We start from the raw sequence: 72,089 nt of genomic DNA on the forward strand, positions 1-72,089 counted from the left end.
TGCATTTGATACCCCGGTTACTCACCTCTACCTGTCCATTGGTACGTAGGTGGTAGGAAATCACAAGCCGATGGGTGACCTCATAGCGTAGCAACGCCTTCTCTATCTGCGCGTTTAAGAAGTGAGTATCTCCATCGCTGATCAAGGATTTTGGTACACCAAAATGAGAGAAGAGGTTTTTTTTCAGAAATCTCACTACAAATCGGTCGACGTTAATGGGAAAGGATCTGGCCTCAATCCACTTAGAAACGTAATCAACCGCCACGAGTATGTACTTGTTCCTTTTAGACGACGGGAACGGGCCCATAAAATTAACACCCCAAATGTCAAAAACCTCCTCAATCGAAGACCTTCTTAGCAGTATGAACAACACCATGGTGACCTCCTGTTGGTCCCTCATGATAGTGGCTCAAAATCCGCCACCCCTCTTCAACATCCACACATCTCTTCACCAACTGATCAGCACCTATACGAAAAAGAAGCGGGTCGTCCTAGATGTAGAATTTTAAGTCAGCAAAGAATTTCTTTTTTTGCCGGTGAGACATCCTCCTAGAGATGGACCCATCGATGAGAAAGTTCGCGATATCGGCAAACCACGGGTAGCGTCATCCTGGGCTCTGACAAACATGACATTCTCTATCGGGAAATGGTTATTGATGTTGATCCCATCATCTCCAATCTTGACTTCTTAAGATGTAACAAGTGATCGACCGCCACAGTCTCGGCCCCCTTTTTATCACGGATTTCGATATCAAACTTTTAAAGCAGCAGGTTCCATCAGATAAGACGAGGCTTAGCGTCTTGCATGCTGAAAAGATAACGAATGGCAGCATGATCCGTGTAGACAATTGTTTTGGACAGAACAAGATATGACTTAAACTTATCAAATGCAAACACCACAACTAACAGCTCTTTCTTGGTGGTAGTGTAATTATCCTGAGCACTGTTTAGGGTCTGGCTCGCATAGTAGATCGGGTGGAAGTGCTTCTCCTTCTGCTATCCTAGCACTGCTCCTACGACATATTCGCTCGCGTCGCACATCAATTCGAATGTCAACGACCATTCGGGATCAATCATGATTGGGCCGTTAACGAGTTTGTCTTTTAGAAGAGAAAATGCCTTGATACAGTGTTGAAGGAAAAATGAAGCTTCTTTCTCTAGTAGCTTGGTCATCGGTCTCACAATTTTCGAGAAACCTTTGACGAACCGGCGATAGAAACCAGCATAACCTAAGAAGCTACGGATGAATCTCATAGAAGTGGGCGGGGGAAGATTATAATGGTTTCAATTTTAGCTTGATCGACCTCGACCCCCGCACTCTAGATCCTATGCCCCAGAACAATGCCCATGAAGTGACACTTCTTTCAGTTGGGGACAAGGTTGGTGTCGACACAATGAGCCATCATCCTATCAAGGTTGGAGAGAAAATGATCGAAAGAATTCCCGAAGACAGAAAAATCATCCATGAAGACCTCCCTGGAATCTTCGATCATGTCGTGAAAGATCGCCACCATACATCGCTGGAAAGTGGCCGGAGCATTACAGAGTCCAAAGGGCATGCATTTATAGGCAAACGTGCCATAGGGGCAGGTGCAAGTGGTTTTCTCCTGATCATCGGGGGAGATCGGGATTTGGAAATGCCTGGAGAAACCATCCAGAAAGCAGTAGTACCGTTGACCCACCAAACGCTCCAACATCTGATCAATCAAGGGCAGAGGAAAGTGATATTTCCTCGTGGCATCGTTCAGTCTATGGTAGTCGATGTAGACTCTTCAACCGGTCATGGTCCTAGTGGGAATAAGTTCGTTCCTTTCATTGGTGACGGAATTTATGCCACCCTTCTTGGGAACCACTTGGACCGGACTCACCCAGGTGCTATCAGAGATGGGGAAAATGATTCCCACATCAAGTAGTTTGATGATTTCTTTCTTAACGACTTCTAGCATTTTTGGATTAAGCCTCCATTTAGGCTGAACGACGGATTTAAAATTATCCTCATGAGGATTATATGAGTGCATAACGAGGGGTTAATCCCTTTGATGTCGATTATCTTCCATGCTATTTCCTCCCTGTGCATTTTCAGCACCTTCAACAACTTCAAATTCTCGACCTCCATCAAGGCAGACACGATGATGACATGTAGCTTCCTCTCCTCATCCAGAAATGCATACTCCAAATGAGAGGGTAGATCCTTAAGTTCTAAGAAAGGCATGAGGGCTCTCAACGAGAACCTGTGGGTCCAAGGAAGGCCCTGCACAGAGGTTAGTGAAAAACTCCCGCACATGCGACACGATGGTGTCAACAAAATACAAGGAGTCGTCCGCCGACTTTGGGTGTTTGAGTGACTGTCTTATGTCAAAAGAGACGTTATCATCCCCAACTCTCAGAATCAATCTGCCCTCACGGACGTCGATCAACGCCTGTGTGGTGGCAAGGAATGGTCGGCCTAAAATGAGCGAGACACTATCATCCTCATTCGTATCTAGAATGACAAAGTCCACCGGGAAGATGAATTTGTCGATACGAACGAGCATGTTCTCGACCACCCCTCGTGGATATTTCACATAACGATCAGTAAGCTGGCTACTCATTCGGGTTGGCCTTGGTCCGCCAAGACCCAACTTACTGAACACAGAATACGACATAAGATTGATGTTGGCCCCAATGTCGGCCAAAGCATGTCGAGCCGTATCGTCGCAGGGAATCGTGAAACTCAAAGGATTGGCCGTCTTTTCTAAAAACTTGCTCTTTATAACTGCAGAGCACCCGACACTTAACAGAATAGAAGAGACCTCAACTAGCTTCTCCTTATTTGAAATGATTTCCTTGAGGAATTTGACATATATGGGCATTTGAGTGTGCGCCTCATGGAAAGGAATGTTCAGGTGAAGCTGTTTGAGAAGTTTGAGGAACTTGAAGTTTTGCTCCTTGTCTTCATCCGATTGGAGTCTTCCAGGATAAGACTCTCAGAGGTGGGTTTGATGATGATGAAGGTTTATTGGTCAGCTTCGTACTTGATGGGATAATCTGTTGGCGTGCCTCGTCTGGAAGAGACTCCATCTGGATCTCCCTGTCCACCTGCTCCTCTTCATCGACCACATGTGTGACAACTCCTGAAGGATTAGCCTCTCGAATAGTTAGCTCTCTTTCTCTTCCAGCACCGCTCCTAGTAGTCACTGCTTTAGCGAACCCTCTCGGGTATTAGTTGGTAGTGAACCTGGTGCTCTTTTGGATAACTGGATGGAAATCTCTCTGATGTGACGCTAAATATTAGCTAAAGATGTGGCTTGGTTCTTCAACACATCATCGTGTTCCGCGAATTTCGCTTCATTTGTCACTCAGTTCCTCTCATCACGCTTCCACAGCTCTGCCATCATGTCCTCCAATGAGGCTTTCTTCTCCTCTCTTTCCCCACTTGTTCTGAACTCTTCTGACCTTAACTCCCTTGACTGAATAGATTCTCTCGATGCTGGTTTTGGTATTGGGCTTGGTAGCCACTGGCTTGTCCCCCTCGAAAGTTATTCTGATTTCTCCAGCCAGTGTTCCTGCCAAAGGCGGGGTTTTGATACCTTAAGGGGTTGTTGACGAAGTCAACATCCTCCCGACGGACCCAGATCTGAGCTAAGGTGACCCTTAAGCTCGTTTTTGGTTGTTTAAACACCCGAATAAAGCTAGATCTAGATTCAAAGGCTCGTTCGGCAATCAGGGCTACGGTGTCGGCTTCTAAGTTGTTGGGTCAGCTGAGATAAATGAATTCTTACCTTTGTTGGTCTTGGATCGTTGAATAGAATAGTGTAGAGAGTGTTTGGCTTAAGTGTGTGTTTTTGATGGTGTAGGAGATGGAAATGATTTAGGGTTTAAGGGGTATTTATACTCCCTAAGCCCATGGACCTTAGGCCCATATTCACCTTAAGTCCATAATTAATTACATTTATTTAGCCCTCCATCCTTATCTTTATTATATTATTATTATTATTATTATTATTATTATACTAACTTAAATAAATTGTTTTGGCATAATTACTATTTAATATCATTCAAGGGAATTTCGGGATGTTACAAGTTAGGTAAGATGAGACCGGGAAGTGATCCAAACCATTAAACCGATGAGCTTTACATGATATTTAGGGTTCCTAGGTATTGTTTGTGAGACCAGTAGATGATATAGCATACTTTAGTTATTCCTTAAGTTTCATATTTTTAGAATCCGGTTACTAATCATAAATCCAATTCCAAGAGTTTATGAGTTGACTAGTAGGATTCCTTGCCTAGGTAGTTGCTTTCTCCCTATTTGATATCTAGTCCGGTTTGTTTGTGTCCAGTTTCTGTGTCAGTTTTGGTTTAAGTATTCTTTAGTTTATAGTTAATAATTAAAAACACAAAAGTCAATTAATCCATTATAGTTTGAGTCAGATTCTAGTTAAGGTATCGCTAGTGTCTCGTGGGTTCGATATCGGGACTTCATTGGGCTTTACTACAGTCGATAGGTACTTTAGGCTAATGATTAAGAATAAACGATTATATGTTGTATTTCTTTTTCTTTTAAACTCTTTGTTTACGATTGATATAAATAAATAAGTATAGACATTAACACGTAATATTGTTTAGTGTCTTTTAGCTATGATACAAATATTGTCGCGCCCTGGCATATTCTGTCGTTAGGTTGGGGTGTGACAACATGTACACCACAAACATCATTATTATTATTTACCATCTTCAACCACAAATCTAATATATGCTTTTACATGTAATGCTCGATTAGTTGTTACATATTATATGAATAAGTGTTTATTGCTTTATTGTTGGTGGCCTCATCATCATCCTCATTAGCAAGATCTTACGCCCGTCTTATTCGCTTGAATTAGTGTCATGATGAACATATTTTATTTGATATTGTTTCAATTAGATGTTATAATTATACATTCGTATAAGAATTGGATTTTTGATATTATATCTATTAAACTATGTTTTTGCTCACTAGCCTTTGTGTTGTCCAGATATATTTATTTTATAAATGTTGCATGTACATAAATGGGATAATTGAAGATAAAGCGATTAGTTTTGGACCTTTAGGCTATCCGCAAATATAAGATTTATTTTGATTTTTTTTTTGTCTGAAGTTATAGATTATTGGTTTTATTTGAATACTGTGCTGCACTTGGATTTTTATATAATTAAATAACTAGGTATTGCCATAAATATTAAGAGTGACTTGTGAGCTATTTCGCGATACGTTGTGCCCTAGCATATTCCACTGTAGGTTGGGGTGTGACAACATAAACATATGTTACATACAAAAATAAACATAATATTGTTTCCTATCTCTCTAGGCGAATCCCATATCGGCCAAGGGACATGAGAGACTCTTGGTTCATAAGTACATGTCCCTCCTTTTACATCACCAACGCGTTTTGGTCTTAATGCTCTACAGTTATGCATACTCTGGTGGAAGTAGTATTAGGATGGGTTACATCCTGGGAAGTCTTCTAGGCAAACAAAAAACAAATCCGTGTGCTTTTCATTAGAACAGACAATATTGGTGGTACGGGTGGCCTAATGTTACAAATGGTATCAAAGCCAGAGTCGGACCATTGCCAGGTCCTGCAAGAACGCTAGACCTCTAAAGAGGGTGATTTGTAATATCTCACATATGTTGGGAAGGGGAACTAACCTTTCTTTATAAGGAGGTGGATACATTTCTCATCATTACACGTTTTAGGCGTTTAATGGTAGTGGATGAGAGGAGAAATCCACAGTTAATCGTGCTCACATGAGATTTGTATCAGGATGGGTGACCTCCGGGTAAGTCTCCACTTAGGCAACAAAAAGCAAATCCGTGAGGCGATGGTGTAGGTTCGTCCCAACCAAAGAAAAGCAGCTTCATTGAAAAGGTATCCCCTTCGTGAAAGTGATATGGAAGCATCGTAAGAGATCAGATGCTACATGGGAAGTTGAAGAAGAGATGCACATTTATTACCCAAATTGGATTGAGTAGTAGTTAGGTTTCAGGGATGAAACCTCTTTTAACATCCTACTTTTGATAATAATAACAAATAAAAGAACTTCGTTTACATAACGGTGTTTTGTTATTTAGTTAAAGCTAAATAATAATAATAATAATAATAATAATAATAGAGTGTGGGTTTGAATAATAAAAGATGTAATAAGGGATGGTAATGGGCCTTAGGTCCTTAGGCTTGGGGGTATTTAAACACCCTTAAACCTCCCTAAAATCCTAAAACTCTCATTTCCTTCATCCAGCCTCCACGCACCTTCAAAAACACACACAAACACTCTCCTTCGAACCGGATCCAAATCCGAGCTAAAGAAGGGCAGATTTCGTGATTCAAGCATCATCAAACAACCAGCAAAACACCTAGATTCACGAGCTGAATCGGGTCTGAAGCTGAACCGGATTAAAAAAAGGTATGTTTAGATATAAAAGTTAAGTTATTGACGTTGGTTTGCCCTAATATTGGATGTTAGGGGAAATCAGGCCTTATTATATGAGAAAAACATAAAATTCATTAATAAAACGATGTTGGATTGAAACTGGTCAAACGTGTTACATTTGGACCGAGTTAATGTAAGAAAACGAATTTTTTATAGCCCAGAACACGTTTCATATGTAAGACGGGCATAACAGGTCGAAAGAAGAGTTTAGAATGGAAAGACATGGAAAAGCGAATCTAATCGAATGAAAAGCTCGATTCAATTAGAAACCAAACTCGATTCGATTAAAATCCGGACTCGACTCGATTTGAACCAGACTCAATTCGATTAGATTCCAGACTCGATTCAATTAGAATCCAGACTCGACTCGATTTGAATCCAGATTCGATTAGAATGGAATTAACTTAACTCAAAATCATTGAAAGTCAGCTTTCTGATGAATTTTTAGTAAAGGATTATTTAATAAAAATAAATGTTTTTTTAGTAAAGGACTAGTAAAGGAATTGAGTTAACCTCAGCCGGACCCTGCTAGGGGTTGTCTTCCCTAGAACCCTGCTGCCAGGAATACTGCCCCGGACCCCGTTAGCTAAGGGTGTTACTACCCTAGAAGTAGGATACAGTTAGAGGTAGTTGATTGATACTTATAATCATTATAAAGTTAGTCGTGCACAGCTAAGGAGGGGAATTACAATTAACTTATATAGGAACAGGACACTAGTGAGTTTCTAGCCCCACTTCCTTATTATGTTTTAGGGTTTGTGTGCATACCCCTATGTGGTTAGTTAATGCACTTACCTTAAGTGGTAAGTGTATGTTATATGAATGTTTAATGAATGATATAGAAAGAGTTAAAAGTATGTATGTAATTATAAGAATGATAATATAAAGAAACGTATGTATGAATGTATGGTTTGTATGGAAATAAAGGACTAGACCCATACAATATCTGAGAGGATAGAGACCAGAACCTTATAATATCTAGAGGTTAGGGACTAGACCCTTATAATATTTGTGAGGTTATAGGGCAAAAGACTCTTTATAATGTAGGATTAGTTATGTATGCACTATATATGTTAACAAAAGAAAGAATGAAAGTTTAAAAGAAAGAAAGAAAGAATGAATGAATGAATGAAAGATAAACAGGTAAGGTATGTAATATGTATCTCCGGATATGTGTAAATAGTATCTGAATGTAACATATGTTGCCTGATTAACTAGAAATCACTCAGCGTAGCTGACTATTAGTATGCACGCAGGTAAATAGGCTAAAGGCAGTTTGAATCTTTGGAAGAATGTTATGATATATTATATTATGTTCTAAGATAAATGTTTGATTGTTATGATGAGATTTGAATGGTTATGTAATATATGATTAAAGTTTAATGTTTTCGCGAAAAGTTTTAATTCACTCTGATACTTAGAACTGTGTTTATGAGTAATCCAACGATAATGTAGGGCATCAGGCTCGGGGCCTTACAATGTAATTACAATATGTTGTATTTACGCTACACTATAATTACACTATGATGTATATACACTACTTGATTCGCACAATTAGTACGTTAATTTAATTATTTGATCCGAAGCCATATGACGTAACAATTCAACATATGTAAAATGATATGATGTGACACTATGATATGATATGATATGATATGATATGATATGATATGATACGATACGATAAGTAATATGATTCAATATGATTTAACTACATGTGATGTAATGCGTTATTCTATTTCTGTAATAGTTAGATATTTTTTTTAATATTTAAGAGTATGTTATGATTTTGTCCTTATGGTTTGGCTCATTTAACAGTTTCAAGCCATAAAAGAAAATTTTGACATATCATGATCTAAGATTCATGTTCTATAACCTTTTCAGACCAAGTAATCTTTTGAATGTTATGATTTTGTCCTTATGGTTTGGCTCATTTAACAGTTTCAAGCCATAAAAGAAAATTTTGAGATCATGATTCATGTTCTATAACCTTTTCAGACCAAGTAATCTTTTGAATGTTTTATTCCTAGGTGCTAACATCATCCATGCTTTCCACCTAAATATGATTATGTACCCTCTCACATGAGGGATATTAGACTTTTTTTTCCTTCCCTTGAAAATAAACATTCCTAATAAAGTAACTAAACAAAATGGAAAAAATAAATATAATTATTGACGTCATTTATTTTTATTGTTATCGTTACTCCATTATAGTTAGTATAGTAACTGATAATAACATTAGTTTTAAATCATCTCAACTATGTCTAATTAGCAAATAACAGTCTCAACTTCAAAGTTGGCTAGCGGCCAACGTAACTGAACACGATTTTTTTCCAACGCTCCGCTACAAATGGATGGTTAACACGATTAGTTTGATGCTTACATGGCACTGGTAATAAGTAGATAGCTGAAGGTCCCCGCGGAACACGAATTTGACAAGGGTTTTGAATGTAATGTGTTCGAGTCAACATAAATTAACTAAAATGATGCATGAATCAAACCGTGAAAAAAGAAAGGTGTAGATGATATATAAAAGCAATCATCAAAACAAATCTTGGATTTCTTCGTTGGTTTATGTTGGTTTCTTGAGAGAACTCGAAAAAAGCAAAAGTCAAAATCTTCTGAGAACCTGGAAAACTATAAGTCAAAATCTTCAAGTGTTGCAAGAATTCCCATCCAATGTTGGCTTTGAGGTGGGCATGGTGGCTTTATTTCCACCAACCCAAGCTTATTACGTATAAACTACATAAACTAACTTACAAACTGAACCACAAACTAACTTATGACTACAATATTGACTAAACTATAAGGTGAGCAATTATCGTTGACAAATATCGATGTCGTCAAAACGGTAATAATAATAATAATAATAATAATAATAATAATAATAATAATAATAATAATAATAATAATAAAGAAGTAAGTGAGAGGCTTGTTTCAGTTTTGGCTCGGTTATAAACATGCGAGTGGCTTCGGTCGGTTCGTATGTGAACACAAGAATGAGCAAAGAAAGCTCGATCAAATTTTTGTTAACATCAATTACCTATAGTTGTTTGTATATAATAAAAGTTATAGCTTTTGTATTCCTATTGATGATATATTACTAAGAATAATCGTAATGTAATAATAATAAGAAAAATAATTATAATTTTAATAAAAAATAATATCACAAATAAAAAAATAATAATTATCTTAGTTACCCAATAAGAAGAATTATTATTTTTTTTTATTTTCTATGAAGACTAAAATGCCTCTCATAAGAGGGGCACATGATCATATTTAACTTAAATGTATATTACTATTGACCGAAAGGGTCATAAATTTTAAACATCAGGGTGTAATGTCAAATGTTTGATTTTTATATGGTAAAAGTTAAAACACATGGATCAAAAGCGTAATTTAATATTATAATATATTGAATTTATTTTGTTAAAAATATCTTTAATTGATGAAATCAGCATATTGTAATGTTTTAGTAATTTTGTAACGGGCGATAAATACTACGACCAGCATCCACCAAAGAACTCAAACGTGGAAAGTATCAGTTATCAAACAATCATCTAGCTCTCTCCATTTTCCATTTTAATCTTAATCTCTCTCTCCAATTGAAATCCCTAATTTAGATGTCTCAATTCAATGGAAAATTCAATTTAGCATTAGCACGCTTTGATCCTCGTCTCACTGATGTCGAATTGAATTTCACCGAAGAAGAACTAAATGTCACTCCATTATCGAATACCTCAAATTCTCAGCCGCATGTTCCCGATTCTCATTTAGAGGTATATCTATTCACATACTTTTACATTCTCTTCATCAATTTGTTAACGCATCTGTGCTTATCAAGGTTTTTAATTTGATGTACAAAAGGAACATCCACCTAAGAAGATTAGTAGTGTAAGATTTTTATTTAGTTTTAAATCTAGTTATGGATATGAAGAAGCTCTTGTTCTCAATTTAGCAAGAATTAATTGATAATAGTTGTTGTTTTGATACTACGTCTATTATCATTTAGCTTGTAATGCTTTAGGATCACTATCAACTAAAATCTTAAAACTGGGGAAATCTCTATTTAAAAATAGTTTTTTTGTGAATGTTTGGACTTAAAAATGTGTCACTTTATAGCTGTCTCATGCTTTATGTTTTAACACCCCGTTTTATGTTCTTGCGACTATTTCAATAAATAAGAAGAGTGAGAAGGTCCACGGCAGGCGTAAGTCACGCGCATGATTTGTTAGAATTTAGTTTGTTTTCTAAGTTGAAGATAATTACTTTTTTTTTCTTACCTACATAGATATGGACACTAAGGCTAGGGTTTAGGGTATTGTTTAATATCCCACATTAGTTGGGGAGGAGAACAAAACATTCTTTATAATAAGGTGGATACCTTCCATATCAAGACACATTTTGCTTAGGCGAGCAACTAGTCGGGTGAAAACAAAACCTTGTGTTCTTGGATGGGCAATCCATTTGGACAGAGTGGAACATATCTTGGTGTGACTATCCCGAACTGTTACTGATGGTATCAGAGCTAAGTGTCGGACTAGTGTGCCAGACAGTGAGGATGTTGGGCACCTTAAGGGGGTGGATTGTAATATCCCATATTGGTGGAGGGGAGAATGAAAAATTCTTTATAAGTGGATAGATTCCCTAACAAGACAAGTTTTTCTAGGTGAGCAACTCGTTAGGTGAAAACAAAATTGTGAGTTCTATGATGGGCAATGCATCAAGGGCAAAGCGAACAATATGTTGGTATGGTCGTCCTCATCTGCTAGAATTTGATGTTGAGTTTATATTTAAACAAACACTAGTTGGTGCTTCTCGTGTAAATTTAACGCAATGTCCAAATATTCATACGAAAATAAGTGTATAGGTATTAAGCACTAGGTAATCAAAGGTGAAAGATACCAAATTGAATTTTTCCTCAATTTATTCCCCTGGGTAGAGGCACACATGTATTGCGTCAAATGTGCACAAGGCGAGCGATTTTGTAAATGGCAGATACATGGAGTAGAGTTTCATGAGAGAGAATATATGGTGTACGGTTTTTCAAGGAATCAAACTTCACATACTCAAATTAATCACTAGAATTATTCAAATTCTTTAACTCTAAAAGTGGACTCAAATCAATCATGGAACTTGAATCGAATTCGAACTTGGTAATCGATTTCAAAGAAATTTTTGAGTTTTCCGAGTCTTATTCAAATACTAGCAACCCTAGATGAGGTTTGTTAACAAACTATAATGATGTTATAATATAAAGTTTAAATGAATTCAATAGATAACAAAGTAATAAACTCGTTTAGCTCGAAAAGTAATATATAAACTCTAAATCAACTTATTGTTCTTCAACAATGGTTATCGTAAGGAGTGGAATCATTAAAGCGGTTTGTGAATAAGCTTAAAGGGTCATCGAGGATCAAGTTATTGGCGAATGAGGGTTGTTTATCGTTTCTTCAATGGATTTTGGAACTATAGAAGTGATGATGTGGATTTTGAGTTTTCAAGAGTGGAAAAATGGTGATAGAGGTTAGAGGCTTAGAGTTGATTACTACATAAATGATTTTGAATTTTAGGCATTTAATGATCGTAGGGTAATTGTTTATCACTGGGTTGGATACTAAAAGTTAGGAAACTCAAATGTTAGAATATATAGTCTGAGAAACCCTTTTGTTGTCCTATCTCTCTCTCTCTCTCTGAAATTTGTATTCAATTACCGAACTCGAATGGAATTCGAATTTGACCCTATTATATAGGTTACCGGAACCCTAGACCACCGTCGCAGTCAATGCCGGTAGAATATTAGGGTCACGCCATCTTTGGGATGGTGATGGCCGGTGGTTTGAGGCAAATTTGGTGAGAACCCAACCACTTAGATGGAGAACTAGGGCTTCGACGATGGGGAGGAACATTTGTTCGTTGGTTTGATCGATTGAGAATTACGCAAATGGCTAGCACGCATAAATTTTTTGGCGACGATGGTAGTGGTAGTGGTGGATGTTAGCGGTGGTGGTGTTCTTGTGGTGGTTTTCAGCGGTGGTTTTCATGTTGATTTTTCCTGGATTAAAGCTTTTCCAATGACCAGAGACTAACGAGGTTAAGCATCTGTTAGTCGCGACTCATTAGGAACAAATATATTAAAAGAAATGATAGCCAGCAGCAAACTTATTAGTTGAAGCTGTTATTTACCTATAGTTCTTGATTAAGATTATTTAATTCCAATATAAATAGTGAATAGTTATAGGTAGATAAGTCAACTAGTATTATAGAATGTGAATTTTAAAAGTGTTCTTGAACTTAAATCATTTAAAAAAAGTATAAAGAGTTATATAGTCTCTGAATTTCAAAATTGTTTATTTTAGACTACTAGCTATTATAAGAATTTATATTTTTATTTGTCTTTATATATATATATGTGTGTCTATATATATATATATAATTGTCTACCAAAAGTGATGAGGTGTCGGGCTCTAGTCGCTCCTTCCTTTTATATCGAGGCACTAGATTGCTTGATTTTTAAATTGTGAGCTCTCATTAATGTAACACAGTTTTGATCCGTTTAGGTTAAAACAATAAGAGGGTCATAGGTCTCACCAACCCCGGATAGCCCTTAGACAGGTTATAACATCTCATTTATTTGTGAAACCCTATTATCATCAAACATGTTATTACATCTCATTTATTTGTGAAACCTTATTATCATTGCGGGTCATGGGACTCATCAAACCTGGATAGCCTTTAAACAGATTATAACATCTCATTGAGGTTAAATAATAAATAGGTGATAGGTCTTATTAAACCCGGATAGCCCTTATACGGGTATAACATCCCAATTATTTGTGAAACTTTTTAATCATCAAACCCTAATTTAACATGTCTTCTCTACATATTCTCTATTGACAGTCTATTCTCACCATCACCGGTTATCACTCACCATTTTCAACCTCTCCTCTCATGTATCAACCATCATCGTTATCTACATCAACCGCCCGTTCTTTATATGATTTTTCCTGAATCACCATTTTGAATAGTTCATGAACATAAACAAACATAATGAACATATATGAACAAAAACAAGTACAAACATACATAAACGAATATAAATAAACACTCTTAAGTGAAGACAAACGTACAAATATAATACATTAAGTAGATGATTGTAGGACCCTGGTCCCAGTGCCCTACATCGGACATTGGATTTACTCATAAACACAATTTTAAATATCAGAGTTAATTATAACTTTTCACGGATTATAGAACTTCAACCATATATTACATAATCATTCCAATCCTTCCATAATAAACACACTTTTGTCTTTAAACATAATATAAAAGTCATATTAAAACATCACAACATTCTTCTAAAGATGCCAGCCTCTTCAGTCCAATGCCATGTGTCTTTATTCAAGCTAGCTGCCTTAGCCTATTTACCTGCGTGCATATTAAAAGTCAGCTACGCTGAGTGAGTTCTAGTTAGTCAAGCAACATACATTACATTCACACACTTCATACATTCATGCTTTACCTTCTTTTATACATACATAAGTATACATCTTCATTCTTACCTTCTTTGTTTCCTTCTTTCATACTTTCATATTTTATTGTACTTTACATATATAATTATTCGTTTTAAAGAGCCTTTCGCCCTATTATAAGGGTCTGGTCCTTATCCTCTCAGATATTATAAGGGTCTGTTCCATATCCTCTCAGATATATTCCACCTTTCCATTTATTTCTACCTTCATACATATATTTCCTCATAATATCATTACTACAATTACGTACATACCTTCTATATTATTCATACATACTTTATAAAACATTCACTTACCACTTAAGGTAATTGTATTAACTAATCACATCGAGTATGCACACAACCCCGAATTCATAACAATGAAATGGGGCTAGAACTCACATGTGTTATGTTCTTCTCTGAGTTAATGGTAACACCCTTCCTTAGATGTGCATGACTAACTGTGTAATAAGTTTAAGTTTTAATTAACTAACTCTAACTTTATCATACTTCTATGTTAGTGAAACCCCTAGCTACGGGGTCCGGGGGCAGCACCCCTGGCAGTGAGTCTAGGGGCAGCAGCCCCTAGCAGGGTCCAAGGGACAGAGCCCCTGGCTAGGATCGAGCTGCCAGGTCAGCTTGGGAAAATTTTATTTTCATTAACAGTCATATACTAAACATTGATCGGAAAAATTGAAGTTTGAACTAATATAATCTAATGAGATTCTAATCGAATAACAGATTGTAATCGAATGGCCTTCTAATAGAATGATGTATTCTAATCGAAGGACCATTCAATTTGATTAATTTTCCATTCAATTACTTTTTCATTCGATTACTTTTCCATTCGGTTACTTTTCTATACGATTCGAATACTTTCCTATTCGAATACTTTTCTATTCGAATCGATTACTCTTCTTTTGCATCAAGTTTCTTAAGGACTCGATTCGTATATGGTTTCCATTCTCATTACTTTCCATCCTTCCTTTCGACTCGTTTTGCCCGTTTAAACGATAAAACGGGTCTGAGCCATAATGAGTTCTTTTTCGTACTTTAACTTGGTCCAAACGTTATCTGTATTACCTTTTTCCTTCTAACATCTCGTATACGTTCAAGTTTACAGTTTTCTTGCATAAAAAGGCCCGATTTGCCTTAGTATCAAATCCTAGGGCAAATCGACCTCAAAAGCATAACCTTTAATCTAAAGCGTACCTTTTTGGTTCACTTCTAGCTTCGGGTTTGGCTCAACACGTGAACCTAGACTTGTTTCTTGCTTGTATAACAAAGATCTAACACAAACCCTTCTTGGTTAGGATTCAGATCTGATCCGTAAGGGATTAGAGGTGTTTATGTGTGTTTTTGAGTGTGTAGGGAGGCTAGAAGATGGAAATGAGAGTTTTAGGGAGGTTTAAAGGAGTTTATATGCCCTTAAGCCCATGTACCTAAGGCCCATCATCATCCCTTATTTCATCTTTTATTGACCAAGCTCATACTATGTTATTCTTATCTAACTAAATTGAATAATAACACGCTATTTATAAAAACGAAACTTCTTTTATTTATTATTATCAATAGTAGGATGTTACAATGATTCATTAAAAAATAAGCATAAATGAACATAAACAAACATAAATAGATCAAAATACGTCAAGTATACTACAAACTTGCTTACATTAAATTTAATTAAAATCCAAAAAAATATATTCACAATATTATACTTTATAAAGAACAAATGTAAAAAAAAAAAAAAACTCTGTAATATGGGGTGGGGTGGGGTGGGGTGGGCGGGATAAAAGCTAGTATGTGTATGCATGTACATATATCCTTTTATTAACTTGCATGGTTAAACGTGCATTTTTTTCTTTATCTTTTTTTCTTCTTTGTGCCTTAGCAATAGAAAATTTTTTGAAAATAGGAAGAAATTTAAGGATAAAATTGTTTCTTGGAGAGAGAAAAGTTGTATTTTGTAACTAGAAGATCCGCCATTTAAAATGGCGGATATCAAGCAAAACATAGGCCTTATCAGATCTTGCCTAGTGAGGTGGACGACTACCAGATGTTCCACAATTTCAAATAGTGGATTACGAATATTTTATTCGTGTTCCGCCATTTGAAATGGTGGATGTCAATATTTGTGATCCACCTGACTAGCAGGTCACAATTCTCAACGTAGGCTACCCCTACATGTCATAATGTATTTTGATGGACATCCACCATTTGAAATGAAAGATGTCATCTTGACATCCGGCATTTCAAATGGCGGATGTGAATAGTGTACTTTCTAGCTGATTTGATCACACACTATCTTTTCTTTTTATTATTTCTTATTTTCTAAATAACGTTTTTTTAAATAATAAATAATAAAAAGTAAAGATAGTGTGGTCAAATCAGCCCGAAAGTACATTATTCACATCTGCCATCTGAAATGGCGGATGTCAAGATGACATCTTCCATTTCAAATGACGGATGCCCATCAAAATACATTTTAACAGATTGGGGTAGCCTATGTTAGGAATTGTGACCTGCCAGTCAGTCAAATTGGCGGATCACAAAAATTGACATTCGCCATTTCAAATGGCGAAACACGAATAAAATATTCGTAATCCACAATTTGAAATGGCGGAACACCTGGCAGTCGTCCACTTTACCAGACAAGATCTAACAGGGTCTACGTTTTGTTTGACATCCGTCATTTAAAATGACGAATCTCATAGTTACCTAATACAACTTTTCTCTCTCCTAGAAATCATTTTATCCTTAAATTTCTTCAAATTTTCAAAATATTTTTTCCTAGGCGATATATGCAACCTTTGCACCTAGCGCCTTTGACTACTTAGGCACTTTTGAAAGTTTCTTGCCTAGGGCTGTTCACGAGCCGAGCCGAATCGAGCGAAGGCTTGCTCGTTTCTTGGTCCTTTACAACCGAACCGAACCGAACCGAACGGCTGAAATTCGAACCGAGCGAAAACCGAAACGAGCCAAAATCGAATCGAGCATTTTTCGAACGAACGTCGAGCGATTTCGAGCATTATTTATTTCTTTTTCATTTTAAAATTTTCAATAAAAAACAAATTTGAAGGTTGTAAATATATATTTTTTATAAATAAATTAGTAGTTTCTAGATAAACGTGTAATATATTGTAATTTTTTATTAAAAAATAAGTTTGAAGTGAGATATAATGATCATTTAAACAAACTTTTAGTATTCTAAAAACTTGAATCGAACAAATAAAATTATAAAATTGACGGAATATGAAAAATTTAAAGGGGTAAAAATAATTATAAGCTTATATTTATGTGTTTTGTCTATAAATTTATATATTTGTTCATATATAGTTATATACAAAATAAATTAAAAATATTTGAGCCGAACCGAACCGAGCAGACCTTTGCTCGTTGGTTGGCTCGTTTACAAACCGAACCGAGCAGAGTGGCTCGTTTTCAATCGAGTGCAAAAATGAGCGAGCATTTTTCGAGCAATTTCCGAGCTAGCGACGAACGAGTTCGAGCGACGAGCGGTTTGAACGGCCCTATTCTTGCCTTGCTTCTGCTTGGGCCGAGCCCTATGGGCATAAGAAAAATTACGGGGCATCATTATTTTTTTACTTTGTATCATAATAGTTGCAAAGTATATCATTTACATAAAAACATAGAATTATTGTTTTTACATAGATTTTGTTCTTCACCGTGAAAGTTGAGGGCATCCTTGATACCTCCTCAAAACCCCTGTATCCACCCCTACTCGCCTTAGAAATGAGGCCCCTTGTTATCAAACATGTTACCATGTGCCATAGTAATTTTACAGGTTAAGTTGCTTTAGGACAGGTGTAGCTTGTGTCTGTTATGTTGGCCTGCCTGCATACGTTGATATTACTTCTAACACTTTCTTGTACATAGCAAGGAACTTACCATTTATGGTTTCATCAGCAGGTGCTAAGCGGTCCCTCAAGTCAGAGTTTGTGGTAAGGCTTGCTTAATTTGTAGTTATTTCTCTCGTCATATCAAACGGCCAACATGATTGTTATCTCTTTTGCATACAGTTTAGAGAAGTCTCCAGCTATGAATCGAGCAACGGAGTTCCAGGATAGTCTTGGAGTTAATTTACCTAGCTGTGTAAAGAAAATGTGTGCATCACATGTCAACACTGGTTTTTGGATGGTAATTAACGAATTATGCTTCTGTGCTCTGTCTTCAAATGATTCCAGTCTACATTTATTAGGAACACTGACCAAACAAGTTACCGTCCCTTTTTTCCTTGTCTGTAGGGCCTGCCGCTTCAGTTCTGCAAGTCGTTTCTACCAAAAGAAGATGCTACAATTGCTCTTGAAGATGAGACCGGTCAAAAATGTAATGTAAAATATATTGCATACAAGCATGGGCTTAGCGCAGGATGGAAAAGCTTTGTGCTTCGACATAACTTGATTGAAGAAGACGTTTTGGTCTTTCAGTTGGTGGAAAAAACAAAATTTAAGGTCGAGTATCTCTTCCCTCTTCATATATTACTACGTATCGTGTATGTATGCTTTTATAGGGGTGGGATAAGGTATAAATGAAATTAAAGCTAATAAACATACAAATAACTTAAAATACTATTATTACTCTACTGTCCAGAATAAAGTAATTATACAACAAAAAATGAATTAGGGTAACAATAGTTACTCTAGTTTTAAAACAGTAGAAGTTAGCATAATTACTCTAGCTAGTTATTTATAAGTTACGCTTTTATAAACCTTTGTTAACTCAAATGTTCTCACTCTTGTAGGTGTACATATTTAGGGCCGACGAATTGGGTGAGGCAGGTCATGTTCTGACCCTTCTGAGTTTTGGAGCACATACCGAACAAACAAGTCCAGGCAACTGTTTTCAATGTTTCATACACGGTTTTGGTTATTCTTTCTGTGTTTACGCTTGAAGTTAATTGATGAAAATAGCAGTTACCGTATCTCCTAAAACAAAGAGAAACAAGCATCTGGAGTCTCTTTCTTTAACAGTCTTTCAGAAGAAGCAAAAAATGTCAACCCCTAGCGGTCCAGATGTTCTAGAATGTTCCAGATTGTCAAAACCCTGTGTATTTTGGGAAGTCAACTCCTTCCAAGACTTCCATATCATGGTCAATGGTATCTGCATTGACCATGAGCTTCCTGGTGATGTTAGAATGGGTTACTATAAACTTTGCGTTCATAAGAAAGAGTTCCTTCACGATGAGGTTCTTGAATGCGCGCATGACAAGTTAGTAGCCGGTATGATCGGCGAAACTGTAAGCATTGCTAACAAAATCAAAAGCTGCAAGATCAGTACCACAGCTAAGGAAGACTATGAAATATGGGATAAATTCTTGTCATCTTTCGAGAATATGCGTGATAAAATACATACTCTTGTAACGCTTGTGTTTGAATCAGAAGGCGCGGTGGATTTTAAGCGGTATGTGGAGGCGAACAACGAGCATAAGCGTGCTGAGGATGAGGTCAAGAGAGTTGCAGCTGAGCTTAAGGAGTTGGAAGAAACTGCTATGAAGCTTGAGGGGATCACGGGTTCTTTGAAAGAGGAGATCGAAAAGTTCGAACACATGTTACAGGAGGAGTTTGATGCACCATAAAATGGAGTGTATGCTATGTTTTCTGATTATGATAGAATATAATCTCTAGAGTATTATGCTTTATGACCCATGAGCTATAGTTATTGAAGTAGAAATTTTTATTTGGTACTCTCAATGATAAGTAGTAGCTTTTATAAATTTCTGTCTTGATGCTGAAAAGACAAAGGTGATAAAATACAACTTTTGCCTGTGCAGGCCAAATATCCAATGCTTGTGTTTTGTTTTGTTTGTTTGTTGGCGTTTTTTTTTCTTTTTAATATAGCAGTGCTCATAATATAACTAATATGAATTGTGATAAATCTTTAACGTATAACGTGCAATTTTGTTTATCAAGAGGTATCTCTTAAAGATAATAATATCCAAACAATTACAATAAAATGGTAGGTAAACGGGCAATCCCTTTTGGATAGCAAACCCAATCCTACCAAATCAGTTTCACCAAATAAGTCGGTGCTTGAAAGCGTAGTCTTTTGATGTGCAAAGAAAGGGTAACTGTTTGAAAACCGTAGTGTTTTGATATGCATGCGTTCAATAGTTAATATGCGCAAAAAAATTTCCGTGTCTTTCTAGAGGTGTACAAAAAACCCGTTTGGGCCTTTCACACTAGTTTATAACCCGAACCACACCTGCACTGTTTCTAGTTTATAAAACAGATTTAGTGACGTCATCACGTTTTGGTATTATAGTATAATATCAACTTGAATCTGTACTTCTGCATGGTTTATCTCATTTTGGTATTATATTACCGGTAGGTACATAGAAGAAGTTATTTTCAAATAATTAGTTTAACAATTGAAAATTGATATTTAGACAATGAACACTTCCACCGTACTTTTATTAAGATTCACTAATTGTTGGGAATTTCGGTTCAAGACCGTTACTTGGCGTGCAAGGTTAAGTAACAAGATTTAAGGAGTAGATAATTATAAACAATTAAATATGCTTAGATTTAATTGTTAGTATAATTATTTTGTCATAATATTTAGCAATTCTAGTTGTAGTCTAAACGTTATAAGTTAGATTATAAATACTCATGCTCTGGGGTTAGAGATTGTAATTGAGTTTTGTGAATCTCAATAATAATATTCGTGTTCATGTGCAAACCTTCAATTGACGACCTGCAAATTTGCAACTCTGTGCAATCAGAACCAACCTGCGTCGAGGGAGTTCTGGCCGACAATCAATTGAAGAGGACCTATTGTTGTGATCGGCAATTAAAAGAAAGGTGGACTTACGCCAGACTTGTAAGAAACCTGTTAACTAATATCTTGAATTGATATTAATTCAAAATATGAATTAATATCAACTTGATTGGTAGCATATAAAGTGAGGAGTTAGGGGGTGTTTGGTACAGAGAATGGAATTGTAGAGAAATGGAATAGAGAAATGGAATTGCAGAGAAAGGGAATTGGTCTGGAGAATGAGAATTGACTGTTCTGTTTGGTAGTACAGAGATTTCAGTAGAGAAATATAGCTGAGAATCATTTCTCTTGTTTGGTACATAGGAAATAAACAGAGAATTATATCAACTTTATCATTAGCACAAGTATTTTTTTCATAACAAATATTTATTAAAAAATAAAAAACATATAAAAAGATGCATAAATTCCAACCAAAATATGCATTGATCAAACCAATTCACATACAAAACATAGTTTTTAAGCAAAAAACATCAACCATAGTTAAAACCAATTCACATACAAAACATACTTCAACCATACACAACTATCCCATTGAACCATCGGTATACAACTCGACCATCTCAATTTTCTCTTCTATTGTCAACGCAAGAAAAGAACGTCCTAGATCCACATCTTTACCAATCAAATGAGCTGCTTTGAACCGTTTTTTCGTAGTGATACCTGGTAAAGCTTTCAACTCATCACTAACCTTTTCATAGATTTCACGAGCCTCCATACCTTCTTTGCTAAGTTGTTCACCCACCATCTCCCCAAATCGAAGCAAAACTTCCTTGATATCTTTGCAAGACTCTCGATATATCTCATCTGCATCCGTGCTTCTACTTCTTTTGCGCTTGCTTGTTACACTTCCTGTTTGTCCTTCAGATCTATCAACATTTGGAACGGCTTCATCAACAAAATCAAAGTCTTCAATATCAACAGGTGAGTTTTTTTGCGTCTCTTGAACATCTTCTTCTCCAAGGTCAACTGCTTTACTACCAGTAGCTCTATCCTTACCGAATATGGTACACAATTTGTCATAGAAAGGAAATGACTTGTCACGAAAATTCACAGCACCTTTGTGAGACTACAAGACAATTACAAATAAATTAGACTAAAATTTTAAAATCTAAAAAATATATTTTTTAGAATATACCTTCACGTATTCATTCCAAACACTATCATCGGCAATAATACAACATTTTTGTTCATCCCAACCAAACTCACTTGTATGCACCATATCATATACAATGCTAAAGTGTGTCTTCCATGTCTTCATCCTAGACTTTATATGTGGTTCTGCTTTGAGGCCAGAGTTAGGAAGACTTACATCTAGCAATTGTTGAACACCATTTAAATAACCTGGTTTGAATCCATTGTCAGCACCAGCATACTTTCCGGATGCATGTATCTCCATTAATGCATCAATTAGCTTTGCATCTTCATCATTTGTCCAGGTATGCTTGCTCCGAGTAACTCCTCTCACTATATTTGAATCTGCCATGTCTACGTACAAATGCATAATTATACAATTAAAAATCATAATTCATGTAACTACAAATACAAATATAACAAGAAACACTAATAAGAAACAAATAAAGTGCATAAATAAACATTAATAAGAAACATCCTTGGTTCTACAAATAAAAAATACATAATTGTCAAACATAACTAAGAAACATTGTTGGCACGCTGCGCACGCATCGCAGTCCAACTATTAAACATTTCATTAGCAAGAAGGTCTCTACGATCGGTCCATTCTTGTGAGGGCTCGATCATAGAAATAACATTGTCATGGTCATTTGCAGGTTGTGTGTGATTTACTGGGATTTCGTTATCAAGAGGGCCTTCACTCATTGTTGTTCGTATGAAATTGTGCAATAAACAACAAGCAATGATGATACGTGGCATGGACTCTATGGGATGATATGAGTTATCACACAAAATAGCCCATCTATCTTTAATCATTCCGAAACATCTTTCTATAACATTCCTTGCCGATGAATGTCTCATATTAAAGAACTCCTTAGCATTCGTAGGAGGACGAGACCAATCGTTAAGATGATAACGTTGACCTCAATATGGAGTTAAAAATCCTTCACCATTTGTATAACCGGCATCACAAAGGTAGTATGTTCCTACAATTAACCATAAACTCTATGTTAATTATCATACTTAAATCTATGTATATTCTTTGAAAATTGTCTATCACATACCCGGAGTTATTTTAAGACCATTGGGTCTACTGATTGCATCACGCAAAACTCTACTATCAGCTGCAGAACCCTCCCATCCCGCTAAGACATACGTAAATAAAAGGTCTCTCGTACATACTCCGAGTACGTTAGTACAAATCTGCCCTTTTCTTGTCCTATAAGGTTTTCTATCAATAGCAGGGACTTTAACTTTAATGTATGTTCCATCTAATTCTCCTAAGCAACCCTGAGTTAAAAGAAAACATTACTTACTAATTTATGTTAGCAAAAAATATCTTTAATAAAAAATGTGTTTGACTAACCTTAAACCATTTCCATCTTTCATCAGTTTCATTATCTGGCACTGGCACAGGTGACTTGTAGAGTTCTTTGTGTAATCGACATATAGCATTTAAGACTAACTTGAAATACCGACTTACAGTTTCCCCGGACCGATGAAATCTATTGACTAGTATCCTATTCTTTGCATTATAAGCAAGGGTATGTAAAAACATAGCAACTTGCTCATCGACTAGCATGTTTTTACTATTCTTTAGTCCCCCTCTAGTTTCTAGCATATCACAAAGTGTTGTAAATGCATGTATATTCATTCTTATGTTAACAACACTCGTAACATCACTTTCATAAACCATCCTCACCATGTTTTCACGCCTATTATGGTAACTCATTAAATATTTTGTACGTAAAGTCATTGACTCAATCGACCGACGCAAATGATAAGTACACAACATCCACCAACGAATCGTAACATAAATGACATAAAATGCACCTATGGCAACTATTCTTTGTCTGGAAGGTGATCTTGCCATCTACACATAAAAATATAAGAAAATTCAAGAAAAGCAAATAACTCCAAAATATAATCCAAATATTAGCAACAAAGTGATCATGAAAGCAAGAAAAATGATTACAGGCTACTTTATTCATTGACTTGCTGAATGTTGTTTAATTGCCAATGTTTACATCAATATATATGTTATTTTGGATGAAATTGAACATCAAGTCAATGTTATACAAGATCCCTAAGGTTTCCATGTGAGTTACAAGTCAATTTCTAGATAAAAAATGGTGTAAAAAGTGATGATTTGTTGATATGTAGAAATCTGAGTTTTTTGGTCAGATTTGAGTTTGTAAATATAGATTTATTTATCAACAAAACAATTGAAATAAATTATGAAAATATTTTCACAGAAACTTCAACATCTCTAGGTGTTTATATATTTTTCTCAAATTTTTAAAGTATGCATAAGGTTTTCAACTAAAATGCTAATTATCAAATTTATCTAAAACTTACTGTTCAGAGTTTGTAAATGTCAAAATTTCTCAATAATTGACTACTCAGGATTTGCATACAAGGCCAATTGGGAAATATTCTAGACACTTAAAATGTTCATTAGAAAGAGGAATGAAGTCTAAAACTTCAAAAACAAGAGAGTTATGCTCTTTAGAAGTGGACCTAAAATCTGTCAGTCAAAAACAGATTTGACCTTCGGTTTTATTTTTCACGTTTGGGTAATCAAAACTTCTCTAAAAATTACGAAACAAGTGGGGTTCGAAACTAGACTCTTTGAACTTAATGTTAGACTCAAGAAACGATCAATTTGCATCTGTTATGATCAAAATATTGTTTGAACAAAACAGCATTACAGATTTCATCAGCAACAGCATTCAAGCAACTCATGTAAACATTCAATTTATCGGTTCCAACATTCAACCTAGCATCTAAATATCATTCTAACATAAAATTCATGATTCAAACTCATCAAGTTCATACCATATAATGTTCAATTCCCAACCTAGACATCAAAGATTTCATCAAGAGTCGAATTAAACATAAACCATTGAAATCTAACATATCTAAATCGATTACCAACAACATACAAACATCCCACGATAACAATCGACATCAGCAGCTGAGTTTGGATCGAGGTTTACGTCTGGTCGAGCATAAGAAAGTCGAAAAAATGAAAGTTTCATACCTAGGATCGTTGGAATCGAAGCAAGGATCGCGAATACGAACTCGGTTCTTGGATTGGAGATGATTTGTGGGTGATTAGAGGCTGCAAGTCGATCGAACAGCAGGGAGAGGCATGAGTTTGCTGCTGTAGATCGAACAGCAGGGAGAGGCGTGAGAGAGTGAGACTGAGAAATGAAACCCTAGAAATCCAATTCTTCGCTTTTTTTAGAGAAACAAAATCAGAGAAATGGAAATGGTTTATTTCCATTTCTCACCTCTTTCTTTCATAAACAAACAAGAGAATTCTTTCCAATTCCATTTCTCACCCCTCAATTCCCTCTACCAAACACCCCCTAGGTTTCTTGAATTGATATTTTAATAATATATTAAAGTGATCATCAATTATTGAGTGGTGAGGAGGAAGTCTCACGAAAAGTAATTGGCAGTTACTTTACTTTTTCAATATAAGGTGAAGGAGTTCGACAGACAAGGTGTAATCATAATTGATAGGTTGGAAGCAGTTTAACGCTGTTCATTGTCCAAGTTTTGCTTGATTACATAGGTTTGTATCTGTTGCTGAATTCGCGTTAATCATGTAGACCGGAAAGAATTGAACCAGTAATTATACCAAAGTATTTTTCAATAACTTATAGCCGTAGAACCAAGATGGGTGACGCGAACCAAACGGGAAAAGAGACGATCTTCGGGTCGTTTCACGTTTGACAATAACGAACTACACGATTTGGAATATGCATATGGAGGTTATTTTTGGGATTCACGGAGTTTTGGATATAATTGACCCGGGCTCTAATGACGTGAAGAAAAATAACATCGCGAAGGCGCTTCTGTTTCAGTCGATTCCTGAGGAACAGATACTCCAAATCGGTAATTTCAATTTGGCAAAAGAGATGTAGGATGCCATAAAGTCAAGAAATATAGGTGCAAAACGTGTGAAGGATGCTAGACTTCATACGTTAATACATGAATTTGACGGGTTGATGATGAAAGAAACTAAAACCATTGACGAGTACGCCTCAAGAATAACCGTGATCTCTTCTAAAGCAGCCACACTTGGACAACCGTATGAAGAAAGGAAGCTAGTTCAGAAATTCTTCACAAGCCTGCCAAGCCGGTTTATCCAAGTTGTAGCATCCCTCGAGCTATTGTTAGACCTTAAAACAGTCGGTTTTGAGGATGTTCCGACTACCCATATTTTTGTCGGATACTCCGACTACCCATATTTTATTTCGTTAGTTCGTTATTTAGTTTGGTCGGTCAAATACGCTCCTCGGGCCGAAAAACTATATTGCATTGATAATTCGTTAATTAGTTGGGACAATCAAATTGCCATGTAACGCTCATGGGCTGTCCAACTCAAATGTTTATTCGTTAATTATTGCTGGGCCATTCAAATTGCCATGGAAAGCTCATGGGAGGCCAACGTCCGTAGATGCATTTCGTTATATTTTCGTGAAACTAACCTAACAGAAACTTAATGTTTTCAACTAACTTTGTTTCCCCATAACTATTTACACATATGATCCCCCAATTCATAAACCTTTACTCTAATTTTTCCCGTAGAATGTCGTCACTCAGAGATCACCGTCGTCGTCAACGTTCATCTGGCTCAAGTGACCGCCGCCTGGCTGCTAGAATCACGAGAGAGTTAGCTGCTGCAATGCCTGAACTTGTCACTCAAATCCAGAACCTCAACTCTAATGGTTCGGCCACCTCGGCCGCCCCCAACAACTATGATTTCCGTAATTTCTTGAGCACCAAGCCTCCATCTTATCATGGTGAGGAAAATGCCACCATCTTGCTCCAATGGTTTGAAGAAATGGAGAACATATTTATCCACTGTGAATGTCCGGATGTCAAACGGACCAAATTTGCTTCAAGCTGCTTTAAGGATCAAGCTGTTGTATGGTGGAATGCCCTGAGGAACGACCAAGGGTCGGATTTGGTCGTAGCTATGCCTTGGGAGGAACTAAAGGAGGCGATGAAAAAGGAATTTTGCCCAGAACATGAACTGCAGAGGTTGGAAGCGGGGTTTTGGGATCTTAAGCAAATCGGGGGCGATAACTCCACTTATTCTAGCCGATTTCGCGAACTGGGCCGTATTGTGCCACATCTGGTAACCCCCGAGACCCACGGAATTAAAAAGTACATTCGCGGTCTCCCGCTTGCTTTCCGTGATGCCGTAATGAGTCGTAACCCATTAACCATCGGTGAGGCAATGGACCTAGCTGCCTCCCTCACTAATAGTCACGTTCGGGATAGAGCCTTGTCTCGCAAGGATTCCAAGCCCACACCCGACAAGACAAAGACCGACTCCTCTACCGATGCCAAAGCTGAGGCCAAACCCTCCAACAACAACAACCGCTTCAACAAGAACCACCAAAAACGTAAGCCCAACTACCAAAACTACTCCGTCAACCAATCCAACAACCAAGCCCCAAATGACCCTAATGCCCCAAACAAGAAAGCTTACTTTGGCCCACATCCCCTTTGTGCCAGGTGTAACCGCCATCACCCGGGTCAATCTCGTTGCCGGTTATGCACTCAATGCAACCGTTACGGCCCCCTTGCCAATACCTGCCGTGCACCGCCTGGTTCTCAAGTTGTCCAAACCCGGTCTGCACCCCCTACTGCTAGACCTGCTGTTAACCCTGCACAGCCCGGTGTTCCTAATACCCGAGCTTGCTTCCACTGCAGAGACCCTAATCATTTCCGTAATGCCTGCCCACTACTCACCCATGCTAACCAAGCCCATGTCATGCCTGCACCACCTTATGTTACCCATCCACCACAAGCCCAAGTATACCATGCACCGTACTACACTACTCAAGCCTACCAAGTGCAAACCTACCAACCTCAAGCCTGTGCACCTCAAACCCATGCACCTCATGTGCCTCAGCTCATGGCTCCTCAATCGGCGTCAACACAAGCTAATGAAATTCAAGCTCCTCCTTTGAACCAAGTTGCTCAAACCCCTCAAGGGTCCAATGGTCGTGCGTTTATGATGAATGTGAATCAAGCTCAGAGTTCTAACGACGTGGTGAATGGTACGTTTCTCATTGATAATCATCATGCTTCGGTTTTGTTTGATACGGGTGCCGATAAGAGTTTTATTTCTTTGGATTTTGCGTATATTATTGATAAGCCTCGGGATAAGTTGTCTAGACCTTTTACCGTAGAAGTAACCGACGGGAATTCTATTATGATTGACTCGGTAATTAGAGATTGCGTCATAGTCATTAACAAAGTCGAGTTTCTAATTGATCTCATTCCAATGCAAATGGGTAGTTTCGATGTAATCGTAGGGATGGATTGGTTAACTCTTAATCGTGCGGAAGTTGTTTGCTTCGAAAAGTTTATTCGTATACCCCTCAAAAACGGTCGTATTCTTAAGTTTTTCGGTGATACTCCAATGTCTAAGATTAACCTCATGTCGTGCTTTCAAGCTCAACGTTATTTGCGCAAGAAATGCGTCGCCTTCCTAGCACTGGTAGTAGAGAAAGAGCGAAAAGATAAGAAATTATCCGATATCCCGGTTGTTCATGATTTTCCCGACGTTTTTCCCGATGATGTCACTGGTCTTCCTCCGGTTCGTCAAGTCGAATTCCGAATTGATCTTATACCTGGAGCTAACCCCGTAGCTAAAGCCCCTTACCGTCTTGCACCCTTCGAGATGCAAGAATTCTCGAGCCAACTCCAAGAACTTTCGGACAAGGGTTTCATTCACCCGAGTTCTTCTCCTTGGGGCGCACCTGTGCTATTTGTCAAGAAGAAGGATGGTTCTTTCCGCATGTGCATTGACTACCGTGAACTCAACAAGCTTACCGTTAAGAATCGTTATCCGCTCCCTCGAATCGACGATCTTTTCGATCAGCTTCAAGGAGCCGCATGCTTCTAGAAGATTGATCTCCGTTCGGGTTATCATCAACTCCGAGTTAGTGAAGATGACATCCCCAAGACCGCCTTTCGTACTCGTTATGGTCATTACGAGTTCTGTGTTATGCCTTTTGGGTTGACAAACGCAACCGCGGTGTTTATGGACCTCATGAACCGTGTTTGTAAACCTTATTTGGACAAGTTCGTTATTGTTTTCATCGATGACATTTTGATCTACTCGAAATCCGAGAGCGACCACAAGAATCATCTCCATACCATTCTTGATTTGCTTCGAAAGGAGCAATTGTATGCCAAGTTTTCTAAGTGCGAGTTTTGGTTGAAAGAAGTTCAGTTTTTGGGCCACATTGTTAACGAAAAGGGTATTCATGTTGATCCTGCAAAGATCGAAGCTGTTAAGAATTGGAAGCCGCCTACGACTCCCACCGAAGTTCGTTCTTTTCTCGGTTTGGCGGGTTACTACCGTCGTTTCATTCATAACTTTTCCAAGATCGCATTGCCCCTCACCGCTTTAACACACAAAGGTAAAACCTTTGTGTGGGGGTCAAAGCAAGAAGAAGCCTTTGAAACTCTTAAGGACATGCTTTGCAATGCTCCTATCCTTTCTCTTCCGGAAGGAAATGAAGATTTTATCGTTTTCTGCGACGCTTCTAACCAATGTCTTGGTTGCGTTCTCATGCAACGAGGCAAAGTTATCGTTCACGAGAAAAATTATACGACGCATGATCTCGAACATGGTGATGTTGTATTTGCCTTGAAAATTTGGAGACATTATCTCTATGGTACGAAATGTGTGGTGTTGACCAAAAAGAACTCAATATGAGACAACGTCGATGGACCGAGTTGCTTAGCGACTACGAATACGAAATTCGCTATCATCCTGGAAAGGCGAATGTCGTGGCCGACGCTCTCAGTCGTAAGAAGCCTTTCAAATCGATACTTCTTACTTGTGTTCTTGTTCAAAATGATCTCGAAAAGCGTGTTCTCGATGCTCAACACGAATCCGTCATCGAAGGCAATATGTATGACGAGATGTCGCGTGGTGCCGAAACCCAACTTGAAACTAAACCCAATGGTCTGCTTTACTTTCTGAACCACTTATGGATCCCCAATCGTGATGATCTTCGCACATTTATTATGGACGAAGTTCACAAGTCACGGTATTCCGTACATCCCGGTGCGGATAAGATGTACGCCGACCTTCGTTATGTCTATTGGTGGCCTGGTATGAAGAAAGATATCGCTCTGTATGTTTCTAAATGCCTTACCTGTTCCAAAGTGAAAGCCGAGCATCACCGCCCTTTTGGTTTACTCGAGCAACCTCCCGTCCCCGAGTGGAAATGGGAAGGTATTGCTATGGACTTTATCACTAAGCTTCCTTCTACCCGCAAGCAACATGATAGTATTTGGGTAATTGTTGATCGTCTAACCAAGTCTGCTTTTTTCATTCCCATCAAGGAGACGTATACTGTTGATCAATTGGCGCGCATTTACGTTGAGAAAATTGTTTGTCATCATGGAACTCCGTTATCTATTAAATCTGATCATGATGGTCGTTTTACTTCTCGTTTTTGGAAGTCGCTTCAATCATCTTTGGGTACTCGATTGGATCTTAGTACTGCTTATCACCCACAATCTGACGGTCAATCCGAGCGAACAATCCAAACTTTAGAGGATATGCTCCGTTCTTGTGTCCTCGATGTTGGAGGAAATTGGGATATTCATCTACCGCTTATCGAGTTCTCTTATAATAATAGTTTTCACTCTAGTATTGGTATGTCACCTTTTCAAGCGCTCTATGGTCGTAAATGTCGATCTCTGATATGTTGGAACAAAGTTGGTGAATCTTAAATCACTGGTCCTGAACTAGTCCAAGAAACGACCGATCGTATTGCTCAGATCCGTCAAAATCTCCTTGCTGCTCGTAGTCGTCAGAAGAGTTATGCTGATAAGATACGCAAACCCCTAGAGTTCAGTGTTAGTGATTTTTTTACTCAAAGCTTCACCTTGGAAGGGAGTTGTTCGTTTTGGAAAGAAGGGAAAACTAGCTCCTCATTTCGTTGGTCCTTTAGAGATTATTGATAGAGTTGGTCCTGTCGCGTATCGTCTCAAACTTCCTGTTGAACTCTCTAATATTCACCCGGTGTTTCATGTTTCTAACCTCAAGAAGTGTCTTGACGAGGGTAATCTCCACACCCCCCTCGATGAAGTTAGTATTGATGAGACTATGCATTTCGTTGAGCAACCCGTTGAGATTATGGATCATATGGATAAAGTTACTAAGTGAAGCCGCATACCTTTGGTGAAAGTTCGTTGGAATTCTAAGCAAGGCGCCGAGTTTACGTGGGAGCGTGAGGACCAGATGAAACTCAAGTATCCTCATCTGTTCGTTGCTGATTCTCTAATTTCGGGACGAAATTCCCAAAAGTAGGGGATACTGTAACAATTCGGGTTTTTCGTTTTATCATTTGTAACCGTTACGCGACCCATTTACGGGTTCAGGCTCGTTCTTTAATAATATCCGCATTCATTGAGGTTAATTTGATTATTATTGTTAATTATATTATAAATATGGTTCAACCAACCCTCTAAACCCGACCGAACGCACCAAACCAAAACCCAGTTCCAATTCACAATTCTAGAATCATCTTAAACGGAAATTGATTATGGGAATGGAATATTCGGATATTATGCTAACCACCGACGATTTCAATTAGGAATTAACAGCCAATCAATCAATTCGCCCAAAAATAACTTAAACAAACCCTAATTTCAATGATATATATAAAGATTGTTATTTTCCAATTCAACTCGTTCACAGCTTCACTAAGCCAGCGCCTACTAAACCCCTATCACCAATTTCATTTTCGTAAACAACCCATCAGTGTTTTGATTCAAAGTTAGGCCGCTAGTTCTTGAGTCTCGTTCAACAACGAATCAGAAGCTTTAAGGTAATTAAAATATACCTTTGAGATCGGTTTTCAATGGGGAATAAAAGCCCTAACTTTAATCGATCGCACATGGACCCTATATCGCGATTGTGAATCTAGGGTTCTTGATGCGTTTTTACATACTGGTTAAATTGTTTTAAGTCTGAGTTTTAAACAAACAGAACTCACAGATCAGATGGTTGGGTTATGTGTGTTTTAGACTCAGGTCGCGGGTTCGAACCATGCTGGACCCGTTTTCTTTTTAAGGGTTTTATTATTATTATTTTTTTTAAGAAAACTAATTATGTTATTAATATTAATGATTACTAAAGATTGTTTAAACTAAAAACCGACCTTTATAACACTCGTTTTCGTTCATATATATGTATTCTCTAAGGCACGTTTTATTCATTTACATAAAGATACATATATATTATAACTTAAAAACTAACGTTTTAATATATATATATATATATATATATATAAATCAAGAAATTTATTTATAAAAACTAAAAATAGTATTTTATATTTTCTTAAATCAAATTAATAGTTTAAATATTAAATCCCTAAATAAATTTTAATATTAAATGGTTATCGTTTAACTCGTATTGTGATTAAGATCCTCATTTCAAGTATATTTTTTACACTCTTAGGCGTTAACGTTCGCAGCGTGATCCTCTTCTCTCATTCTCACTACCTTAATCATCCTCGTTCGTCTTTGAGGTGAGTACCACATTCGCCCTTTTTACTCGTTTTATCATGTTTTGGGGACATATGCGTAACTTATTATATTTTCACACCTTATCTATACACAAAACTGCAATTGTTGTCTTATGTGTTAACTAATCTCATGCCATACTTGCTATATGTTTATGTGCTCAATGTGAACCGCATTCGGAGAGGTCCAGCATAAACTCAGAAAATAGTATGATCATACGCCAGTCGATTTAGCTTTGTGCTTTTCGACATCTCATTTTATTTGCTCATTGGTTGATTTGTTAATCTCATTTGACGCGTTGCAGCTACGTATTTTAATATATATGTAAATTGTACTGGTGTGTTACTCACTCAACCTCGTGTTGAAAAACTATATTATTTTCACCCATATGCAGGTTACCGTTTGATGTGAAGTGTGGACTTAGAAGAATTGTTTTAAGGACTTAATGCTAGAAGAGTTTATTTGAGCCTTTAAATTTTCATTTGAATTATTTGATGTTTTGTTTACTTTGGATTTCTTTTTGTAATGAATTATGGTGATATTTGAATTAAATAAATAGATATTTGAATTTTAAATATTTGCATGATAGTAACCTTACGAGCTGTGACAATCAGTCCGCTCCGGCATTTCCGCCGTAGGTTGGGGTGTGACACTCTATATGGTGCAGTGTGTTCAAGAAAAAGTGTACTTGAATGAACAGAAGGTTATACCAAAAAAATACGAGGGTGGTTCAAACGAACAAGACTTGTGGTATTTGGATAACTGAGCGAGCAACCATATGACGGGTAATTTATCTTTTTTCTCTGAGTTAAATAAGCGTGTTGGTGGTAAAGTTAAATTTGGAGATGGGTCTTATGTTGATATTTGCGGGAAAGGGTCGATATTGCTAGTCGGTAAAACGGGGGAGCAACAATAATTGACCGACATTTATTATATTCCTAGTTTACGAAGTACTATTATTAGTCTTGGGCAAGCAACGGAAAGTGGTTGTGATATTCGTATGAAAGAAAATTACTTGTTGATGTATGATGATCAAGGAAATTTGTTGATGCGGGTTACTCGGTCCAAGAATTGTCTTTATACGATTAAGTTAAAGACGGGGAAACCCATGTGTTTACAAGCCCGGGTTGATAACGAGAATTGGCTTTGGCACGCGATACTGGGACACCTAAATTTCGAGTCTATTAAACAAATGGTGAAAAATAATATGGTCGTTGGAATGCCAAAAGTTGATCAAGAAAATCAAATTTGTGACTCGTGCTTAGTTGGGATGCAAACGAGGAAACCGTTCCCGAAGTTGGCGACTTTCAGAGCAACTCGAGCGTTGGAACTAATCCATGGAGATTTATGCGGGCCCATTACTCCTAGTACCATATCCGGAAATTGGTACGTGTTCTTCTTGATTGATGATTTACGTTTCATGTGGACTTTTTTGTTGAAGGAAAAAAGTGGAGCGTTTGATACCTTCAAGCGATTTAAAGTCATGGTGGAAGCGGAAAATAGTAAGAAAATCAAAAAGTTTCGAACCGATAGAGAGGGAGAATTTACTTTTCGTGATTTCAATCGGTTCTCTGAAAACGAGGGTTTTATTCGGCATTTAACCGCTCCATATACACCTCAACAAAACGGTGTTGTGGAGAGGCGAAACTGCACGATATTCATATGACTCGAAGCATATTAAAAGCGAGACAGGTTCCGAATTATATGTGGGGTGAAGCGGTGAGGCATTCGACCGACGTGATTAATAAAATTCCAACTCGAGCGTTAAAAGACAAAACACCATATGAGATGTTAAAACGAAAGAAATCGGATTCTAAATTTCTTAAAGTTTTTGGATGTGTTGCGTATTCAAAAATAGTTGTGGGAAATATTAAGAAGTTAGACGATCGTTCGATTCGTTTAATTTCTCTCAGAAGCGAGAAAGGTTCGGCGGCGTATCGTTTATACAGTCCATAACCAGAAAAATTGTTGTGAGTCGAGCGGGTGATACGATGTTTGATGAAAATAAAAGTTGGAATTAGGGTAAAAGTACCGAAACAATCGACGAGCAGGATTGAGCACCTACCATGTTTTGGGTTAACTTTGGTGATGAAATTGACACCGGAGAAGGAACCGTTAATACCGAAAACATCGAGTCGAGCCATGGGCCACACTCTACGAGTTCAAGTGGCCGACGAGGGTGAAGAAGACGATGAAGAACCGATAGTCGAAAATGCTCCAACAAGCCGGCTGGAACAAGCAACACGGTCACACCTAAGTCGGCTGTTCGGAGATCTTCTCGAGCCACGGTTACCCCGGTACATTTTAATGATTATGTCTTATATTCGAGTATTATTGATGAAGATATTTTATTGTTTGCTGATGATGGACCGGTTTGTTTTGATGATGCAAAAGCGAAACCAGAGTGGGTGAAAGCAATGCGTATCGAGATTGACTCGATAAATAAAAATAATACGTGGGCGTTGACCGAGTTACCACATGGTGCAAGGACGATTGGTTTAAAGTGGTTTTTCAAGGTTAAAAGAAACGCGGATGGCTCGCTTAATAAACACAAGGCAAGACTTGTGGAAAAGGGTTATGTTCAACAACCTGGAGTCAATTTTGACGAGGTTTTCGCACCAGAGGCTAGACTCGAAACAATGCGTTTATTATTATCTCTCGCAGCAAATGGAGGTTGGGAATTGCATCACCTCGATGTCAAATCTGCGTTCCTACATGGCGAGTAAAAAGAAGTATTTATTACTCAACCGCTTGGTATTTTTAAAAAGGGTGAAGAGCACAAAGTATACAAATTATCCAAAGCGTTGTACGGTTTAAGGCACGCTCCTAGGGCGTGGAATACAAAGTTGAACGGTATTTTGTTAAATATGAAGTTTCACCTGTGCATACAAGAACAAGTGGTATATCGAAAGAAAATTGGAGCCGATCTTTTAGTAGTCGATGTGTACGTTGATGACTTAATTGTGACGGGTTCCAGTTTAAACTTAATAATGGAGTTTAAGCGCGATATGTCTTTAAACTTTGAGATGTCAGATTTGGGAAAGCTAACTTATTATCTCGGAATTGAAGTTTCACAAAGCAAAGATGGGATAAAAATTAAGCAAGAAGCGAATGCGAAGAAAATTTTAGCTGAAGCGGGAATGGAGATTTGCAATCCTGCTCAAATTCCATTGGATCCAAGTATAAAAGTTTCTAAATTTGAAGACGAAGAAGATTTTGATACTACGAGATATCGAAAGACTGTCGGGTGTCTCCGATACCTTTTACAAACTCGTCCCGACTTGGCGTATTCGGTCGGAGTCGTAAGTTGGTACATGCAAAGCCCGAAGCAATCTCATGCAACTCTTACAATGTAAATTCTTCGTTATATTCAAGGTACTCTCGGATTTGGTATTTCTTACACTCGTTGGAAAAACGTGTTAGTTGGTTATAGTGATAGTAGCTTAGCATTGACCAAGACGATGGCAGAAGCACTACGGGGCTCGTATTTTATCTTGGGTCTTTACCAATTACTTGGTGTTCTCAGAAGCAAAGTACGGTTGCACTCTCATTGTGTGAAGCAGAGTGCATGGCGGCAAGTGCAGCCGCGTGTCAGGCGGTTTGGCTAAGGGACTTGATAAGTGAGTTATTCGATAAGGAAATTCAAGGAGTGGTGTTACGTATCGATAATACATCAGAAATAGCACTCGTGAAGAATCCGGTTTTTCATGGAAGGACCAAACACATTAAATCTCGGTTTCACTACATTCGGGAATGTGTTGATCGTGAAGAGTAAGTGTCGAGCATGCTAGTGGTGTTAAGAAATGTGCCGATATCTTGACGAAGGCTCTTGGGAGAATCAAATTCAAGGAGATGCGGTAATTACTTGGAGTTGAAGACTTGTCGGGAATTTCGGTTCAAGACCGTTACTTGGCATATAAGGTTAAGTAACAAGATTTAAGGTGTGAATAATTATAGACAATTAAATGTGCTTAGATTTAATTGTTAGTATAATTATTATGTCCTAATATTTAGCAATCCTAGTTGTAGTCTAAACGTGATAGGTTAGATTATAAAAACACATGCTTTGGGGTTAGAGATTGTAATTGAGTTTTGTGAAGTTTCTCAATAATAATATTCGTGTGCATGTTCGTGTTCCATAAATACTATCAACGATTGTTTTACCCGGCGCGTTGCACCGGGACAAGTCGGTAAAACCTGAGTGGTGATAAACTCAAGCGTCGCCGGTCACTGGCATTGAGGCGGTGAGTCAACGCGAATTCGGTTGGTTTCGTTATGTGCGTTATGATACCGGTAAAAAAAACTAAAAATCTAGGTGCACCAATGGGTGACGTCGATCGGTAAAACTTGGGTGTTGGGAAGACCCGAGGGTTGTCGATACCGGTCGTTGAGGAGGTGAGTTTACGCAAATTCGGTCAGTTTCCGTCACGTTCATTACGGTACCGGAACTAATGTTCATTACAGTACCGGAATTAAAACAAAATGTAGTGAGTTTGCGCAAATTCGATTGGTTTCCGTCACGTAAGATACCATAACAAAGACCAAAAACAAAACAAAAACGAAATTTATATTATGTCGGTTTTCGTTACAGTACCTCAATTAAAAAACCAAAAACATAATAATGTGGACCAAACAAAAACTAAAGTAAAAAAAAGGCATTTACACATTGACCCATCAAAATAACAACACTACTATAAGATAAAACTTTGGTGTTGGGAAGACTCGAGGGTTGTCGATACCGGTCGTTGAGGATGTGAGTTTACGCAAATTCGGTCAGTTTCCGTCACGTTCATTACGGTACCGGAACTAATGTTCATTATAGTACCGGAATTAAAACAAAATGTAGCGAGTCTGCGCAAATTCGATTGGTTTCCGTCAAGTAAGATACCATAACAAAGACCAAAAACAATGGTTGACTTCTCAATTGAGAAATGGAATGAAACTGGCAATGCTCTCTTCGGTCCTAGCTGAGTTCTGTCTTAGCTTTACGGCGGTTGAGGCGCCCCCTTGATGTTTCGGGAAATGGCTCCATCAACACTCCTATCGAGAACGAATCTTCCGTCCAGGAGTTCGAGTGTGATGGTCCCCCGGAACCTGAATTGGAAGGGATTATTTCCCCACTCGAGGGCATCATATTGGCTCCGACCCCCGCAGTGACGAGCGCTCGAAAAGCACAGCCTATCACTGAGGCCAGAGCCGAGGAGCACCCCCCTTTTTTTCAAACAACTAGATAGGCCCTTCGCCGCTATGAAGCCTGCCACTTTTGACATAATAGAAATGAAAAAGGAGATTCCTCCTATTCCAAGAGAAATAACATAAAGGTACATCATCAGAGTGCTGAGTAAGAGAAATCGAATGAGCGCCTGCCTATTGTGCTTGAGACTTCTCACGAATACTTATGCCCTGCCCTTCTCTTCCCCCCTATTTTTTCCCTATCACTAGTGGTTACTCCCGATCCGAAGCACCCCTTTTCCATTCAACCTCCACGAATAAAGAAACCACTTTTCTCTTTTCTACGATACTAATGCTAATTCATTCTTTTCGATCTTGTACCCGCTTGCTTCTATCTATAGAAAGATTCTCCTCTCCAATGACCTATTCACTACCAAGATTGACCTGAGTATCCGCCTTCATGCTTACACGTCCCCTTCCATCCTCCTTTTCTCCTTTATTCTCTGTTCTTTTTCGTTACAGTACCTCAATTAAAAAAACAAAAACATAATAATGTGGACCAAACAAAAACTAAAGAAAAAAAAGGCATTTACACATTGACCCATCAAAATAACAACACTACTATAAGATAAAACTTGGGTGTTGGGAAGACCCGAGGGTTGTCGATACCGGTCGTTGAGGATGTGAGTTTACGCAAATTCGGTCAGTTTCCGTCACGTTCATTACGGTACCAGAACTAATGTTCATTACAGTACCGGAATTAAAACAAAATGTAATGAGTCTGTGCAAATTCGATTGGTTTCCGTCACGTAAGATACCATAACAAAGACCAAAAACAAAACAAAAACGAAATTTATATTATGTCGGTTTTCGTTACAGTACCTCATTTAAATAAGCAAAAAACATAATAATGTGGACCAAACAAAAACTAAAGAAAAAAAAGGGCATTTACACATTGACCCATCAAAATAACATCACTACTATAAGATAGTAAATCACAGTTTGTGGAGCAAGGGGTCGAACACACGTAAAAACTTTCCTTTCCAAATGCACTAAACCAAAGACCACAACCACCCCACCAAAAGCATATTTGTTACTATCATATGAAATTAATAGCTAATATAACAAAACATTCTCTATTGTGACATCAAACTTCTTAAATATACTAATAGATAATTTCATTATTGATAACTATTTATTAATATAGAGCAAACACATGCACATATTATTGATCAAAACAGTTGAAAAACAGGAAGTACCCGAGGATGAGCAATCTTCAGCTACAAAATGACACCAGAAAATAATCTAAAGAATAAAACAACTAATTAAAGTAGAACTAAATATTAAAAATAAGGTTTGTTGGCTTTTATTAATCTTTGTCGGTCCAAACTAATGAATTGGCTAATAACGATCGCACCCTTTATCATATTTGTTCCCAACGATCCGTGAGTACATAATGCAAAGTTGTTAGTTCCAAGTCGAAGAAAAACGTTTTTTCCTTGAAAACTCACAATTTTTTTCCTAAAAACTTAACATTTTCATCCCAAATATCTTTATAACCTAAAATTGTACTTTTAGGAACATTTTTCTAATAAAAGCTTCAATTATTAAGGTCTCCGAAAAAACAGAACCATCGTTGGAATCGGTTGACGATGCTTGAGTGGTGGTGGTTGGTGACAGATCTAGAAAAAATTCTCTGGGATAGTGTTTAGTTTTTTTTACCGTATTTCATTTAATATAAATGAAACAAAAATAGGAACACGATATATATTTAAACACATGGGGTGCAAATTTTTCATCTTCGATGTTTGAAAGCTTGAAATCGAGTCATTACAACCTCTTCTTCTACTTTATCAAACCTTCTCTTTCGACCACACAAATTAAACCATTGTTCAATTAATCATTACCCATTCGCTTGCGCAAACCTGTATTGATAAGCTTCATTTAAGAAACACATATTTCAACAGTTGCGGTTGTAATCGGTAAAGCCAATGCTAGCTTCAATATTCGATAAAACAAAGGAAAATTGGGGTTCTTTTCGGTTTCCACCATTACACGAGCAAAGTTATACATTCAACCTAATTTTGCAAATTTATCATCTTCTTTAAAGTTGTAATATCCGACGTATTGAAAATAATAAATAAAGAAAATTTATTATTTAGCTACGCTTATTTAATCGTCGTCAAATAAATAATAAAATAATATAAAGGATGGTAGACTTTAATAGAGATGAACTTTGAATAAATCATAGACTTAGTGTGCTAATAGGCCTAAGGTTCATGGGCTTAAGGCGTATAAATTCCCTTTAAACCCTAACCACTTTTCATTTTTACCAACACACAAACACTCCTCCTAAATTTTTGGACCTAGATCCGAGTGAGATCAAGGTTGTTCGTATCCAACCGTAATCAAACAACCAAGAAAAATGTTCAAGCTCTAGGTCGATTAGAGGTACGTTTTAAGATTTAAGCTCGTTCATTTAGGTTAATTAGCTCGTCTATGATTTCTAGATCTAGATATAACGGTATTTATAAACCAAGATATATATTGAAACTTGAATCTAACCATGTTTAGATTATGATTTATTATTGTAGTAAAAACAAAGTAATAATATAATAAATCGTAGCAGCAACGTATGATAACAATAACAATAACAATAATAATAGTTATAATTATAGTGAAGTAATAATATAAAGTAATAATAAAGATGGATGGTAGCAGCATGGGATTCATAATAACTAGTATAAATATTATTTATAAATTTTCGATAATTTTATGATATTTCGGATAAAATTTCGTATATCTCAGGTAATATTTCGGATAATTTTTGGATATTTCGCATAACGTTCGGTTACATTTTCGATATTTTATATAATTTTTGGATATCCGAAATATTTTAAAAAATATTTATTTTTAATTTTTTTATGATTAATATTTCTTTTCAAATTTCGCATATCCATTTGGATATCTGAATCTGAAACTTCAGATACGAATTCGGATACTGAAATCCACTATCCGAAATTACGAATATCCGACATTAAATACTACTAATTCCTAGTACTCACCTCATCCATTGTTTTGTGTTAAAATAGTGTTCCAATTACACGAGGGACCTTTTAGTCTATTTCTCTATCTAAATTATAAAAATAAATAAATCTAATTGTTAGCATGATTAATAAAACTATTTTTTTACTATTAGTATAACAATTACTTTTATTATTAACAATTATATTAATAATATGAATAATACGGTTTTTTTTTCTTATTATTTGTTCAATTGTATAAATTTGGTTTTTTCAATTGATAGAAAAAATGAAAATATCACTCGTGTGAAGTGCACATGATCATATTTGATAAGAAAAAGTAAATGTGATTAGCACTATAGAATAAAGAAGTTATAGAATTCAGGCATTGATAAGTTGTCAAAGGTATTTTTTTTTGTATTGAAAGGGTAATGATCCCAGACCTCATAGATCAAAAGTGTAATTTACTATGTTACGTAATATTTGTTAATAATATCTTTTTTGGAAAAAAAATCTACATATTCTGATTTTAGACTAATTTTGTAACGGACGATAAATACGTCGACTATCATTCACCAAGAAGCTCAGACTTGAAAAGGAGCCATTGCTAGACAACCTTCAAGCCTTCTACATTCTTCGTTTCACCATAATATCCATTTCCGATCATAAACCTAAAGTATGACGTCTCCAACCAGAGATGATTTATACCTAGCCGCTACACTCATCAAAATTAGGACTTCTCCGATCATCGATTTGAATTATGCTGAAGACGACTTAAACTTCGCTCAACTAGTGAAAACCTCAAATTCTGTGCCGCCTATTCTCGACGCTCCTTCTACGGTATCTCTATTCACATACCATTACACGATATTGATCAATTTGCTAACATGGTCAATAAACAATGAATTTGCGTGTGTTCTATACAGAGTAAGCAAAGAAAATTAAAGTCATCGGTATTCGAGGGTTCTCAAATTGATGTGCAAAAGGAGCATCCGCCTCACACTATTAGCACCGTAAGATTTTGATTCAAATTTAATCTTGTTACCGATTTGATGTTGTTGTTATTTATGGAAGAATTTACGTATAATCAGTGTTGTCGTGATGTTAAATCGAGTTACAATTTACTTATGAAGCTTTAAGACCGCTATGAATTATTATCATGAAAATTAGGGCAAATCTCTCTTTAGCTATAAAAACAAATTGCCAAGCTAGGATTTAGGCTCGTTACAAATGAAATGAATAGAACTAATTTCTAGCTGGTTCTTGTTGTGTATATTTAAAACACACGTTCAAATGTTTATATGATATATAGTGACTATATAGGTATTAAGCACCTAGGCAGTCAAAGTCAAAAGGCACACTAAATTGAATTCCGGATCGATTGTTGACTTCTTCTTAGGCTATGTGTAGTGGAGAGGCTATAAAATAGGCGTTTTGCGCCATGTGACGCACAATCAACAAATAGTAGATTTTTGTTTTTTGGGTGTAATGGTGTTGTAGCCTAATATATATATATTATATCACACACACATAGTAATATAATAATGATATATACACACACAACTCCCGCCGACAATTACCCTGCCCATCATCGCCCCTCATCGCATGGATTCGCCTCCCACTACAGGTGGTCTTAGATGCACATGCCTGTTGTGCGAAAAGTTCACAAGGCGTGCCTAGACATTTAGGCTAGGTGGGGCACAACTTAAGAGATCCAAACACAGTCAAGTGCAAAATATGTATTTAATGGCCAAAAATTCCATGGCCAACAACTGATTTAGACTCACATGAACACTAAAACCTTGCATAGCTCTGCTGTAACATTCGACTCCTTGTATCATCAATATTGTTCGCTTTGCCTACAAAGAGATCACGGATTTGTTTCTGGTTGCCCAAGTCGAGACTTCCTAGACTTCTTCTACTTGAGCACGCTTAACTGTGGAGCTCTCATCTTGTCCACTACCATTAAGGCCAAAATGCGTTGGTTATTTAAGACGCACGGCATTTATATTTAAACCAAAAAACTCTCCTATCCACGGTCGATGTGGTATTCGCCTAAGGCGTTACAACCTCCCCTGGACTTGTCGTCCTCGATAAGGTTTGCCCCACCATCCATCCAGGATGTGAGATTCGTCTAAGGTGTACCTTGCGACATCCCTGAGGACTCACCATCCTTGATGAGGTTTGTCCCACCATCCCGAACGACACTAGAGTAGCTCTAATAGCACTTGTAGCATCCGGCTCGTCGCACGGCCAATATTGTCTGCTTTGCCCACGAAGAGTTCACGAGTTTATTATTGGTTGCCCAGGTGGAGACTTCCCACGAGATCACCCATCATAAAACTATTTCCACCTAGGCACGCTTAACGGTAGAGCTATCCTTTCGTCCACTAGCATTAATCCCAAATGCGTTGGTGATTAAGGACATAATATTTACTTATAAACTAAGAATCTCTCATATTTGTGCCCGATGTGGAATTCGTCTAGGGTGTTACATCAACATATGTGAGCAGTTGGTGGATTAATGTAGTAGAGTTTCATTAGAGAGAAGATTACGGTGTTCACCATATCAAATTTAAAATATTCAAAAAACATAATCAAATCATTCGAATTTTATAATTCTGAAGCGGGATTTGAAATTGAATAGAATTCAAATCGAATTTGAATTTGGAATTTGAGTTCGAATCGAATTTTAAGTTTTTCGTATCCAATTTGAATTATAAAGACCCATAGATGAGAGTTCTTGACAAACTATGATGAAGTTTTCAACTTGAAATCTGACAAAGCTACAAACTAATCTAACTCAAAATGCAATACATCAAATCTAAATCAACTTGCTGTTCTTCAATAATGGTAGTTGATTAGAGTGAAACTGTGAAAGCAACTTTGTGAACTAGCTTTGGGGTTGTGGAGGGTCGAGATAACGGTGAAGTTGGGTTGTTCAACCTTTATAGTCTGAAATTGTGGAAGCGACGATGTTGATACTAATTTTTGGGAAGCGCAAAAACGGCGATAGATATTAGAGTCTTGGGGCCTTTTATTAGATCAGGGAATTTAGGGATTTAGAAATTTAGACATTTAACAACTTAGGGTGATTGTTTCTTAGGTTGATAATTTTGTTGAATATTAGTTTTTAAGAGACCAAAATTTTAGGAATTAAAGTCTTAGAAGCCCTTTTGTAATTCTCTCTACAAAATAGAAATAAGATGCGTTTTTGAGTTTTGAATCAAAACAAAAATCATAAATTTGTATTCAATTCTAATTACATCACAAACATGAATCGAATTCGAATTTAGTCCAATTTTGAAATATTTAATTTCCAATTTTTTAACTCCTATTCTATACCCCTAAGGCCCTAATTTGTAGATGAAGTTAAAAGCCTAAATTGTTTTTGACGTGATGGAAATGTGCCGGGGTATAGTGAAGAGTGTCATGTAGATAGGTCAACGTACTAGTATAGTAATAGTACAATGTGACAAGACTGTTTGATTGTATAACATAATAATACAATTAAAATCGAAATATTGTTAAAAAGAAAATAATAACTTATGGTAAATTTGATTTTAATAATCTTATCTTTTTTTACAGTTGGCCAATCATAATCCGAACTCAAAAAATAGTTGTCATCAGTCTCATCTTTCACACTAATTGTTTTATTGAATATCCATTAAAAAAAACTTAACGAAGTTCAAACAAAATCTCTTCTTCATCGCAACAAAATATCTTCTTTAATCAATATATGTAGAATTTCAAAATGATGTTTTAGGGCTTTTGATAGGAAGGGAGATACGAATAGATTAATATAAAACTTATCTCGAAACGGTGCTTCAAACGAATTATTCTGTTAGCCGGGAGTTTAAACATCTGAATTGAAACACTGTTTTGTCGTTTGGAGCATCGTTTCGATGTAAGTTTCACATCAATCGACTCGTATCCTCATTCTGGTCCAAAGCCCTAAAAGATCAATTTCAAACTTGAAAATAAAAACTTACCGTGAAAGGTGAGATTTTCTAAGGTATGATTATTATCGTCCAACTGCAAAAAAAAAATAAAAATAAAAATACAATGAGATTATTAAAATTCAATTTGACGATTTGAAATCATAGTTAGCAACCAAAGGGTGGCTTGAAGGCCAATTTGAAATCTCAAGGCTCCTTAAGGGAAAGCAGGACATTATGGAAGGATGATCTACGAGGTCTGAATAATCAACAGGATGCTTGGGCTTGAAAGTACCACCCTTTGATTATTGTTTATAGAAATTATACCTATAATATAGAGTAAATTGCAATGCTCGTCAATGTGATTTGTTCAGTCCATGAATTTAAAACTTGCCTTATTCGTCCATAGAGTACATTTTTATTGCAATTTCTGTCCATCTCGTTAACATATTTAACCTAAAATTATCAAATTTTAACAAACCACATAGATGAAAATTGCAACGAAAATAGAACTCTAGGAACGGAATCACGAAATCAAAATTTTAAAGTTTTAGATTGAAACAGAAAACTTGAGCAAATTACAGGTACGAAAATGACACCTTACGTCTTTTAATAGTTTGAATATGATTAATTAATCTCTCTCCTTGCATGTGCCTATGCGGCATTGGCCTGGCCTTAATTGGAAGAGAGGTCCATAACCTCTATATTTTCTCCATGCACCGTAGAATTTTTACAGCTTAAATTTCTTTTGAACAAGAGTAGCTTGTGTCCCGATGGTTCATAAAGTCCTATTTCCAGTTCTTTACAGATTAAATTATACCATACTTTTCTAGTATATGTTGATATTATTTTAACCTTTCTTGTACATATAGCAAGGAACTTACCATTTAGGGTTTCATCAGCAGGTGACAAGTGAACCCTCAAGTCAGAGTTTGAGGTGAGGCTTGCTTTGTAGTTATAACTTTTCATATAAAACCGTAAACATGACCGTTAATTATCTCTTTTGCATACAGAACCCAGGTCCGAACTTCAACTCCTTTGTATCGAGCAATACGGTTCCAGCATAGTCTTGGAGTTAAGTTTCCTAGCTGTATTAAGAGGATACGTGCATCACAAATCAACGGTTTTTGGATGGTAATGCCTCTGCCTTTTATTGCTTCTAATCAACTATTATTTTCAAACATTACCAAACGAGATACACCTCCCTCTCTTCTTTCCCGTGGTTTGTAGGGCTTTACATTTTGGTTCTGCAAGCTTTTTCTACCAAAAGAAGATACTGCATTTGTACTTGAAGAAGATGAGACCGGACAACGATCCGAAGTGAAATATATTGCTGACAAGCGTAGGCTTAGCGCAGGGTGGAAAAGAGATATTTTGGTCCTTCATTTGGTAGAAAAAACAAAGTTTAAGGTCGCGTCTCGGGTCTCTCTACCCTCTTCATACATATATATCAGCAAAAAAAAACCAAAAGATCCCTTTGACATGTCAAAGTAGACTAAATGTTCATATAACAAACCTATTCTCAAAATGTCCACCCTAAAACTCGGTTACCCTGTACTTTTAAATCATTAGTCAACGGGACTTATAAGCAACCATATTCTTCCACACGGAAAAAACCGACGGAATTTTTAGGTGTTCGACGAGATTAACCTTGTCTTGTCTTGCGACAAGTTTTTTTTGGCATCTGACAGGAATTTTTAGATGCCCGGCGTGGTTTATCTCGTCTTCCTATGGGACTTTTTACACAACTGGCTGAATCTGGTTTGCTGAAAATCTCATCGGGTGATAATTACAAAATGTACACGTCGACCATACTGGATTGAGAGTGAACATTATGTTTACTTTAACCAATCAAATGGACATTTTGTTCATTTTCCCTAAATGTATACATACTTTTATAAACCATTGTTAACTCAAATGTTCTCTTACGTTTGTAGGTGTACATATTCAAGGCCAATAATGACTCGAGTGAAGCAGGTCATATTATTAGCCTTATGAATTTGGAAGCACATACTGAACAAACAACTCCTGGTAAACTAGTGTTGATCATTGGCTTTAGGTTTATATTAAATTTTCTGTATTTGATCATTTGGCTTTAGGTTTATATTAAATTTTCTGTATTTGATCATTTGGCTTTAGGTTTATATTAACTTTTTTGTATTTGATCATTTGGCTTTGTGTTTATATTCAGTAAACAACAGCGAAGAGCGCGGTCGAGAAGTTCTAGAACGTTCAGAACCGTCCAAGACCAATCTACTTCAAGATGTCAAATCCTTTCTGGACTTCCATATCATGTTCGAAGGCCTCTGCATTGATCATGAGCTTTCCGAAGATGTCAGAGTTTGTTACTACAAACTATGCATTTATAAGAAACAATGGCTTCACGACGGTGTTTCTAAAGACTTTTGTGGCGTGGTGGTAGCCCGTATGATTGGTGAAACAGTAAGGATTGCTAATGAGATCAAAAACTGCACGATGACCACAAGTAAGGAAGACTTTGGATCTTGGGATAAGTCCTTGTCGTCTTTTGAGAAATTTGGCATGAAGGTCAGGTTTTTACGCCATAAAATACATATGCTTGAAACGCTTGTGTTTCAATCAGAAGGCGCAGTGGATGTTAAGCGGTATGAGGAGGCGAAAGAAGAACATAAGCGTGTTAAGGATGAAATCAAGATAGTTTCAGCGGAGCTTACGCAGTTGAAGAAAACTGCTAACAAGTTCGAGGAGGTCACCAGTGGCTTGAAACAGAAAATTGAGGAATTTGAAAACAAGTTCGGGGAAGAAATTGATGCCCTTTAAGATGGTGTTAGCTATTATTCCTTTTTTTCTTTTTATGATTATTATTCATCATTTCGACCACAACATAACCATTCTATGGTTCTTGAATATTGTTCTGTTATTGTGACTATGCACATGATTATATTGATCTTTTGACAAGTTTCCTTATCTATATCTTGACAAGTTTTAGGCCATCATGCTTTGTTTAGTAGCCTAAAGTTGGAAGAGAGGATTGTGTAAAATGATCGTTAGTTTTTTAACATTGTGAATATTTGATGTATTCTTCCCAAAATATTTTTTTATTTTGAATAATAATAAATTGTAGATGAGTGTTTACATGAATTCATTGTAACTGTTATAAAAATTGGATTAGATTAATCAAAATTAAGAGCATGTTTGGGATTGCTTCTTAAGAGTGCTTATGGCTTTTTGGAGATGCAAAATATCCAAAATGCTCCTCCAAAAGCACCTAAAAGCTCCAAATTGGTGCTTTTAGGTGTTTTTGGAGGGGCATTTTGGATATTTTGTCTCTCCAAAAAGCCATAAGCACTTTTAAGAATCAATCCTAAACACCCCCTAATTTAAATATCAAATTTGTGTCTGTTAAAAACGCGTTAATGGCAGCCTCAATATTTATTAGGGATTTGCAGAAAACCAATAGTTCGGTTATAGTTGTGGTGTGCGGCATAACCAATTTAACCGACCCAACCGAACCCGAACCAACTACACACAGACACGCACAAATGTGCGCGCACACAAAGACTAGAGACGTGCCCGACATGCGATGCGGCGTGAAACACAAATACTGGTAATCACGTATTATGTTAATTCTTTTAATTTAAAAGAAAAAAGAAAAAAAAACTATATCACACCATATTCAAATTAAAGAAAATAAAATATTTATTTTATGATATTTTTTTTCTAGATATTAGTAACCTATAAAATAGTTATAACCATTTAAAAATCACAGAACAAAGGGTTTAAAAGTCAATGTAATATGTTTAAAAGAATTGCACCACATATTATAAAAGTTAATTAATCTACTTAAACTATTAAAATATATTAAAGTTACATTTTTTTTCCTTCTCATATGTATTATAATTATAATATATATACACACACACACTATATTACTAGCGGAAGAGCACATGCTTCACGACGAGGATGTAAAGGGGATTCGGTCGGTAGAGGTTGGTTCATTTGGTGCGGCATTTTCCATAGTTAATTTTTATAGTCGGTATAGTTCATAATACAAATAAATAAGAAATTTGTATATCATTATCATAAAATCTAATTAAAACACAATTATGTATTTAATTTCTTCTTATGTTTAAAGTTAACGATTGGTTCGTAACAGAGTCGTCATTCGCTGTAGTATGTAATTTTTTAACTAATTTACCAACCCTACGACCAACTAACCTGCCCATCAAAAATTTCTACATAATTAAACAGAAAGGTTAATGTTTTCAAGGTGAGTGTGGGTCAGTTAGGCGGCTACCTAAATGTTAACCGTTGAGAATGATACTTCAGTAATAGCAAGTGTGATGTTATAAATGTAGGACATGGGTCACGATTTTTTAAATTAATATTAATAAAATAAATAAATAATATCTTTATAAAATTTGGGAAATTTTAGTATATACTATATACAAATCTAAACGAGAATAACAACAAACATAACATATATATACAAAATTTGATTCATACCTAGGACATTAACTTGTGCTTATATAGTGAATTCTTTAACCGAGCCGAAGTCGGGTTGATCATCGTGTTTAAACCGCATCGAAGCCTTGTTGACAGAAACCTACCGAGACATGAGAATCACCTCCTAGTCGTATCTTCTTATGTGGTCATTCGCTTGGTGAACCTCTCTTGATCACCAGAAGCCATCCGTATCTTCTGAGCTGCAAGATTGAACAAACTGTGGTTCCCGGTTGTGGCTGAGGATTTTTGTTGAACAGAGGTTCCTTAAAACAGATTTCGGGCTACCTCTGCGAGCCCGTATGTTTCCCAGGGTACAACAACCAAAGCAGTTTGTACTGCCGGGATTACCCTAGCACCCGAACCATATTTGTAACGGGAGTTTGGGATAATAAAAGTTGGAAATGAACTGAACTGAAATGGTGACCGATTAAGTTTTCGGTGTATATGTCATGACTCGTCGGGTTCTCGGTGTTAGTGACCGATCTGGATTTTTTGGTGGTGACCAAATACTACTTGAAGCTTACTATATATAGTAGGTTGTCAACATGAGTCAGCATGACACATGTCACGCGCAGAAGAAGCCACATGACACTTGACACAGGACACGACATGTGTCCGATGACTCACCAACTAGTTTGACATGCGTCTGATGACTTACCACACACATCGACACTTGGCAATAATCATGACACTTGTTAAATGACCCGGTCGAACCACACAAAATAACTAAGGCCGTTCTTAGGCGTTCTACCAATGTGGGACAAACTCATTTCTCGTTTATCAATGTTCAAGTTCTCAACTGCACACTTTAGAGTATCGATGTCGCATTCATCTTTACTTTTTGGACACGTTATTAATTTATTTATTAGTAACAAATGCTAATTAATATTAATTATTGTCCAAAATTTCCAACAATCCCCCACATGAATGGAGATCGATCTGTACACTCACGTGTCAAATAGAGTTACAGCGGTTGAGCGTTGCAGGATAGTTAGCGTTAGTCTTGAACCTTCCCTTGTGAAACATACTTAGTCTCCTAGCAGTTGGTAGACGCGATGTCCTTGAACCAATCCCCTTTTGATGTAGACGTTATTATGTTTCACACAACACTCTTCCTGTTCTGGTTAACCCCTCATTGTCGTGTGCGTTCTGGTCATGGAACACTAGCCTGGTTCTGCGATAGCTCTAGGATTTGCGCCCCCCCACAGATCCATTTGAAGCGACCCCGCTTCTCCGTCGCATAGGTGATTTGATCCTCAAATCATTATGGTTACCATGATCCATATATCATAACCATCACATAGCTGGTTTGACCTTCAAATCATTAAACGCATAATGGTTATCATTATCCCCATATCATTAACCAAAATGTTATGCTTAGCCTCCCCTTTGTCACTGGCTGTCTTAATAATGGACTAGGATGTTTATTTAACCACCCTTTGTAATTTAGAAGGATATAATTATTATCTTATATGCCATTTTGTACATAAGTTATGCCCCCCCCCCCCACACAGTGACCACCCTTAGTTCATGTAGTTAGGTTGTCCTATTGAACCTAGATCATGGGATCTCCAATCTCATAGGTTAGGTTTTCCTTTGCACTCACTTTCTTCCATTGGCTTTAGTCTCATTTCACAACTCCATCATTCATCAACCCTCAGGTTGTTGGATCCAAAATCATTAATAGTGACTTCGTCAAGTCACTACTAGATAATTGCACAATTAAGATGAGTTGTTATGATGTGTTCTTAACTTCCAAGCCTGTTATCATTTTCTATAACTGTAACATTTAGCTTCACCCCGAATCTTGTTATAACGACAGTTTTTTGAAGAACACAATTCTCATTTTTAGTTAAACACATCTCCATTATGCCAATATCAGACATATATCTAGTTTCTGATTTCAACCAATTGGCATTCAAGTCTAATCACCAATTTAGCTCGATATGACAATTGTGTACTCCACCAGGTCACATGTTTTCAATAATCCATATTGCCAAACATTCTAAGTTCAAATGCAAAACACCCCCACATTGGAGTGTTATTGGATAACATCATCCGACTTTCTGATGGTATACAGAAAATCTCATTCTTTTGATTACCATGGTAAGGTCTTTCTTTTGTGTTATTCAACTTACTGACTAGATTAAAAATTAAAAGATTTTTTTTCGACAGAGATATTATCTCAATCATTTCAATTAAAGAAAAGCTTTTGCTTTCGTCCTAGGTTTGAGATAACATCTCATTGGTATCATCTCAATTACCATTTCCTGCATTTCTTGCATTAAGATTACTTATGAACATAAATCGACACTCATGATTTGAACAATACCACGCCATTGTATCAGTGAGTTCATCGGTGTTACAATTAAGTAACTTATGAATTATCATAAGTTTCGACCACTATCTAGCGTCTAAGCTAATCCTTATCATATGACAGTTAACAAGTCATCACAAACTTAGTCGCATCTATGAGAACTTGGAAAGTTGAGATCTACTCAAGATCATTAAGAGTTATATTATTACCTTAGATTAAATGAAATCCCTTTTTACTTGTCTATACACATAGTCCTTCTTGTGTATGTTATGAATGTTCAATGTTAATTAGTCTTCGTCAAGAACCATAATTAACAAATACTAGTCTAGCATGCTTAGACTATAATACGTAGGCATGTGAACAGAAGATGCATCATTTTGATTCTTCACAGCCTTAAGAGTTAAAACATTATCTCTTACCAACATTCATTTCTTAGTTTAGATATAATTCGATTTCATTTACCATTCCTCAACCTCATTTTTAAAACGTATTAACACCAAAGTTAATCTCATTTTCTAAGGTTATAACTTGTTTGCCTTTAACCCCAAGGCCTTAACCATTGACTCGTAGAGACTTAAACATAAGTCTATAATTTAAGTCACTTTGATGAACATATTTATCACAACAAGATAAATGGTTCTCGTCCACAATCACTGTCACGGTCGAAATGGAATCACTCAGATTGACATTCAATAATATGACATTTACATATGCTTAAATTGAGGAACAAATCCTCCACCATAGTTCAAACAATATTTATAGTGATATAAGTACCAACAAGTTCATCATTAGTGCACTTCACTTATAATAAATACCACACAATTTATTATATTAATTTACAATAATAACATATATTCCTTTCATATTTTTATAATCATCAAAACACACTTGTGCATTTTCATGTTGATGCTCTCAACATTGAATGACATATATCGTTCTTGTGTATTTCATCTTAACACATTCACCACGTTAGCACTTGGTGTAATTAGATATTTAATGTCTTGTCACAGACTTATTATCAACGGAACAACTCTCAAGTAGTTTATTGTGCAAATGTATTTTTGCACTACCCATTAAACGAAATATACAAAATAACATTTTGTAAGTCACAATATGTAACGCCCCGTTACCGGTGCCATACTTTGGCGTTGGATTTACTCATAAACACAGTTCTAAATATCAGAGTTAATTAAAACTTTCGTGGAATAAATAGAAGTCAACCATTCATTACAACATTAAAACTTGTCTGTCAAACATAACATAAAGTTTCTTATTAAAACATCACGACAAAATCTTCTTTGGATGCCAGTCCTTCAATTCATGCCATGCGTCTTCTCCTCAAGGCAGCTGCTTCAATCTATTTACATGCGCGTGCATACTAAAAGTCAGCTACGCTGAGTGAGTGTAACATCCCGAAATTTCCAAAATGATATTAATTATATTACTTAATAATAGAGGGAAAGTTTACTCGGGTTATCGGAAAATAAATAAATAGAGTAGGAGTTGGTATGGGTCGGGCTAGTGTTGGGTAATGGATATGGGTTATGGACTTAGGTTATGAAAGAAGGAAGGAGAGTCCATGGGCTTAAGCCCATGATCCCTAAATATAAATACCATTAACCACCATTCCTCATTCTTACATATTCCATACACACACGCCCAAAACACACACGACCCGAACCAAGATCCGAAGGCGAAAACCCGAGCTTGTTGGTGCTGGAACGTTGTGACGGACCAAAACAACATCAAGGCTTAACCGTGTTCGTAGTTCGACTCGTTCAAGGTACGTTTATAGTTAGAAATCGTTCGTGTAGGTTCGGGTTGATTTGAGAAATGATAGATCTGAGTTTGTATGGTAAAAACGAATCCAACAAAGCTAATCTTACTGAAAATGGTTATGATTTGATGGGTTAATCGATTGATAAAAGAACCCGTAACCTATATGCCTAAATCGCACCCTTTAAACATCGATGTTAGGTCGATTTGGTGGTTGGGGTTTGTAGGCGCTGGTCAGACGATCCCGTGGGTACCTAAATCGAGTTATTTGGTTAAGAAACGAAGGTGATTAAGGGATTTAAGAACGAACAGTAGCTGCAGACGACAACTTCGCCTGCAAGCTAAGTTCGCTTGATGAACTTCGCCTGCAAGCTAAGTTCGCCTGATGACAACTTCGCCTAAAGCCAAGTTCGCCTGATGACAACTTCGCCTAAAGCCAAGTTCGCCTGATGACAACTTCGCCTAAAGCCAAGTTCGCCTGATGACAACTTCGCCTAAAGCTAAGTTCGCCTAAGGTTTAACTTCGCCTAAAGTCAAGTTCGATTAGAAAATAAATTATAAACGATAAGTAAAAGTAAGCTAATACTAGGCCACCAGATTAGATCAGGCGAGTATTGATACGTGTAACTTATACAGTCAGCCGAGCACAGTTAAAGAAGGGATTTACAACTATCAGAGGAAGAAGCAGAGTTCAGGTGAGTTTCTAGCCCCATTTCCTTGTTATGTTTTCGGGGCTGTGTGCATACTCGATGTGAAGTGTGAATACACTTACCTTAAGTGGTAAGTGTATGCTATAGATGTTATACGAGGTAGCTATTATATAATACTTGTTGGTGCGTGAACGATCTTCGGATATTGCACGCATCGCCGAGGATAGTAAATTCCAAGTGGTTGATAGTGCGTATGAATGTTATGATGTGACTTGTTTATTACATAAATAATGTGCTGATAGGAAGTGGGTTATAGACAAGTAGAAGTATAGTGTGATAGAAGTGGATAGGGGTCTAGTAATAGAGTTAGGGGCATAACATGAGCACGTGGTAGAGTGAGTCTATGCGTGTCTTCGTTATTAAAGTGGCATAAAGTGGCACAAGTGGCATAAAGTGGCACAAGTGGCATAAAGTGGCACAAGTGGAATAAAGTGGCACAAGTGGCATAAAGTGGCTTAAGTGGCATAAAGTGGCACAAGTGGCATAAAGTGGCATAAGTGGCATAAAGTGGCACAAGTGGCATAAAGTGGCACAAGTGGCATAAGTGGCACAAGTGGCACAAGTGGCATAAAGTGGCATAAGTGGCATAAAGTGGCATAAGTGGCATTAATGGTTAAGCTGTAGGGGTAATTAATTGGCTAAGCTGTAGGGGTAATTAAGTGGTTGAGAAGTAGCGGGTTAGACAGTGGGTTAAGTGTCTTCGGACACGTATATGATGCATGTAGTGGTTGTATGATAAGTTGCTTGATTAACTAGAACTCACTCAGCATAGCTGACTTTTAGTATGCACGCAGGTGAGTAGAATGAGACAGCTAGCTTGAGCGGGCACATGGTGGGCGAATAGGAGACTGGCATCTGAAGACTCAAGATGTTTTAATATAATTGACGTTTATTTTGAAAGACAAGAATGTTTAATTAAGGCAAGTTTTGGATTGTTGTAACGTTTCATGAAAGTTTTTATATTCCACGAAAGTTTAATGAACTCTGATTTGTAAGAACTGTGTTTATGAGTAAATCCGACGCTAAAGTAAGGCTACCGGGTTCGGGGCCTTACAGTGAGTTCTAATTAATAAGGTAACATACAATACATTCACATACTTATACATATGCATCCGTAGATACATATCATATAACTTACTTACCTTTTTCTTTCATACATACATAACTACATACTTTCGTTCTTTCCTTTCTTTCATACTTTTATATTAAATCTTACTTTACATACTTCTAAGTTTTAAAGAGAATTACGTTCTACTGCCTCAAGTATTACTAGGGCTCGGTTCCCTTTCTGCCTCGAGTATTAGTAGGGCTCGGTTCCCTTTCTGCCTCGAGTATTAGTAGGGTTCGGTTCCCTTTCTACCTCGAGTAGTAGTAGGGCCCGGTTCCCTTTCTACCTCGAGTATTAGTAGGGCCCGATTCCCTTTCTGCCTCGAGAACTATTAGGGCTCGGTTCCCTTTCATCCATACAACCATACCGTACCTTTCTATATATTCATAATTACAACAATCATACACACATACATCATTCATACATCATACATAACAATCATATCTTTAAACTATCACCTGACGGTACATGCAATATCCGAAGATCGTTCACGCATCGTCAAGCATTCATTCATACATAAATCATATAAGGTATACATTTATCGCTTAAGGTAAGTGTATTAACTAATCACATCGAGTATGCACACAGCCCCGAAAACATAACAAGGAATGGGGCTAGAAACTCACCTGGATCCTGTTACGCTCGCCGTTAACAGTTATTCCTTTCTTTAACTGAGCTCGGCTAACTGTACAGTAATTGCATGTATCACTACTTGTCCTAATCACATTATTCAGGTTTCACCAGAAATGGCTAAGTCTGGTCTAATCCATTAGAATACATCGTACTTAAACACACATCATATTCAATTACCCTTGTATTCGAGTCCCCTGGTATTCGAATACATGTATTCGAATACATGTATTCGAATACATGTATTCGAATACTTTTGTATTCTTTTTCTTATCTTTCCTTCCATTCTTTCTTTGCTGACTTCGAATGGTATGAGTTAGGATACATTCCGAATTCTAAGGGGCTTGTATTTGAAATTGGGCATGGCAAGGCATTGTATTCGAAATGGCCTTTATATGCAAATTTACATGCATTTGAATACCATATATATATATATATATATTCAAATAGACATGTCATTCGAAATATGTATTCGAATAGGCATGTATTCGAATACAATATATATGTATTTGAATGTCCCTTTAATAAGCAGTGTATGAGATCACATGATGTTTGTGGATTACAATGTATGCGAATACATGGGGTATTTGAATACATTATTGTATTCGAATACAATATGGTATTCGAATACATTATTGTATTCGAATACTTTAGTGTATTCGGGTATATATATGTATCTGAATGACCTGTTGGCTACCTTGTATTCGAATATATTACATGTTTGGTCCTTTAGTAACGTTTTTCACGCCATCGGTCATCATCCACTCTCCTAACATTACACCATATTACCCCCTAACGTTCCCGTAACCTCCTTTGTCCAAGATCTAGTTTGGGTTTCGTAAAGTTTGAACCTTTATGGGTTTAAAACCCGTTTCGGCTAGATCTACGGTTTCTAAGTGAACCATATATATTGATGAGTTCATTAAGTCCGTTTTAAACATCAAGTTCGGATTTTTATGGTTCATCCATACCCGATCTACTTTAGGGCTAAGTTTTAGAACAAACCGTTCATAAAACGTAACCTTTAAAGATAAAGAACATACCTTTATGCGTTTTTAGGCTACAGTTAGCTTTGATATTCAACAAAAATTTTGTATCTTGCTTGTATCGTCAAGTTCTATCAAGATCTAGGTTCGGTTTTGGTATTGGATCCTTCTTCTTAGTCAAGGCGGTGAATAGGGAGGTGTGTGTGTGTTTTAGAGTGTGTAGGAAACTTGAAAGATAAGAAATGAGGGTTTTAGGGAGGTTTAAGAGGGTATTTATACCCTCTTAAGTCTATGGACCTAAGGCCCATCTCATCCCTCATTCTATCTTTTAATAATCCAAGTACATGCTCCTTTGTTATATTTAATCTTATTTAAATATTAACACACATTCAACTAAACATAATTTCCTTTATTTATAATATTTAGGATGTTACAAGTCTTCCCTCCTTAAAGAGGTTTCGTCCCCAAAACCTAACTATTACTAAAACAAATCTGGGTAAAACTTGCGCATCTCTTCCTCAACTTTCCAAGTAGCATATAATCCCTTGCGATGCTTCCATATAAATTTCACTAAGGGTATAACCTTGTGACTGGGCTGATTTTCCTTGCAGTAAACTATCACTACCTGTTGTTCAATGTAGTTCAACCGTTCATCAACCTCAACGTCTACCAATGGCACATGAGGTGTGTCATCAGCCAGACATTTTCTCATATGAGAAACGTGGAAGGTTGGATGAATTCCTTCTAACTCTTCGGGTAAATCTAGCCTATAAGCCACTTCACCCACGCGGTCTACGATCTTAAACGGTCCAATGTATCTTGGACTTAACTTTCCTATCTTTCTAAAACAAAAAATTCCTTTCCAAGGCGAGACCTTGAGCATCACGTTATCACCAACATTGAACTCAATTGGTCGTCGCCGCTTATCAGCATATGACTTCTGACGGTCTTGAGCAGCTTTCATCCTTGCCTTGATCTCTCCCCCAACATACAGGGGTTCTACAACGTCTTCCATACAACATTTCAAACGGTGGCATACCAATACTTGAATGGTAGCTGTTCTTATAGGAGAACTCTGCCAGATGAATATGATCATTCCAACTTCCTCAAAAGTCTAGGATACAAGCAAGTAGCATATCGTCAAGGGTTTGGATCGTCCTTTCCTACTGTCCATCTGTTTGAGGATAATACGCCGTACTGATGTTCAGCCTTGTTCCCATAGCTTCATGAAACTTCTTCCAGAATCTCGAAGTAAATCGAGTATCTCTATCAGACACAATAGACAGTGGCACTACATGCTTAGTCACAACTTCTTTTATGAACAAACTTGCTAACGTTTTCGACGAGATAGCCTCTCGTATAGGCAGAAAGTGAGCACTCTTGTTAAGCGGTACATAATAACCCAAATGGTATCATGATGTTTAGCTGTACGAGGTCACGTAGTTGTTAAATCCATGGTGATGTGTTCCCATTTCCACTCAGGTATCTCCAAAGGCTGCATCTTCCCATAAGGTTTATGGTGTTCAGCTTTGACTTATAAACAAGTTATGCACTTACTGACATAATATACTACATCATTCTTCATACCCGGCCACCAATAGTCTCGCTTCAAGTCTTGATACATCTTAGTGGATCCCGGTTGGATTGAGTAACTTGACTTATGATCTTAATCTAAGATTCGACCTCTAAGATTTCCATGGCGTGGAATCCACATACGGTCAAACCTAGTCTTAACACCATGAGTGTTTTCCATCAACTCGTCTTGCTGACCGAAGATCCTTTCATTTTTCACTAACCCTTCATCTGCCAGCACTTCTGTCTGTACCTTGATGATTTCTTCGAAAAGACTTGAGTTCATGATCAATTGATATGACTTCACTATTGCAATGACCTTTTCATTCTTACGACTTAGCGCATCAGCGACCACATTACCCTTACCAGGATAGTATTTGATATCGCAGTTGTAGTCCTTGATCAACTCTAACCATCTTCTCTACCTCATGTTCAGCTCTTTCTGCTTGAAGAAGTACTTTAAACTTTTATGATCTGTGTAAATAGTACTCTTAGGGGCTGTTTGGCAAGTTCTGAACCATTAAGTGCTTAACCAATAAGATGTCTGAATGATTAAGAGACTCTGAATCAGTAAGATATGAGCCAGTAAGTGCTGTTTGGTTGGACATCTGAATGGCCGTGCAGAAAGACTATTTTACCCCCATAACTATTACGTGCTGAATAAAATGTATGTGTTTAAGTAAGAGATTTGATTGATTGTGCATCATGCATCGGCTTTTGGATCAAAATGCATTAGAGCACATCTACCTTAATATCAATTTGCTAAGAAGATTAAAATGAATAGTATTGTAACAAATGTCATAAAAGTACAACTACAAAACTTAAAACTAATTAACCAAATGATAGCCATATATTTATGAATTTGATAACATAAACAAATTACCTGATATTAATTTGCGAGATTAAGCTTATCAAACCACCTGTTCAATAACTACTCATTTATAATTTGCAATACACTCTTTTGGTTCTTAATCAAAATCAAATTTAATACAACAAAAGATGTCCAATTAAATCAAGATAATATTACAAGTCTTAACTCAAATCATAGATAAATCTTTTTAGGGGCACATATAAAGCTTTACATTTTCTTATCTAAACCACCCTCCATTGCAGTCTCCCTTCCAACCAATTGTTGTAAACTTTAATTCTTTCTCCCTACGCTCTTGATAGTCCGGACTTTGCCAGTCAAAATTAGCCCCCATTTGAACTGAGCTCAAGTTGGTCAAATTAGAATGCATTTTTACTTGAGAGCTGCAAAAACCTCTTTAAGAATGGTTCGGTTAACTTGGTTGCACACATATAACCATACGCGGAAAATAAAAATAAGTGGGGTTAACATGTCAATAACAACACATTGGCATGCAATCTATTTTCATCACATGTGGGGTTTGTTTGACTTGAAACATATCAACATCGAGCGTGATCCTATGCTAACATTTCAACGACATTTTGGGTTAATTCCCAGCTTACCCCTTCATTTTACCTGTTAACCCGCTTAAAAGAATTTGCATGTATTTCCGTGTTTATCCCTAAATTCTCTTTAAACTCTTCAAACACATTTCAATAGACTCAAGTACCATTTAATACCACTATACTCATTTTTAACTCAATTTGGTATTTAAACCATTCTGAAATCAATTGCTCAAGTTTCAACTTTGAAAACTTTCTGCAGAGCTGCTGTTCGAGATGTTTTTGACCCATCCTACTACCCAAGTTTGATTCATATGATCAAAAAAAGTAGAACCAGACTCAACAAGCTTTCCGAAAAATATTATACGAATCAATTGGATCAACAGTTTATTTTATATGATTTTTAAAAGATAGGATAAAAATCAGTTCAACTTTTACAACTTTCTACATAGCTACTGTTCTTTATGATTTTAACCCACCCTACTACCCAAGTTGATTCATATGATCAAAAATTGTAAAAATAGACTCACCAAGCTTTCTGAAATATATTAAACACCTCAATCAGATATATGATTGATTTTATATGATTTTTCAAAGTCAGATCAAAATCTGAATACAAAGCTGCGAAAATCATTTTTAAGGTTCTTCCCACTTCGACCCAAGCCCTCAAAATGCAGACCCCCCCTATAATGGTTAAACCTCATATTTAACAAATAGAAAATGTTAGGAATATCTATCTAATGCACTTATTAGTTATTGCATACCAAATGAGGGTAATCATTATCAATTTCCAAAACCCCAAACTAAATCAAGAACCCTAAAAAACATATATGCATATAACATTCAGAACTCATTATCGATAGCTTGCAATATGTGTTTTCAAACAATCCAATCGGAGATAAAAATTCACATCCATTGCTATTGGAGATACAAATTACCTGGTTGAGGGTTGGGAGGGATCGCAGATGAGAAAGGCTTGTTGATTCATTGGGAAGCAGCACCGTCGATTGGGAGGAAGTATCGTTTGGTTAAGGGTTAGGAGGGATCCAGATGAGAAAGGAGAGATGAGTTAGGGGTTATTTTGGTCCTCTTTCTCATTGAGACTCCATACTTGATCTGAACGAATCAGGGGTTGAAGTTCTATTTAGATGCATATTTTGAAGGTGCCAAACACACTTATGTTTGAGCGATTCAGATGTAAACATCTGAACGCTTCCATTAAGTGGTAAACAAGCAGGCCCTTAGTACCATACAAATAATGTCTCCATATCTTGAGAGCATGCACTACTGCTGCTAGCTCTAAATCATGTGTTGGGTAGGTACTTTCATGAACCTTCAACTGCCTGGATGCATAAGTAATAACCTTTCCTTGTTGTATCAACACGCAACCTAACCCACGATGCGAAGCATCAGTACATGCAAACAACCAAATCCTCATCACCATCTGGTAAAGCAAGGATTGGAGCTTGCGTGATTCTTTTCTTTAATTCCTCAAAAGCTTCTTCTTAGAACTTACCCCAACTGAATACTACAAACTTTCGGGTCATACCGGTCAATGGTGAAACTATCTTGGAAAGGCCTTCGATGAATCTCTTATAATAGCCAGCCAACCCTAAGAAGCTCTGTATATCAGTCGGGTTCTACGGAGTCTTCCAATTCTTTATTGCCTCAATTTTAGCTGGATCCACGGTAATCCTTTCAAGATTGACCACGTGACCTAGAAATTGCACTTCTCGCACCCAGAATGCGCACTTCGAGAAATTAGCATACAGCTTTTCCTCCTTCAGCTTCTCTAATACTTCTCTCAGATGTTTAGCATGATCAGACTCGCTCTTAGAATAAATCAATATATCGTCAATGATAACAATAACTGACTTATCTAACATTGGCCGACATACCCTATTCATCATGTCCATAAATTCTGCGGGGGGCATTTATTAGACCGAATGACATCAAGAGGAACTCGTAGTGTCCATACCGCGTCCGAAACGCTGTTTTAGGGATGTCTGCCTCCTTCACTTTTAGCTGATGGTAGCCTGATCTGAGATCTATTCGTGAGAACCAACTTGAACCTTGTTGTTGGTCAAACAAATCATCAGTCCTTGGCAAAGGATATATGTTCTTTACCGTAAGCTTGTTCAACTCACGATAGTCAATGCACATTCTCATACTTTCATCCTTCTTCTTAACAAATAACACCGGTACGCCCCATGGGGAAACACCTGGTCTGATAATACCTTTGTCGAGGAGTTCTTGTAGCTGGAACATCAATTCTTTCATATTGGATGGCGCTAGACGGTAAGGTGCTTTCGAGACAGGCTGGGCTCCTGTTATGAAATCTATCTTTGTTCTATTTCTCGCTCCGGTGGAAGCCCCGGAAGATCCTCAGGGAATACTTCTGGGTAGTCGCACACGATAGGAACATCTTTCACTTCTTTCATCTATGCCGTAGCTTTGACCACATACGCCAGGTAGGCACCGCACCCTCGCCTTAACAATCCTTCGGCCTTTATCATCGAACTGACATTAAGCCCTGAACTTTCTTTATCACCATAAACCGTCACTGCACTACCATCCAATGAATTTAACCTTATTATTCTACTCTTACACACTATCTGAGCTTCAAAACTTAAATAACCAATCCATTCCCAAAACTACATCGAACCCTCCTAAGGTCATCATATACGGGTAACAAGAAACTCACGTCCCTCTAACTCTATCTAACAATCCTTAACCATTTTCATTACTTTAACCGAGGTGTCACTAACGGTTTCGTTATTTACTAATCGGTGTAGTTACAAAACTTCTATTCGCACCTGAATCAAACAATACGGAAGCAGAAATACCATTTACTAGGAACGTACCTGTCACAACATCTTGGATCTGTTTGGCATAAACCTGAGTCAACATGTAGGCTCTAGTCCTTTGCCTAGCTTGATCTCCATCCTTCTTCCCACTTCCTCCAGCTTCACCCTCGGTGCACTCCCTTGCCATATGACCCAACTTACCACACTTATAACAAGCGGGCTTTGTGTCATAGTCATTGGCATAATGCCCCACCTTTCCAAATTTATAGCAAGCATTCGAACCAAGCTTGCACTCACCAGAATGACTCTTTCCACACTAATAGCAAACGTTTGAACCTTTACTCCATCGGCACTCACCACCATGCATCTTGCCACAGGTCTTACACGACTTCCTCTTCCACACTCTCGGCTTCTTATCCTTAGGGTTCCATAACTGAGTACCTAGTCGTTTGACATGAGCAACCCATCTCTTATCCTTATTCTCTTCCGCCACCACATCGTCCGCCGCCAGGTCGTCATAAACCATTTCTGCGAGTCCCACAGCAGAATCAAAGGTAGCAGGTCTACTAGCCTTGACCAAAACGCGAAAATTTTGTGGCAACCCTCTGATATAACACTTGATCCATTCGACTTCAGTGTTCTTCATGTCAGGCACCAATCTAGACATGCGGTTGAATACAGTGGTGTATTCGCGGTGTGTCATCTTACCCGCCTTTAGATTCAAGAACTTTATTTCAACCCTTTCAACCTCCGCATCAGCACATAATCGCTTTATCACTAATTCCTTCAGATCATCCCACCCCATAGCCTTAATCTCTTCCTGGGTCTTCCTCTGTTCCACACTTTCCCACCAGTACATAGCTTCATCACCAAACGACTGAGTAGCATAACCCACTGCTTGGTCGAGACGGCCCTCGCTAATTTGGATAACCTTGTCCATAGCGATTATCCATTAGAGAGTAGGGATTGCGTCTCCCAAACCAGTTAGCTTCGGCGGGTCGCAACCTTTGAACGACTTGTAGTTACACCCACCTCGGCCTCTCTTTATGTCATCAACTTTCACGGATCGAACTTCACTTGAATCACCTTTATTACCATTCTATCTTGACCTCTCAACAGTTCTTGCATGACTTCCAACAGACTTTTCGGGTTGGAGATTCTTCACTACAGCAGCTACAGCTTGAGCAATGGCAGCTTGAACAACAGGGTCAAACTGGTACCCTTCATTCGGGCTTGGCCCTCGCCGAATCTCACTTGGTCCTTCTACAAAGTTAACAACTGGATCCTTAGAAGGCTCTCGGATCCTACGTGGCCTACCACGACGTCCCGTACGAACTCCTTGTCCATCAACTTTCCTAGCTCAAGCCATTGGTATTCTATAAGGAAACACAAATATCATCACTCAAGGAACTATTTAGTACAAGGATAGTAAGGCTAACAGGTAATAACAGTGGCCAGCTGTGATTAGCTGATCACGTTACTTTCTGTATCCTATACATTTCCCATTTTGAGTCTATTTGTGCTAAGTACTACTTTTAAACAGTTAATCAATCAGACAATCAATTAATCTTATCCCTAACGTACACATATCCTTTCTTTATCAATTAAGCTAACATCGTTACACATTGTTCAACCATACACTTTACCTTTACTTAGCTTGATCTCAACATTGAATGACATATATCATTCTTGTGTATTTCATCTTAACACATTCACCACGTTAGCACTTGCCATAATTAGATATTTAATGACTTGTCACAGACTTATTAACAACGGAACAACTCTCAAGTAGTTTATTGTGCAAATGTATTTTTTCACTACCCATTAAATGAAATATACAAAATAACATTTTGTAAGTCACAATATGTAAGGCCCCGTTACCGGTGCCCTACTTTGGCGTTGAATTTACTCATAAACACAATTCTAATATCAGAGTTAATTAAAACTTTCGCGGAATAAATAAAAGTCAACCATTCATTACAACATTAAAACGTGTCTGTCAAACATAACATAAAGTATCTTATTAAAAAATCACGACAAAATCTTCTTTGGATGCCAGTCCCTTCAATTCATGCCATGTATCTCCTCCTCAAGCCAGCTGCTTCAATCTATTTACCTGCGTGCATACTAAAAGTTAGCTACGCTGAGTGAGTTCTAGTTAATCAGGTAACATACAATACATTCACATACATATACATACGCATCCGTAGATACATATCATATAACTTACTTACCTTTTTCTTTCATGCATACATAACTACATATTATTTTCTTTCTTTCGTTCTTTCCTTTCTTTCATACTTTTATACTAAATCTTACTTTACATACTTCTACGTTTTAAAGAGCATTACGCCCTATTGTCTCGAGTATTATTAGGGCTCGGTTCCCTTTCTGCCTTGAGTATTAGGAGGACTCGGTTTCCTTTCTGCCTCGGGTATTAGTAGGGCTCGGTTCCCTTTCTGCCTCGGTTATTAGTAGGGCCCGGTTCCCTTTCTGCCTTTCACATCATATTCAGTTACCCTTGTATTCGAGTCCCCTGGTATTCGAATACATGTATTCGAATACTTTTGTATTCTTTTTATTATCTTTCTTTGCTGACTTCGAATGGTATGAGTTAGGATACATTCCGAATTCTAAAGGGCTTGTATTCAAAATTGGGCATGGCAAGGCATTGTATTCAAAATGGCCTTTGCATGCGAATTTACAAGCATTCAAATACCACACACACACACACACATATATATTCGAATAGACATGTCATTCGAATACATTATGTATTAGAATAGGCATGTATTCGAATACAATATATATGTATTCGAATGGGCATGCCTTTATATTCTTTTCTTCTCTAGCTTTCCTTCTTTTATGTATTCAAATGGCCCTTTAATAAGCAGTGTATGCGATCACATGATGTATGTGGATTACAATGTATTCGAATACATTATTGTATTCGAATACATATTGTAATCGAATACTTTAGTGTATTCGAGTATAAATATGTATGCGAATTACCTGTAGGCTACCTTGTATCCGAACATATGTACTGTCTGGTCCTTTAGTAACGTTTTTCACGCCATCGGTCATCATCCACTCTCCTAACATTACACCATATTACCCCCTGACGTTCCCGTAACCTCCTTTGCCCAAAATCTAGTTCGGATTTCATAAAGTTTGAACCTTTATGGGTTTAAATCCCGTTTCGGCTAGATCTAGGGTTTCTAAGTGAACCATACATATCGATGAGTTATTAAGTCCGTTTTAAACATCTAGTTCGCATTTTTATGGTTCATCCATACCCGATCTACTTTCGGGCTAATTTTTAGAGCAAACCGTTCATAAAAACGTAACCTTTAAAGATAAAGAACGTACCTTTATGCATTTTAAGGCTACGGTTAGCTTTGATATTCCACAAAAATCTTGTATCTTGCTCGAATAGTCAAGTTCTATCAAGATCTAGGTTCGGTTTTGGTCTTGGATCCTTCTTCTTGGTCGCGGCCGTGAATAGGGAGGTGTGTGTGTGGTTTAGAGTGTGTATGAAACTTGAAAGATAAGAAATGAGGGTTTTAGGGAGGTTTAAGGGAGTATTTATACCCTCTTAAGCCCGTGGACCTAAGGCCCATCTCATCCCTTATTCCATCTTTTAGTAATTGAAGTCCACGCTCCTTTGTTATATTTAATCTTATTTAAATATTAACATACATTCAAATAAACATAATTTCCTTTATTTATAATATTTAGGATGTTACACAATACACATTGATTAATTTTGTTGTAAAACTGCACGTGTTATCCGAATATATTGAACACAAAATAATACAACCGAAATTACAACATAATGTGTACAAGTGTTTTTAACAACAATTCAAATGGATAAATTGACAACATCTAGACATCAATTCTTAAAGTGTTATTATCTTCAACACTTTTATCGTTCAATTAAGATCATCGAATGATATCGTCTTGTGGTTTGTCTTGAGGTACTCCCTCAATAGGGCTTCATGAAGTCATATTATCATTATCTCATTTCATACCGAGACTTTTATTCTTGAACAAACAAAATATGTCCAACCACAATAACATATTAAAATAATATTCTACACACTAGTAGCAATATTTGGACAAATTTGTTCATAACAACACCAAGTTATTTTCCAATCAGTAGTACATTTCCATTCTCGTATAAGCAATGAACCATTTATATTTGCAAACACATATTTTATTCCTTTCAAAATATTTATTTATGTTTGCAAAACTTTATAACCGGTTTCACAATAAACTATTTTATTTCTAACACACATATTAGAAAAAAAAATTGTTACGAAACGCTAAACTGATTACGGTTTGCAACAAACCACATTTCTAACTAGGTTGTTAGAAATAAACATTTACCAAATGTTTTGAAAGTTTATAGTTTAAGGACAACACCATGTTTAAGTTGCTTGGTAAACAATTAACGACTTCACAATACTTGGTTTATAAAATAACTAGTGTCTCGCCCGACGCGTTGCGTCGGAGCAGGTCGGTAAAACACGTGCAATGTTAAAACGCAAGTGTTGAAGCAGTAGGTCAACGCGAACTCCGTAAGTTTCAGTTACGTGCATTATAGTATCGGAACTAAACAAAAAAATATACAAAATTGAGGTGGACCAATGGGGTGGCGTCAGCCTGTAAATTCGGGTGTTGATAAAACCCGAGTGTTGTTGATCCCGACCGTTGAGGTGGTGTGTGTATGCAGTTTCGGTCGGTCTCCACCATGCTTGTTATGATATCGGAACTAAAACAAAAATTTGCATTCGGTCAGGTTTTATTTCGTTCGTTACAATACTAGAACTAAAGAAATGTGGCGAGTCTACACGAATTCGGTTGGTTTCTTTCACAATCTTTATGGTATTGAAACAAACAAAATACACACACACAAAACTGACATTTGGTTGATTTACGTTACATTCGTTACCGTATCAGAACTAAAAAACCAGAAAAAAAAAGTTGTCGACAACTAAGGTGCCGCCAAGTGACCCAATAGGGTCATAGCGGCACCAAAGTTGTTATTTATACTATATAATAATTCATTTCTAACCGCTCTAGAAAACAAGTGAGCACATATCATTTTTGAAACATTATGGTTTATAAAAATAAACACATTCTAACACGCTTGTTAAAAGTCTAAACAGTTAGAGACAAATGTTTACAACCTTTAGTTATATATAAACCGTATTTGCTATTATCAGTTTACCAAGATACTAATTTCTAACACTCTCATTAGAAAACTTAAACGTTCATAAGAGTTTCTCTATAGGTTTATAAACCCCCGTAGTTTCTAGTGCTCATTAGAAAATTAATCGTCTAAAAATTATTATTTATCAAAATAATAATTATAACACGTTTGTTAGAATATTAGACAAATTCTAGCCATATTATTATACAAAATAATAATTCATAATACCCATGCTAGATGTGACCCGGTTTCGAATAAACCGTTAGAAACCTTTGGTTTATCTAACACATATGTTAGATAAATTAATGTTCGTGAAAACCCCTTTTATAAAAGAATCATTTCCTATACGTGTGCTAGGAAATGAACTTTATTCTTTTACACGATATCGGTTTCTCATGCATGCGTCATAGCCTTTTGGTTATATTATAAACCTCATCCAACATGTAGTAAGATGACTTAACGTTTACAAAAAACGTTTTAAATTATTTTACAAAATAATTTTTTCTAACACTCATGCTAGGAAACATGTCGTTTAGTCCACAATATTTTATAATCAATTTGTAACCCATGTGTTAGGAGATGAAATCTTCGCAAAAGCATATTGATTATAAATTTAACCCGATCTAACGCATGTAAGCGTATTAACATTTGCACGAACAAATGGTTTATTAAAAACCACATCAAATTGTTTAAAAATGTACGTTTTTCACGAACTGTTTCTACTCGATTTTAGACATAAACGATCACAAAGTTGGTTTAACTATTAAACTCCACGGATTTACAAAACCGTTTCAAACACTATAATTAGAGCACAAATGATTACAAAAATCTTTTCCAATTGGTTGAATCAAATTACTCGTTTTGTATCACGGTATTCGGATTACGTATTGTACTCCAATCTCAAATCCTTAGTCAATTGTACTACACAAACTTTTCCCAAAAATATTTTTAAAAATCTAATTAATAATTTTAAACTTTCGTGAACCCAATATCCTTTATAAGGTTTTAAGATTGTCAAAACAATCTTACGAAAGTTTATAATCTGTTTTAAGATTGTAGGACATGGGTCACGATTTTATAAAAAAATATTAATAAAAAAATAAATAATCTCTTTATAAAATTTGGCAAATTGTAGTACATATACTATATTCAAATCTAAACGAGAATAATAACAAATATAACATATATATATATATATACAAAACTTGATTCATACCGAGGACATTAACTTATGCTCCTATAGTGAATTCTTTAACCGAGCCGAAGTCGGGTTGATCATCGTGTTGAACTGCATCAAATCCGTGTTGACAGAGACCTACCGAGACATGAGCATCACCTCCTAGTCGTATCTTCTTATGTGGTCATTCTCTTGGTGAACCTCTCTTGATCACCAGAAGCCATCCGTATCTACTGAGCTGCAAGATTGAACAAACTATGGCTCCCGGTTGTGGCTGAGGATTTCTGTTGAATAGAGGTCCCTTAAAACAGATTTCGGGCTACCTTCGCGAGCCCGTCTGTTTCCTAGGGTACAACAACCGAAGCAGTATGTACTGTCGGGATTACCCTAGCACCCGAACCATATTTATAAAGGGAGTTCGGGATTATAAAAGTTGGAAAGGAAATGAACTGAAGTGGTGACCGATTAAGTTTTTGGTGTATATGTCATGATGCGTCGGGTTCTCGATGTTAGTGACCGATCTGGATTTTTCGGTGGTGACCAAATGCCTCAGGAAATCCAAATGCGTATACGGGTTTGGGTAAATGGGTTATTGGGTTATAATATAATAATTACCAGATTTGCTAAAAGGTCCCTGAACAATGGATGAGGATACATAATGGAATTAAAGTAAAGTTTAAGGTTATAAATGTATATAAATCAAAGTTATTATTGAATATTAAATAAATATATTAAAAAATAATAATTAAATAATAATAATGGCTCGATAAATGCGGTATTATATGATAAAATTTCCCGAACATGGAAACGGGCCGGGTAACGAATACAAAGTAAGAAATGGAACATCCGAATTGTTACAATACTTAACCAAAACCGACCGAAATATGCGTCTACTTACCACCTCAACGCTTCGAATCGACAACGCTTAAAATTTACCACCGCCCAAATTTTACCGACCTGGTAAAACTCTTGTTGAACTATAAAAGATATATTATTTAATTCAATTTATAGTGTTGCGCCGAGTAAAACTCTGGTTAAACTATGAAAGATATATTATTTAATTCAATTTATAGTTCATGTGTAATAATAAACACAAATAACTTTACATAATATACAATGAAGAAACTTAAACATGACCAAAGTTCTCACAAATTCAGCAAAGATTTCTAATGCAATGTATGTCGATCAATTGGGTATACTATGCGCACTATGCGCATGTGAAGTCATTTTAAAACGTATGAACATGGTTTGGGCATCAATAACCTTCTTTTGGTTAAGAGGACATGTTAGATTAGCTTAGTGTGTGACTTTTTCTTACGAGAAAAAGGACATTGCGGTCTAGTAGCTGAAACCAAAGAATCCTTCGCTATTAGTCTGTTGCATCAAATGAATAGCCAGGGAAAAAGGAAAGAGCTGCCAAAGATTAATGGCTGATTTATGAAAGGGATCATTTCCTATTATCCTTTGTAGCTTTAACGATATTTGTTTTTATATTTCATTAAAAAAATTAACAATATGTAATTATGTATAATGGTTAATGCGGTTCTAAGATCACCCGTAGTGGTGGCATTATCGCGGAGTTTTCCTCCATAACGCCGGGGCACCCCCCCACCCTTTCCCCGGCGTTTTGGCAATAATGTATTCTACAAAACGCCGATATGGCACAAACTTTGATGCTTGTTGTTGGAACTTAGCTAACGACCGTTTTCCGATCAGGTTAGGTCGCAGGAGAACCATGTGAGAGGACGAATCGGAGAGGATTCTGGTGAGTGGTGACCGGTAAGGGTTTTATTGGGTGGTGGTGGTGGTGTTGTGGTTGATCACAGGGATGGATGTTGACGGCGAGTTGATGTTTTTCGACGACTTTTCCGGTAAATTAATTAAATGGGTAGGTAGGCATTGAGAGAGGGTTCGTTAAAGTGAAAGGCAAAATGTAAATTGGATTGATTTGGTTTATTTAAATGTAATATTTATTCACTAAAATATTATTATTATTTGATTAATTTTAATAAAAAATAAAAAACAAAAAAGTGTAATGTAAAAATGATTAGGCGTCACGTGGCGCATCACGTAGCGCATAACGCCCAGGGGTAGAGAGATATGACTAGACCCTCTTTTTGTAAAAAACCATAACTCTGATTGGCGCCACATGACGCATAACGCCCAGGGGTGGGGCATTATAACTACACATGGTCTAAGAGTAGTCATATTATATAGGAAAATTGGATATTAATAATCCCAACTATCAACTATTGGCGAACAATAATCCCAACTAACAATGTAACCGGTGATAATCCCAACTATCATTTTTGTTACCGATAACAATCCCAGTTAAATAAAACAGTTAACTTCGTTAATTATTGATCACATGACGTGTGACGTTGCATGTGACTGTTAAACAAGATGGTTATTGTTCAAACTGGGTTGAGCTCGACGGGTTGAAAAATATAAATACATATTTTGCATCAAACAGTATTCAAACTTGTAAGGCCCCGTTACCGGTGCCTCACATTGGACGTTGGATTTACTCATAAACATCGTTCTAATCATCAGAGTTAATAAAAACATTCGCGGAATAATAAAACTTTCATAAAACGTTGCATAACTTGTCTTAAACAAACATCTTTGTCTTTTAAAGTAAACAAAACATTCAACATAAACTGATAACGTCTGGAGTCTTCCGATGCCAGCCTCTTATTCAATGCCACGTGTTCCCTTCAAGCGAGCTGCCTCATCCTACTCACTTGCGTTCATACTAAAAGTCAGCTACGCTGAGTGAGTTCTAGTTAATCATATATACGACGTACAATACATTCATTTATTACATACTCTCGTACGTACTTTACATTCTCGTACTTCGTACGTGATATATATATATATATATATATATATATATATATATATATATATATATATATATATACTTACCTTCATACTTTATTCTAATTTCTACTTTACATTATTCTATTCTGCCTCGGATATTATTAGGGTCCTGTCCCTTTTTCTTCCTTGAGTATTATTAGGGCTCAGTCCCTTTTCTGCCTCGAGATTATAAAGGGCTCGGTCCCTTTTCTGCCTTGAGTATTATTAGGGCTCAGTCCCCTTTCTACCTTGAGTATTATTAGGGCTCAATCCCTTTCTTCTAAACCGGGCTACCTCTTACCTTCATTCATAACATACGTACATATCATTCATACATTATACATAGCATTATATCCATAATCATAACTTGACAATACGTGCAATATCCGAATATCATTCACGTACCGACAAGAAGTCAATCATATCTT

The 72,089-nt window shown here is 36.8% G+C and overlaps 2 protein-coding genes across 2 annotated transcripts; both read left to right on the forward strand.

Annotated features, from left to right (window-relative positions):
* The first annotated feature begins 17,848 nt into the window (after nucleotides 1–17,848).
* On the forward strand, nucleotides 17,849–19,559 carry LOC143610963 (B3 domain-containing protein Os01g0234100-like). The gene is made up of 4 exons (XM_077085300.1): nucleotides 17,849–18,121; nucleotides 18,229–18,435; nucleotides 18,726–18,816; nucleotides 18,898–19,559. Exons 1-4 carry the CDS (start codon nucleotides 17,978–17,980, stop codon nucleotides 19,557–19,559), a joined length of 1,104 nt encoding a protein of 367 aa, XP_076941415.1. The 5' UTR covers nucleotides 17,849–17,977.
* A 21,787-nt stretch (nucleotides 19,560–41,346) lies between these two features.
* LOC143610957 (uncharacterized) lies at nucleotides 41,347–47,450 on the forward strand. Its single transcript, XM_077085294.1, has 4 exons — nucleotides 41,347–41,508; nucleotides 41,595–41,681; nucleotides 46,544–46,645; nucleotides 46,746–47,450. Exons 1-4 carry the CDS (start codon nucleotides 41,347–41,349, stop codon nucleotides 47,403–47,405), a joined length of 1,011 nt encoding a protein of 336 aa, XP_076941409.1. The 3' UTR covers nucleotides 47,406–47,450.
* Nucleotides 47,451–72,089: the final 24,639 nt, after the last annotated feature.

Source organism: Bidens hawaiensis, unplaced genomic scaffold (genome assembly GCF_021521415.1).
Source record: "Bidens hawaiensis isolate Kalapana, Puna unplaced genomic scaffold, B.hawaiensis_p1.1 tig00028758_1, whole genome shotgun sequence".
NCBI lineage: Eukaryota > Viridiplantae > Streptophyta > Magnoliopsida > Asterales > Asteraceae > Bidens > Bidens hawaiensis.

What these genes read in the sequence shown, in the direction of transcription:
- LOC143610963 (XM_077085300.1), top strand. Translation starts at nt 17,978, where the DNA reads ATGATTGTTATCTCTTTTGCATACAGTTTAGAGAAGTCTCCAGCTATG. An exon ending in TGGAAAAAACAAAATTTAAG is followed by an intron (nt 18,436 to 18,725) that starts GTCGAGTATCTC and finishes TCACTCTTGTAG; the next exon opens with GTGTACATATTTAGGGCCGA. An exon ending in TACCGAACAAACAAGTCCAG is followed by an intron (nt 18,817 to 18,897) that starts GCAACTGTTTTC and finishes TGAAAATAGCAG; the next exon opens with TTACCGTATCTCCTAAAACA.
- LOC143610957 (XM_077085294.1), top strand. Translation starts at nt 41,347, where the DNA reads ATGACGTCTCCAACCAGAGATGATTTATACCTAGCCGCTACACTCATC. An exon ending in TTCTCGACGCTCCTTCTACG is followed by an intron (nt 41,509 to 41,594) that starts GTATCTCTATTC and finishes TGTTCTATACAG; the next exon opens with AGTAAGCAAAGAAAATTAAA. An exon ending in AAACAACTCCTGGTAAACTA is followed by an intron (nt 46,646 to 46,745) that starts GTGTTGATCATT and finishes ATTTGGCTTTAG; the next exon opens with GTTTATATTAACTTTTTTGT.